Raw genomic sequence first — 72089 nt, 5'->3', positions numbered from 1 at the left:
TCTCAAATCTTATATGTGAAAGCGAATAAATGCTGGCAGACTTCATTTTTGGGGCTGAATTATTACCTTAATATGGAACTATTGCTGTGAAACTCTTCAGTAATAATTCTTTGAGGCAATCTCGCCTGTAAATAAGCCATTCTTGCTCACATACACATGGACAGAAGATTATATTTAGATTTAATTTGAACAGAATTACAGTCTCAGACTTTAAAATACCTCACAGAGTTTGTTTCTCTGACTTTAAACCAATAAACACAACTGTCTATCATACATCACCCACCAGCACAGCTAATGTTAACATACCACTTATGTCACACTTCAAACAAACACTCCCACATTTCTTTCGCTCTCATTTTGTGGTCTTTTATCTTTCTCTTCACCCTCAGCCAGTCTCCAAACACTTACATGCACATTGCTTTCCTTACCATATCTCTTTACCTATTTACAGAATTATGAGTGAACCACAACACTTTCTCAGTTGGGAATCATGTTTGAACGACCCATGTAATGAGTACTGAAGTTTTGTGACTTTTAGTCCTTGTCTTTTAATGCTAGTATATTGCTAAAAGTTGTCAAAATTAATTTCTAGTAGATATACACCACCGGGAAGGTTTTTGTATTCTCAAAACAGTAATATTATGAAATATTACAATGACTAACCCTATTGACCCTTCAGTTCGTCCCACCCAAACTGTTTCAGTAGGACATATGTCAATATATGACAGAATCATGTGGCCGTCAGCCGTCTAACCTGACCAATTAAACCTAAAATTAATCATTGACTTTGTTGCCTCAGATCTAATGAGACTATAAATATTGACTCATATGCGTATTGTCCTATGTAGACAGAGGAGCAGTCCGTCTCCTTACATTTTCATGGTTATGTAACTTGTACTTTGATACAACTCCTTTTTTATCAAGGCTGTAAATCTGAATTACAGCCACATGACCACATATCAGAATTAAAAAAAAAATGCTCACGTCACTTTACACAACTAGGTTTCAGACACAAACAGATTATGAGCAATCCAGGTAGACAGAGACTTAAAAACATAGATGAGACAAAATTGGTTACTTAGTAGACAGTTAATGTTTTCGCTCAATGCTGTATTAGTAAATCATTCTTGGACCTAGAGAGAATTGAAGTCTGGACATTAACGGACATCTCAGATCCACCATGGATCTTGTCACTGAGAGCCGTGGCTTCTCACCTCCATCTCCAGTTTCTCGTGCCGACTCGCCTGTGTCTCTCAGCGAATCGCTTTATTCTCGTGATTCCTTTGACCTTTCTCGCTGTCACTCTCCGCTTTCACGTGTTGACATCTCCTCAGCCCTGGTGCACCCTGTTGTGGCAGAGCTGAGGGGCCGACCCTCAGGGCACCGTGCCCGACCTCGTTCGGACGGTGACGTTTGGTCTTTTTATGTAACTGATGTGGATTTCTCCCAACATAGGAGCATCACAGATCACTCCTGCCTGAAAGTGTACCATAAGGATCCAGCGCACGCCTTCAGTCATGGAGCCCGGCCAAGCAATGGAGACGCAAGGGTGAGTGCCAACCTAGTGTAGACATTTTTGTTAAGACAAGAGAAATCTTCTTCTGAAAAATTAAGCGTGTCTGGATTTGGATTTGGTCCTCATGTTGTGAAATGTATAACTGTGATAGAAATACTTCAGACTTCCATGTTGGAAGTCAGAACAGATACATAATACTCAAGCAGAGCAGTGGATAAATGAAAATATGTATTCATTTTTGAAGTTTGGTGCAGTTGAGAGCTTTGTTTGGCTAGTTTATCTTAAGGATGGGTCTGGATAGTTAACAAATTGCTTAACAACCAACTTGTGAGGTTTACTAGTCTATTTACACTAGTGTTTGAAGGGTTACTCCACTTCAAAATGCAAATTTTGTCATTAATCATTTACCCCCATGTCGTTCCAAACCCCTAAAAGCTTAGTTCTTCTTCGGAACACAATTTAAGATATTTTGGATGAAAACCAGGAGCTTTGGGGCTGTCCCATTGACTGCCAAGTAAATAACACTGTCTAGGCCCAGAAAAGTATGAAAGACGTTGTCAAAATAGTCCATTTGCCGAATTGAATAAAGTTGTTATTTTAGTTTTCTTTGCTTACAAAAAGTAATCTCGTAGCTTCGTAAAATGAAGGTTGAACCACTGATGGCAGATGGACTATTTTGACAACGTCTTTCATACTTTTCCAAGCCTTGACAGCAGGGTTGGGGTCAATTCAGGAATGAACTCAACAATTCCAATTCAAAGAAGGAAATGGAATTGGAATTGGAATTCAACAACAATTACAGGAAACAGAGTTGGAATTGAATTGGAATTACAGGAAGTGGAATTAAATTCAGGGAAATTCCACTGAATTCCGTTTATTGCTGTTTCCGAGCATTTATTTGTGATTACATTTAGAGACATAAATTTTAACTTTATTTATGATGCTTTACAAATACCATGTATTAAATAGTGTTGATCAAATGCAAGTAAATAAAAATGAGAACTGTACATTATGAATTAATTATTCAATGACAGTGGTGATAAGTTTGTGGATGTACTATACATTCAATATATGATTACCACATAATATATGTCTCAACTCACAAAAAAATGAGTCATGTTCATTCATGTATTTCATTCACTTTTTATTGCATCGAATTATCATCATTTCCTGAAATTTGGCATGTGAAATGATCACGCTTAACATACTAAACATACAGTACTTTGTATTTCTTTTATATGTTTGTTGTTTATGTGATTTACAATATTTTATGTACTATAAACTATTAAGCAAATCAAGTCAAATTATTTTATTTAGCAACTCAAGTGGAATTTAGTGGAATTTATTTGAATTCAATTCTGTTTCCTGGCATTCCAATTCAATTCCAGTTCCATTTCCTGTCAGCTGCATGCAATTCCAATTCCAATTCCATTCCAGGAAGTGAATTGGAATTTACCATTCATTCTCAATTCAATTCATGAATGGCCCCAACCCTGCTTGACAGTGTTATTTACTTGCCAGTCAATGGGACAGCCCCAAAGCTCTTGGTTTTCATCCAGAATATCTTAAATTGTGTTCCGAAGATGAACAAAGTTTTATGGGTTTGGAATGACATGGGGTAAGTAATGTATGACAAAATCATTTTGGGGTGGAGTAACCCTTCAAAGGTTTGAGGACAGTGAGATTTTTAACTGTTTTGAAAGAGCCCCTTATGTTTACCAAGGCTGGATTGATTTTGATCAATAATAGAGTAACAGAGTAAAAAACATAAATATTCAATTTAAAATAATTTGTTTTCTGTTTGATTGTATTTTAAAATGTAATTTCTTTCAGTGATAGCAAACCTAAATTTCAAGCAACGATTGCTTCAGTCTCACATCCTTGAGAAATCATTCCAATATGCTGATTTGGTGCTCAAGAAATATTCTTTTTATTATCAGTGCTGAAAACTGTTGTGCTGCTTACATTTTTTTGGAAATAAAAACTATGATTTTTTTTTTCAAGATTTTTTGAAAAAATAGGAAGTTCAAAAGAACAGCATTTATTTGAAATATAATTTTTTGTTGCATTATAAATGTCTTTATTGTGACTTTTGATTGATATAATGCATCCTTGCTAAATGAAAAATATTTATTTCTTTAAAAAACAAACAAAGTAATTTATTTGGGAATATTTATTTACTGTAAACAAATTAAAAAATCAAACGTTTTTCAGTTTTAATGCTACAAGCGCTACCTGGTCTCATGACAAAAACATACCTGTGGGAACGTTTTCGCAAGACTCAAAATATGTACCAATAAGTACATATCACTGCAATTTCTAACAGAAATGTCTGCTAGAGGCAGTAAAGCAGCAAGCACTTGTAATCATTTTCGTACACAGACATAATATTTCTTGGTAGCTCAGCTGGCACAGAACTAGACTTAGGATGCGGAATCCTTGGGTACAAATCCTGTGAAAAATATGACTCACGATGAAAGAGCTGAAAGATGAGAAATCGAAAAACAAGCTAAAATGGCATACTTACGATTGCGATTTTACATCACATTCACTTTTGTTCATACTATCGGGTACAATATGTACGTTCATCTGTTTCGGGGGAAAAAAATAACGCTCCTATAGCGCCACGTCCCGCGAAAATGCTCCCACAGGTACGTTTTCGTAATGAGACCAGGTAGCAACCAGGCATCAAACAAGCAAATAAAAAACAGTTAACTAAATGTAAAAATAGGAGAAATGAGAATGTACAATATCAGCTGATAAATAACCAGTATCAATTCATACTAATAAATAAAATCCCTAATATCGGCCAACAACCGATATTATTCTGATATATGTCATGTGTCTGGTAGACACGACCCTTATCCAGTCTAATTATAGAGTGCTTCCCTACTTGTTCGAACAGCCAACTAACTGCTTGATTTTGAAAATATGCTCTTTTGCAGATCCTCTGTAATGCCCACGTGTTGCCATTTTTCATTTTTTGGCATGCTCGGAAGAATGAATGAACTGAGGGCATTATTTAAATAACAGGTCCCTTCCCGGCCTCCCCTTTTCTGTTTGGGCGTCTCCAGGGGTCCCTATGCTCTTCACAGTTAGAGTCACCCCCACCCCGGTCACCCTATTTCAATCCTTTCATGTCCGTCTTTGTCCCCCGGGCCTAATTTCAGGGGGATTGGATCAGGATTGAAGCAGAATTGGTGGAAGCACTGAATAGAAAGCAAAGGCTTTTTCCTCATTCCTTTTCCACCCATAATCCCCTCTAATCTCTTGCCATGCCGGCCCTGTTTGTTTGGCGGAGATGTAACGGAAATTAGATTGCAAGGCTTTCATTTTCTCTCTGTGTTTCCCCAAATTTAACAAGGTAGCCCCAGACTTTTGTCTGTGGTAATCCCTGGTCTGGCTTTGACCAACTCGCACAGCTAATATGCATTTGATTAGAGCTTTAGACGCTGCCATAAGAGCCCTTAAGGGAAGTTGTAGAAGTTCCAGGAAGTGAAGGACTTTACTCAATATATTTTGTTTGATTTTTCTTATTAACATTTCATGTCGCTTTTTGGAGTATGCGTGCAAAGTTAGAAGTTGAAAGGCTTATTGTTTGTGTCACGTTTCCGTGTCTAAGTGGATTAAACTATGCTGTGTGATGACTTACAGTTGTATACGTACACACGGGAGAGAGAGAAAGAATACAAAAGAGCGAGAACACATTGTTCAGACAGTTGCCAAAGTTCACAGAAGCATTTGTCTTTGTAGCAGTTTACAAAGAAGTCAAGATACATTAAAAGTAAAGCTTTGTTTGTTGTCCTCTAGTTCAGTTACAAGTTAGAACAATAGTAACACATGTAACAAGTCAAGGAAAATATAATCAGCAAGAAATTTCACAACATAGTTGTGTTTAGGTGAGTGAAGTTCCTGGTCGCTGTTTAAAAGCCTGTTCCACCTTAAAGAGGTTATTGCATAACAGCTATCAAGGCTTTAAGTTTTGTCAAGTTCTCACATGCTTTACCATGTGACTGACACGGATCATGGATTTGAAGCCCAGCTCAAATTGTGTGTCTGTAAAAACACAGCAGGCACTTCGCACGAACACAATACAAAATAAGACCAGAAGAATTTAATATATGTATTCTGCAACCAATGATTAATGAAATAAGTTGCTTAACTATCAGTAAATAATTTTTTACCCTTTTGGAGGCTGCAGTTTTTGCAACCCTGTTAGCAGAATTTGAGATGTCTAATAGTCACAATAGATATTGAAATAAAACATTTAACAGAGATCACAAATAAATTGTCAAAATGCATCAAATGTAAATATATAGTTTAAAAAACTGCATCAGTAGCAACCAACAGGGTGTACGTATATACAAAATGCGTGTTGTTTTATATTAAGTACTGACTTGAATAAGATATTTCACATAAAATGCATTTACAAATAGTCCACCTAAGAAAATAATAGTTAAATTTATAGAAATTACCCTTTTCAAAAGTTTACATACACTTGATTTGTTAAATGTGTTGTTTTTTGTTGTTTTGTTTAGTGATAGTTGTTCATGAGTCCCTTGTTTATCCTGAACAGTTAAACTGCCCGCTCTTCAAAAAAAAAAAAAAAAAAAACTATCAGGTACCACAAATTTTGTGGTTTTTCAGCATTTTTGTGTATTTGAACCCTTTTTTTTTTTATTGTGTGCATTTTTGGCACTGTTTTTACTGATAAACTTACCAATTTTTCATAAACTTGCTCTTGATTTTTTATTTCCTCAATAACATTTGTAACAGAATACCATTTCAGTACAGTGTGTTAAGAAAAATGACACTTTTGCTTGTTGATTTTAATTATCGGATCATTAATGTCAAGTCTGAGACAGACTAAAACAACCAGTTTAAGGGAGGGATCCAGGTGTTTGATGTGTTTAAGACTTTTTTCAGACGATTTTCAGACATCTCACAAATAAAAACATTGTATTTTGAGCCTCTGATGGTGCAATGTGACACCAAAGTTTGCTATATTTGTGGGATTATTTGTTTAAATGTATATGCTGGTCTGTATATGTATCGGAGTGATGTCATATGATCTGAATGTCTTGAAACTCGAAAGTGCAGATGACTTTAATCTCTCGTCATGCAAATTAAAAAGCAGGAAATCCTGAACATAGCACTTTCGTATCGCATGAGAGTCGTTCTGCTCCTTCAATCTTCCATCTCTATGGAAAAAGGAAACATTCAATATCAACACACAGTGGAGGTTCATAAACAATGGTCCTTGTGTGCATGAAACCTGAGAGTAAATCAATATTCCAATGAAAACTTAGGACATAATTATTTGTTGATATGTAAAATAAGACACGTGGTTAATGGTTTATTGACTTATCTTTGTCAGGCTTGACAGGCTAAATGACACATTGTATAAATATGGAAATGTATCCATGGAGAGGATTGCTTGCAAATCTCCTAGTCTAATTGTGTTTGTTTCAGTAATTCAAACAATTTGAGTTTGACTTGAAGGCAGAACACACATATGTTGAAGACCATGCACAAACACATGCTGATGTTTTGACCACAGTTGTTGCAGTTTTAACTGTCAGGGGACAAGAGATCCATTATGCTTTCATCTAGAGCTTATATTGAAGTACACTTACACACACATGTGAATGAGCAAACACACACAGAAACACATGATCAGGCCTTCTCAGTTCATGCAGGCATGGAGATACTCAGACACATTTATCAAACTATTGAAATAAGCCCTGCACCTGTTCAAACACACAATTTCTGTGTGTGTCTGTGACAGAGAGAGAGGAAGAAAGAGTTTTGATCATTGTCATAATTTCCTGTTGAAACTTTAGACCAAAAACTCAGTGAATGAACTGCAACAGAGTAAAAATATATATTTCATTAACTGAAATAATGTTAATATATCACATACTAAAATCTTGTTTCCCTTTATAATATACTGAAAAAGCCACATGATGAATCAAAGTTCATTACAAGTAGTAGGTAAATACTAATATACAGATGTAAAAATGAATTCACACAAATAGAAAACGGAATCATGGGAGAACTTGACACTAAAATAATGCAATAAGTATTAATTCAGCAACATTAGATGTAACATAAAACTGGTAAGAAGTGAAAATTAAGAAGATACATTTATTGTAATGACAAATCATCAAATGTGAGATGTTGCACAGAATTTTAGATCAAAATGAGTCAATTTATGGTTTTCCACTATAAATTATAAGATGACTTTTACTGTTTCACTTCCAAAAACTATAAATTAAACAGTATTTTACTGTAGAACAGTATACAGTAAGGGAACTTAACATTAACCGCTTTACAGTTTTGAACTGTATCAGTTTTAGGGTGTGTTCACACTTGTAATTCGGTTTGTTGGTTCATTTGGGTCCGAACCAAAAAGGAAAATGATACATTTGGTCCTGGTCCGCTTAGCGTTCACACTGGCATTTTTGACAGCGAACCTAAAGATACCAAACCTAAAGGCATAGTGATACGTTCACAACCAGATTGGTTGGGTTGAATGACGTATATTTTGTGACGGAACTCACAGAAAACTCTCTAAACAAAAGGAAAAGGTGCGTACAACTTTAAGGGGTCATCGGATGCCCGTTTTCCACAAGTTGATATGATTCTTTAGGGTCTTAATGAGAAGTCTATAACATACTTTGGTTAAAAGTTCTCAATGGTAGTGTAAAAAACACTATTTTTACCTGGTCAAAATCAGCCCTTTTTAGAGTGAGCTATTCTGTTGCATGTTCCTTTAAATGCTAATGAGCTCTGCTGGCCCCGCCCCTCTCTGCCATGGGATGACGAGCCGTAATGTTTACTTTAGCCGCATTTAGCTGCGTTTAGATGTGAAACTTGCTAACTAGCACATTATTAGGAAAGGCCATTTGCAGAGATGCGTAAAAAACCCTTATACTTATAGATGCATATGTTGATCGGAATCGGTGCTTTCCTTTCAAAAACCGAAAGTAACAGTAATACACACAATGCTGTCTGCTGGACTAAGCATGCTCATTGTTGTGTGTATATGATTTTATTTTTTTACCACCTGTGAACTCACAAAGAGCTCATAAAAGGCATTTTACCGCCTCATTGCTCTACGTTTGCCCTCTGCTTGTTTTGTTTTGGATACACCGCTTGTTCCCTTCGTAAAATCATGTCACATAGTATCGCATCTTGTCATTACTTCCTGTTTTTGTTTCGTTTAGAAGTATTTGGTCCATGTTGTGTTCATATTTCATTCGAACCACACCGAGACATATCTTTTTAGCGGTCTCGGCCCGTTTGTTTGGTGCGCACCAGGGTTCGGATGGCAGGGTCCACATTTACTCAAATGAACTGCACTAACAGAGCAATCGCACCAGAGTTTGTTTTAATCGAACCAAATATGACAAGTGTGAACACACCCTTAGTCTTTTACCATTAAAACTGCGATCATTTTTACAGTATAGAGGCTGTTTCCTGTCTTTGAATGTGTATTTTGATTTAAAATGATTTCATGAGATTGCTGTAACCGTAGTGCATAGATTCAGATGTGAATCTGTGTCCGTACTTATTTGCTCACACATCTAAGCTCATAAGCATGCAGCTGTGTGTGTCTCAGTGCCAGTCTGTTAAAACAGCAAACAGGTTATTGTGCAGCGTGACTGACCACAGTTTACAGATGACTGTTAATTTGAAACAGACCCATAAAAATCAATGCAGTCTACTAAATTGAGCTCTCTGCATGAACGTATGGTCAAACGAGTCTCTTTTGACTGTATGCATGAAGTTTGGGCCAATCATTTTGGCCAAAAACTGCCCTGCATCTAAAGTGGACAACTGCAGTGTAGGTTTGTATTTTTGTATTTTGCAAATCTAAAATCGATCATCTCACAGGTCTAGAGTATCTTTTCCCTACGCATACATTTTCTGGTTGTAGGCTTTAACAAGCCCTTGTGGCAATTTATCTAAAGAGAAAGCAAGGGGAGCAGAAAATGAGTGGAAAAAGGGGGCATCAGATTTGTCTTTAATCCCTCCTGGGCCAAATTCAAACCAAATGTTCTCATTCCATCATCTTTTGATTTCTTTATTTATCACAGGTTTAATGTTTCATGTCAGCCTTCCTCCAGCAAATTCTCTACCTTTTAAGGTAATGCAGAGAGAAACCGTAGAGATGAGAACCCGGAGAGGTTGAGACAGGCAAAAACTTTCATGTTATTCAGACAGTGTTGCTCAGGTAACATCTGGAGGTGATTGTTATACCTTCCACTGTATCAAACTCCAACAAATCTGCTTTCTGTTCTCTCTAACAAGTAGTATATATACAGCATTGTGCAAAAGTCTTACACCTTCAGTATTTTCACCAACACAAATTGGTTTTAAGCCAGTTATTTTATCTTTTGCTCGAGTTTGTCAGTAGGAAATGTCAGTTTAAATTTTCAAACATTACATGTGCCATTAATTGTAATAATCCACTTAGACTGTTATATGACAAAGAGTCTGACAACAGGCAGTGCACCACTAGTGCAACACATTTCATACATCTTGGAGATGTTTAATTTAAACAAACAAAAAACTGAAATGTAAACTGACATTTATTACCTACCCAGATATAAATAACTGGCTTAAAACATTTTATATATACAGTGGTGGCCAAAATTATTAGAACACTAGTATTTTCACCAGTTAAAAAAAAAAAATTGGTTTTAAGTCAGTTCTTTCTATCTTTTGCTGTAGTGTGAGAGTAGTTCACATTTCCATTTTGCCATTAATTGTAATAACCCAATAAGATTTTTGTTTGCACAAAGAGTCTAACAACAGCCAGTGCTCCACACAGAGATCTGATCTCATCTGATCTGTCTGGAATGATAAGAAGAAACAGAACAAACTGAGACAGACCAAAAGCCAGAAGAATTGTGGCAATGTCTCCAAAATGCTTCAAGAGGCCTACCTGCAAAGCTACATAAAAAACTATGCGCAAGTTCACCTAGGACAAAAGCTGCTTTAAACACAGTGTCGCAATTGTGTTTTGCAAGCGAAAATGGTGTACTAGTTCTTATGCCATGGCTAAATGGCTGCACAGACGAGTATAGAACACTATTTAGAGTCCCAACCTCAGAGGAGACATAACCGACTAAAACTTGTGAGCTTAACATAAGCTTGTGTGTATTTGACAGTTCAAGCGCAATAAGACGTGAAAGAGAACTTAGTTTAGTACTCACATGCCATGTGGCAGATGCTTTCTGTGAGCGTGCTTCAGATAGGTGCGCTTAGAAAACAGTGTGTTTCTGCTTCTACTCAAAATAGCCATTTTCAAAATTATATAAGATGAACTGTAGGGTATTTTGAGCTGAAACTTTCTGAGGACATACACAAGTTCTGGCAGAAAGCTAGATTTATTTATTTTTTGTTTGTTTCGTTTTTACATGTTTGAAGTGGTAAAGTGGTAAGTGAATTGCATATTTATTTCTAGGATTCACCACCATGGTGATACAATGTTGCAAAATAGCATACTGGTGTCCTGAGGCTGATAAAGACTTGGAAGTCTCACCTGTTCTGGGTGTAGCCTGAACGCTGACTCACCCCAACACAATGCTCTCATTGTTTGACATTCAGAGAAGCAGGGCAATGCTATGAACCAAGGAACATAATTTTGTCGTCTTTCTATTATTTGACAAAGCTCTTTGGCTTAAAGGAGCGTTCTTGTCTGTTTCTTCTGTATGTCTCTGCTTTGTTTACTATTTTTGAATGAGGCAGACGTGGTCAGGCAATAACTGCTTTGCTATCTACTGCCTTCATAAGCAAGGTGTATGCTAATTAAAACGGAACTTGATTTGATTTGCTACTTTTGCTTTTTAACTAGTTACTGGTAAAGGCTTTGTGCTAAATGAAATCGAGCCTGAGGTGATGGAAAAGTCTGACTGACTGACTGTTTTGTTTGTCTGTCATTTTACATACCGAAAAAGAGCACATTTAGTTTCACTCTAAACCTGTTTTTTTCTCTGAATCCTATTCATCTGTTAAGTCATATGGTTTTTCCTGTTGCTCCTCATTACTGAGTTTGGTGCCGGATACATCTGAGTTTGTCTGTTTGGTATCCTCAGGCGTGAAGTTCTGCATTCTGAAGCACACTGATCGGAAATCTTTCATCCGCTCAGGTCATATCTAAAATCTCAGTAGCATATTTGTTTTTACTTTTTGTTGCATGCGGTAACTTATCAGATGCAGATACAACTGAAGAATTATTTTTAAGTGTTCTTAATTGTCTTATGTTGTTTAGTTTTTTTCTGTCTCTGTTGTGTTTAGCAGCTTATCTGATCATCTTTTGTTTTTAGTAGATTGCAGTAAGCCAGTAGCCTAGGTTTATGCATACAGACTCTGTTTGATGCAATACTATATCCACTTATGCTTTTTAATTACATTGTAGGATGTATATAAACCATGAACACTTATGTTTCAGTGCACACGCACATACTTGCACAGTTTTTTTTTAGAATATGAGCTTCCATCTGAAGCATATTAGTGAGATTAGTCTACTCTTAAGGACTTTCTTGGGTGGTCGGGTCAGATCAGGCTGCCCATGTGTGCTGCCTGTTAAAAAACCAGCACAGATTGCAGGTGCTCTGAATTTAGACAGAGCACAATGACATATTATTTGATCCAAGCAGAAGGGTTTTTTGTTTGACTTCTTTCAGCCCTTTCATTTCACATGTGAGATGGAAATGTAACACTTCTTTCTCACTGTGATGAATGAACAGAAAACCTTTCTAGACTAAACTCGAACATTGGAGATCATATAGACCTCTTTTTGTGTGTATAAAATCAAAATGATTTGAAAAATAGAAAAATTTGTTAGAATAAAAATTAGAAATGTTGAAAATTAGAATGTTGCACTGTCAACTTAATGAAATTACTGAAATTACCAAAAATACAACCAAAATCATAATAAATTGAAGCTTAATAGAAATATTTAAGAAAAATAAATAAATAAAAAAATAAAAACAACAATAGCACATAACAAAGTTACTAAAATTAAAATGAAAACTGAACTTTAAAAAATAAATTCTACAGTAACATGCAAATAATACTAAAATAACACTGGGTTTTATCTTTAAATAACATTCAAAGTATAATTTTAAAGCAATTTTATTTTATTTTTAGTGTTTTGTTCTTTAATTTTCCTTTTTTTTTTTTTAGAAATTGCATTATGGTTCTAAATGTAGAAATATGGTCGGAAATATTATTTGAATGTGATTTTATTTTATTAAATTTTTTTATTTAGCTGCGTAAGCCACTTACCAAATACAGGTCATGTTACCAAATACAATTTACTTTTTTGTGTCTTCGGAGCAGTATGTTTTTTTGTTTGTTTGTTTTTTTGTGCACAAGAAGTTCCCTTCCGAGGGAACTCTCACCGCGTCCCCTAGGGGTCGCTATTGGGGAACGCTGCAGCGTGACTCGTGTCTGAAGAATGCATAGAAAAACTCCATGAAATGGCCGGCGACAGCGTATGACGTCACTGCGGCGCGCACGTCGCTGCTGGTACGTCACTACCGGGCGACACAGTATAAAGAGTCGCCGAAGTAAACATACAGCCTCTTCGCTGTCTTCAGCTTTCTCTTTGTCTAGGAGTGCATATTCTCTCACCGGAGGCCTGCTGGTGACGTGTGTGGTAATCTGATACCCGCACTTTCACACTGCCCGAGCTGTGAGGGGAGAACGCAAGCAAGATTACCTCTTGAGAGAGTAGAATGCGATCGGTGCATTCATTGCTTGTTTGTAACGAGAGGCACGCTCTCATACCCACTTGCTACGACTCTCTGCTACGTGGGTGAGATAAATTACAGCTCGTCCAGCTCCCGAGGGACTAATGGGCTTATCGCGAAAACGCAGTACGCAAAAGAGGGAGGTGAGTTTCTCTGTTCCTCATTTTGCATGAGTGTGTTTGCCTCTCGCGGCATTAACAGACGCATTCGCGGCGTCGCCAGCGGCTCCTTGCTTGTTTATTCCCGAGGGAATTTGGCGTCTGGGCGGAGTTTGTTTAGCTCCCGCGGGAGCCGAATATATGCTGCGCGTCGCGATTGTGGAGTTAATTTACTGCCATAAAATATGTGTGTGCATGTATATGTATATACATATGTATGTTATGTATGCTTATATGTGTACATATAAAGGGGAGAGATTTTCCTAGACTAGTTCGACCATGATTATGCAGATCATGGCAGAACAGTCTTAGTAACTACAGCTGTCTGAGGCTAGCTGTACGTTAACTCTTCCTACTTTAGGGCTGGAGGCTTTCAGTCAGTTTTACCTCTGGTAGTCCTTCCTACACATACAGATATCTGCGGATATCTGTGTGTGGGCTTACTGATTACTTTTTGTTTGGAAACATAAAAGTAGTTCTTTAAGCTCTTGCCTAGATGGTGCTGTCTCCCCTGCTAGGGTTTAAATAGACAGCCCACTCTGCTGGGTTGGGCTGTTTTCAGGAGGACTAACCGGAGGTCTTTCACTGATCTGTTAGTTTTTCCCAGGCTCTTTGGCCTTTCTGGATTTATGTGATTTGGGCTAGGTAGATCACTGCCTTTGAGTCCTTCACTCCATGAAGGCCCAGGTTCGAGCCCTACAACATGAGCTCCCTGCACGCAGCGGTTCTTATGTCCCATAAGAACCTCCATTACCGATGTTCTGGATTTTAACTCCTTAAACAGGTTTTGTTTGAGTTTGAGTTAAATGCAGGTCACTCATGGGTGAGTACGATCCATATTTTTCTTTTAATAAAGAAAAAGAACTTAATACTGTCTCAGGCCTGTCTGTTGTGTTTTTGCTTTTCAGAGAAAAACACGACGAGTTTACGTCGGATGCTCCCCCTCTGATCCTACGGGTTATGGTTACGGCAGTGTTCGTCCTATCCACGCCACAGGTCGTGCGGTAAACCACCCTCCCAGCATTTGTTAGACATAGGACTTATGTCCTCTTCAAGGTAAGCTCCCTAAGTTTCTTTCTTAGGATTGCCCTTGGCATGTTTAACATTTGTCCTTTGCAGGCCTTTTTCTGAGAATCCCTCTTCCAGACTCTCTCTGTGGACTTTAGATCCTGTGAAGTGATCTTATCAGCCGAAGGTTCTTTCCAGCACCTCCTGAGTTTTGTCTCCAAGGAGCAATTTCTCAGTTCTCCAGTAACTAAAGTAGCACTCCCCTTTCCGCGGAAAGGGTTTATTCAGAGTACCGCTTCTCGCTGACAAGCCAGGCTTTCTCCCCGGTTCATCTGGGTTAGGAGCCTGTCCCTCTTGTCCAGGCTGATTCTCACTCTTCAGGCTCACACTCGAGCTGGGCTCTCCCCTTCCCAAGGGAAGGGTCCCTAACGAGCGCCCCCTCGATGGGATGGGCGTTCCTCCCTGGCCTTCAGGGTTAGGAGTCTATCCTCATAAGTTCCTGCTCCGGGGGATTTATGTCCCGTTGAGACAGGAACATAAGTCCACCTAGACTGGGGTCTGTCGATCCCCCTGTTAGCCCGAGGGCAGGGTCGATTCAACCGAGGTAGTACTCCCCTTTCTGCAGAAGGGGTTTATTTAGAGTACTGTTTCTCGTTGACAGAGCCAGGTTCTCCTCCCGGTTCATCTGGGTTAGGGGCCTGTCCTTCTTGTCCAGGCTGATTCTCACTCTTCAGGCCTCACGCACGAGCTGGGCTCTCCCCTTTCCGAGGAAAGGGTCCCCAATGAGCGCCCCTCGTTGGGACGGGCGTTCCTCCCTGGCCTTCAGGGTTAGGAGTCTGTCACCATGACTATCCAGGAGCTCCCTTCTCAGGAACCTGAAGTAACTTTAGTAGCTCCCCTTTCCGCGGAAAGGGTCCTCTCAGAGCTCTTCAATGACAGCAGCTCACCTTAATTCAAGGTTCGTCAGTAGCACCACTGTCGTGTGGACAAATTCCCCTTTATTTGGGTAGAATCTGTCATCAGGCTTCCTGAGTCAGGTATGATTGCTCCCCTTTTGAGAAAAGGGTTCCTCTCGAGCGCTGCTCCTGGCAGGAGGAGTAAGCTCCCCTTCTGATGAAGGGTGAAATCGGAGCGCTGCCTCCTGGCAGGCGGGTTTTCCTCTCTGTTAATCAGGGTTAGGAGCCTGCTTGCGCCTGACTTCCGGGTCGAGTGTCACCTCCCCTTCAGGCTTTATGACTAACTAGGAGTTACCCCCTTTTTTCAGGACCTTGAAATGACCTAACGGCTGCTCCCCTTTCTGCGGAAAGGGTCTTACTAGAGCACCACCTTCTGGCGGGTGTTGGCATTTCTCCCTGCTTCTCAGGGTTTTGAAACCTACCCTTAACATGCTAGAAGCGAAGGCTCCTACGATTGAAGCCTCCTCAGGCTGTTGGCAGCTCACCTTTTAGGGTTCCCTCAAAGCAGCGCCACTGCCGCATGGTGAATTTTTCTCCCTTGGCTAAGGAAGAAATAACCTATCTTTCTCAAGGTCCTGATTTGAGCACGTTCGCTCCCCTTCTCAAGGGTCCCGTTTAGAGCACGGCTCCTAGTGGGATGAGTATGCTCCCCTTACAAGGAAGGGTAATTTCTGAGCATCACCTTCTCCTAGTAGGCATCTATGTGGACTGGGTCTAGTACGCTCCCCTTTACACTAAAGGGTCCCTTCAGAGCATTGCCCTTTTTAAGGACGGATGTTCCTCCCTGCAAGTCGGGGTTAGGGGTCTGTCCGCTGTCTGCGTCCACTATATGATGGTCAGTAGCTCCATGATTTCATCAGTCGACTAACAGTTTGCGGACTGTCTGTCCTGATTGGGGTGTAGCATTGCTCCCCTCTCTAATCAGGGAGGGTTCCTCCCCTATTTTAATTCTCGTCATCCTATGACAAATCTGGAGCTTTAATATGAAACCCCCAATGGGGGAAAACACAGTCTCCAAATCCCATTTTACTAGGGTAAGTGTCCCACGCTAAACCCTGGGCACTTTCTGAAATCCACAATAGTGGTAAGTGCGCACGGAATCTTTGTGCACTTCCTAAAAATCCACATAAGTGGTAAGTTCCCACCAAGTTTTTGGGTTCTTTTCTAAAATCCTATACGGTATGGGTTACGCGGTACTCGTTCCCATTTTTTGAGTTGGTTTAAAACCCCGGTCTCCCTGGGCCCAACTTCACTCGATATCACCTCAGATATCTCCTGACCATCTGTTATCCAGGGTGCGTTATCTGAGGATAACCCCTGCTAGAACGGTCTCTGTCTTGGGACAGGCCTGTTAGTCGCTATTTTTGAGTCAGTTCACTGAGGGAACTAGACTCAGTAGTACTGGCAGTTCCTGTTCTAGTTAAGTCTAAGTATTAACTTAGCCGTTCCTCCGAAGGAATCTCCGATTCCAACCTGAGCTGTGCTCTGGGTCCTTTGACCCATTCAGGTAAGTGAGTAACAGTTCAGGCTTTGGCCGGGGAGGTTACGTTCTGACAGCTGTCACCTCGTCCTCTATAGGGATAATTCCTCACAGAATTTACACTTAGTGCTCACTACTATGCACTCCCCTCAGCATGGAGACGTTGGTATACCGTTCCCCAATAGCGACCCCTAGGGGACGCGGTGAGAGTTCCCTCGGAAGGGAACGTCTCTAGGTTACGTATGTAACCCTAGTTCCCTGAGAAGGGAACGAGACACCGCGTCCCCTAGGCTTCTTCCCATGCTTCGGACGAGAAGCTTCAGACAGTGAAGCGGCTGTATGTTTACTTCGGCGACTCTTTATACTGTGTCGCCCGGTAGTGACGTACCAGCAGCGACGTGCGCGCCGCAGTGACGTCATACGCTGTCGCCGGCCATTTCATGGAGTTTTTCTATGCATTCTTCAGACACGAGTCACGCTGCAGCGTTCCCCAATAGCGACCCCTAGGGGACGCGGTGTCTCGTTCCCTTCTCAGGGAACTAGGGTTACATACGTAACCTAGAGACGTTTTTGGACATTGTGGGGATCAAATCTAAACACACACACAACCAGTTTTTGGACATTGTGGGGATCAAGCTCACACACTGAAAACCAGTTTTTGGACATTGTGGGGATCAAATCTAAACACACACACAACCGGTTTTTGGACATTGTGGGGATCAAATCTAAACACACACACAACCGGGTTTTGGACATTGTGGGGATCAAATCTAAACACACACACACAACCGGGTTTTGGACATTGTGGGGATCAAGCTCACACACTGAAAACCAGTTTTTGGACATTGTGGGGATCAAATCTAAACACACACACAACCGGTTTTTGGACATTGTGGGGATCAAATCTAAACACACACACAACCGGGTTTTGGACATTGTGGGGATCAAATCTAAACACACACACAACCGGGTTTTGGACATTGTGGGGATCAAATCTAAACACACACACAACCGGGTTTTGGACATTGTGGGGATCAAATCTAAACACACACACACACAACCGGGTTTTGGACATTGTGGGGATCAAGCTCACACACTGAAAACCAGTTTTTGGACATTGTGGGGATCAAATCTAAACACACACACAACCGGTTTTTGGACATTGTGGGGATCAAATCTAAACACACACACAACCGGGTTTTGGACATTGTGGGGATCAAATCTAAACACACACACAACCGGGTTTTGGACATTGTGGGGATCAAGCTCACACACTGAAAACCAGTTTTTGGACATTGTGGGGATCAAATCTAAACACACACACAACCGGGTTTTGGACATTGTGGGGATCAAATCTAAACACACACACACAACCGGGTTTTGAACATTGTGGGGATCAAATCTAAACACACACACAACCGGGTTTTGGACATTGTGGGGATCAAATCTAAACACACACACACAACCGGGTTTTGGACATTGTGGGGATCAAATCTAAACACACACACAACCGGGTTTTGGACATTGTGGGGATCAAATCTAAACACACACACAACCAGTTTTTGGACATTGTGGGGATCAAATCTAAACACACACACAACCGGTTTTTGGACATTGTGGGGATCAAATCTAAACACACACACAACCGGGTTTTGGACATTGTGGGGATCAAATCTAAACACACACACAACCGGGTTTTGGACATTGTGGGGATCAAGCTCACACACTGAAAACCAGTTTTGGACATTGTGGGGATCAAATCTAAACACACACACAACCGGTTTTTGGACATTGTGGGGATCAAATCTAAACACACACACAACCGGTTTTTGGACATTGTGGGGATCAAATCTAAACACACACACAACCGGTTTTTGGACATTGTGGGGATCAAGCTCACACACTGAAAACCAGTTTTTGGACATTGTGGGGACTGAACTCACACTCATTCTATTTTGTATAAAGCAATTTCAAAGAAGCAAAGTGACTTCAAAACATTTTAAAAAGTACTTTGTAAAGATACAATCTACTTCAAAGAGAATAGGAGCTCCAAACAAAAAAATAATGCTCCATTTTTCATCAATTTAAGAAATTCAAAAGATGTTCTATTTATTACAAAGTAACATTTCATTTAATTGACAAGTCATCTGTAATCTACATTGTTTCTCAAAGTATATTACATTAGGTCAGCAACTCAATAATTCACCTAAAACTTGTTCAGGTCTGTGTTCAAAGGAAACACTAGTTTGAGTGTAAAAAGACAAAATAAAATTCACTATCCCTTCAGAAATCTTATAAACAATTCATTAAAATATCCAAGAATGCGAACACAGTAAGGCTCACCAATAACTTTTCTCTGTAGAAGATCAGCATCCTCATATCAGTGATACAGTTCATGTTTAACTAATCATCATTATCATTTGAAACACTTTAGACAATATATAATACAATGTAACTGAATGTACAAATTCATAAAGACCCTTAATGTAACCATGTGACCTAAACACAAGAACATAGTTGGTGTCAAAATTAAAATACTAAATCTTTTATTTGCAGATTTTTAATGGAACACTTAAAAGCTGAGCACTAATTGTTCATATTCTAACTCTGAATCTAAGTTCTGAATAAATTTAATTGTGCATCTCGAGAGCATGTACTTCCTGTTTGCTCCAAGGTATCTTCTTAATGGGACCTGTGAAAAAAATAAATAAATAAATAAATAAAGCAAATATCTTGCCATTTTAAAACAAGCACTTGTATGGACCGGTAGTATTAATCACAAGCAGTCGTTTTACATCCTCAAATGAAACATTTATCTCAAGAAAGGACTGAAGGATCATGAGATATAAATTGCTAGTTTTTCTGAAGTCAACAGAGTCAGCAGGAGTTTGTGTCTCTCTTGCCTGCATTAAGTTTGTACAGACCCCTAAAGCGTGTGCTGCGTTTGCTGGGGGGTGATTGAGAATGCATGGGGGAAAGTAATGTAAGAGGCAAGGCCTATAATCACAATATGATTGGATATGGTTATGATTGGCTAATACTGGTTCATACTGGTTCAATAAATCATTCTGCATCCACAAATCAGTCTAAAAAAAGGTGTTAATGGGAAGACTAAAAAAGTAAACAAACAAATCACCCCCTGACATCAAGTAAAAATCAAAGTTAAGATGGCTTTTAAGTGAGCAATCAGCTCAGTGAAATTGAAGGTATATCTCTATGTCTGTGACCAGTGTTTACTGAGCTTTGATGGCTGATGATAAACAAAAATAAGTTGATTAATAAAAAGAACAGCTGAACATCAGTTCACAAATAAAACATTGTTTGAATTTATTAGATGTAATAGGCCTGGGCAATATGACCAAAATATTTTCTTCATATCAGCTGATATTGATTTTTTTTTTTTGCTCCAAGTGAAAGTTGTAGAAAACTGACTGTTATTTGTGGGTTTATTCTACTCCATACAGTCAGAACATGACACACTTAACGCTTTTAAGTTCTTTAAACTTTACACTATTCATTTAAAATAAATATTACAGAAAACATTATTTCTTAGTCTCTTTATTTTCTAATGTGTACAATATTATTGACAGTGGTAATGTAATTGTGATAATTGCTGTCAACTTATAGAAATTAAAATAAATGTTTATTTTTGAGTATGGGTGGGAAATAAAATCATTTCACATAAATTGTGATTCTATCTTCTGCCTATTTGAATCGATTCACAAATTGTAAAACTAGTTTTTCTAAAATTTGCTGTACTACTTTAAGTTATTGACACATTAAAGTGTTATTTATCACAGCAAACAGTGAAAAAGGACTCAATGCAGTACTGGTGCTGATGGACACACAGGTGAAGTGTGTACACAAACGATGCCTCTCATATACATTATAAAAATTCAATTCAATTCATAACAGTACAAAAATTCTAACAACATGCTTATTCTGACTTGTAATATACAAAGAATAATTAGTATTTGGGGTGAAAAAAAAGGAATTTGTCTTTTAATTTGTCATAAGTAGATTTTTGTTGTAAATATGCCTGAGAAGATTGTTACACTGAATGACAATTTAGGTGGTGTCTTCTGTAAATTAGGGAAAATTTAATCCCTAATTTAATTTTTGTTTCGAAAAATAAAAACGAATTTAAATTATATGGAAAACAGTTAAAAAAACAAAAACAATTTAAAGCAATATTACTTACTGTTTTTATGCTTATAGTATATACAGAAATTGAACAATCAAATTGAACAATAAAATACTGTAGTGTATAGTCTTTACTGTATGAATTACTGAACCTGGTAAACTTAAAGTTTATTTCATTTGTATACTTTTTATATTGTATTTGTCCTACTGTTTATTTATGTCACGAATCGAGTCGTCCTGTCATTAACTCTTTCACTACACATCATGGACTTCATTCCCCACAAGCCACTGCACTAATCACTGCATTCACCTGCTCCCTGTTTCTCACTGCACTGATCACTGTTCACACCTGCAGCTCATTCACACACACACACACACACACACACACACACACACACACACACACACACACACACACACACCTGCAGCTCATCACACGGACAGCTTATATGCCACTCACACACACAGCTTCCTTGCGAAGTCTTATCGTTCCTCATGGTCATAATTCCGAGCGTTTCTTTCCGTGTTTGTTTTCCCGTGTGTTTGATTCCTGGACTCCCTCCCGTGTTTGATTCTCGCTGCCAGCCCTGACCTGTCTGCATGTTTTTTTTGACTACGATTTCTGCCTGCCCCTGTGTGTTTGTTTTGCATCTAATAAATGCTGCGAATGGATCCGCAGTCTCTAGACCTCCTTCGTGACAATTTATTTGTATTTATCAGTTTTATATTTCTAAAAATGATTATTATTTTTTTTAGTTTTGTATCAAGGAATTTTATGCATGTACTGAGTAGTTTTTTTTTTCTGTTTTTCTCAGGGCTGCTTTGCTTTATTACTGCTAGTCGTGTGTAATGATTGCATTCAGCTTTGGCATTTGTTTTAAAATACTGGGTTGACTAAAATAAGAGGAGAAAACTAATTTCAAGGTTTACATTTAACTCAGTGAGATTTATTTCTTTAAGGACCAATAAACTGTACTGCAGTCAAGTAACACAAAACCATAAACTAGAGGCAAACCTATGCATAAAACTATTTGACATTTGTACTAGGGCTACACGATATATCAAAGAAATATCGTCATCGCGATAACAGTCTATGCGATATTGGTATCGCAGAGAGTTGTGATAAATGGCATTTAATTGGTTTCATTTGTTTACAAAACTTTTGCTAGCCTAACTACTGCATAGACTGCTGTGAGCTGCAGTGTGACAGGTTCACATTTCTCTCCAACATTACATAACCATTTAAACTTAGTCTTTATATTATTCCCTTTAATTAACTTTTGAGATATTAGCCGTCAATCACACCCTGTCACTGAGCTCCGCTGAACTAGGAACCGGTTGTTTTTTTCTCTCAACTATCCTCTGTTCCGGATCCGCACAAACTGTATTGCAATTAGGTGTGTGTGATATGACCATGTATTACTGTGGACAGTCAAAAGGTCCACACAATCTATATTTCGTGTTAGAGCGCGCACATTCTGTCAAATACAATTCTGCCCCCTCAGTCTCAATATAGGCTACTGTACAAGGCGGCACACATTCAAATCAAATGATAACTCAGCTGCAGAGGACCGCTCACGCATAGGCACAATTCCACTGTGGGGACACGCTTTTCAAAATCCCGTTTGTGTCCTGCCACTTTTGAAACAAGGTTTTGTTAAAGTAATCTATTGTATTGTAGAATGGACGCTATGCACTGCTGAGAGTTTCGCGCGGTCGTTAAAATGAAACCGAAAGTAACACGCGCACGCGCACTCAAATACAAATTTAATAACCCATGTTTAGAGAGCGAACCCACAATGCGCGCAAATTAGGCTATATAAAATATTTAGGCTGTTATTAATATGTGGGCTATATATTAAGTTTTGTAGTTGTCTATAACTGTATCATGCTTCAAAAATTCGGTCTCCATTTTCACTTTGAATATTGTTAAAGAACAGACATCACTGCAGACTATGACAAGGCTACTCTAAGACAAGCTAATAAGATTGTTTGTGATTCAACACACATTTTGTACACAGAATATGAGTTGTTGCCTTCTGGGAGGAGGTTTAGAGTTCCTTATTGTAGAATGAATAGATTTAAAAATTCATTCATCACTGTGTCTATAAAGTGGTTAAATAATTGTAGTACGGAGCTGTAAAATTTTATTTTTATTTATTTATTTTTATTGGGGTTATGTATTTATCTATTTATTGTTGTGTTATTTGTATTGTTATTGGTGTGCTTTGTTTGTCTGTCAATTGATTGCAGCTCGGGACAAATTTCCCTGCGAGGGACAATAACGTTTACCTTACCTTGAAACAGTAGCCTTCTTTGATTATGGCTGCATTTATTGTCTAAATGACTAAGAAAGAACTGGGTCGTTTATTTTTTGTTATTTATACTGTAGATTCTTTAAAAATGCAGTGGTTATCTCCAATTTTAATGGCTCTACCTATAATAGAGAAAACAAACATCTTGTTGATGTACTCATATTTTCTATTAAGTTAGATTTAATTTGGATGACAGAAGAATATCTTTTACCTGTTTATTTTAGTATGATCATTACATATATAAATGATTAAAAAAAGACAATAGTAATAAAAATAATAATAATAATTTTAAAAATAAATATCGCAAGAAATATCGTTATCGCAATATTCAACAACAATATCGCATATTTTCCCAATATCGTGCAGCCCTAATTTGTACCCTTACGAACATTTGAATCAGTACTTGTAATCACAGATGTAGGATGATAAGACCTGTAACTCAAAGGCCATTTGGAAAATGTCTAAATAGAGCTATATACAGTGTCCTAACTTGCCCCATCAAACCCTACATGTGTTATAAAGATAATCTTGTGCATATGTACTTGTCAGTCAGTCGTAATCACAAAATGATCCCAAAAAATGATCATACCTCCCTTTCTTTGAACGCTGGGTCTGCTGGAAGTGTACACTCATCATCTTCACATACAGTGTGCTGTGTCCACAATACTTTAGACTCTGAAAGCAGAAATAAAGCCAGTCTGATCATTGATACATTTCTGCATAAAGCTGACAATTAATCATTTGGGTTTGTTTTAGTTTTGTTTATTTTATTTATTTCTCTAAGTGCTGTTTTTAGTAAGGCCTTTCAAATAATGGAGGTTAAAGCATAACTGTTTATGTATTAAAAATACTATAAATTCCAAACAAGCCAAGTACGTGTCAGTATTTTTAGGCCTTAGTCTCATAAATGAAGGCTTATTTTTTTACAAATAATAATATATACATATGTATTAGATATGTTTACAAGTCCCAGGTCTTTATTCTAATATTTAGCGATAGGTCTTTCATCAGTTGTTACTCCAGACGATCCTTCAGAAATCATTCTAATGTGTTGATTTATTATTAGAATTATCAATGTTGGTAACAGTTGTGCTGCCAAATATCTTTTTTGCAACCTGTGATTCTTTTTCAGGATTCTTTGATGAATAACAAGTCAAAAAGAACAGCATTTATTCAAAATATAAATATTTTTTAACAATGTAAATCTATGCTATCGCTTTTTATCAATTGAACACATCATTGGTGAATAACAGTATTAATTTCGTTTTTTTTAAAAAAGGAAGAATAAAAATTTACTGAGTTTAAACTTTTGAACAGTAGTGTATATTGTTATATTGTATATTGTGGTTTATTGTCAGTCAACACGCATGGCTTTGTGAAAAACTTAGGAGTGATTTTTGATTCTAATATGTGTTTTGATCGTGTGTTGTGAAAGCCTCCTCCTTTCAGTTGAGGAAGTTATCGAAATTGAAACCTATCCTTTCAACAAAGGATTTGGAAACTGTTATACATGCCTTCATTTCTACAAGACTGGTTACCCGTCTTCAGTATGTGCAGAATGCTGCTGCCAGGTTCTTAACTATAATGTTTTTAATAATTGTATTTTCATAATGTATTCATGATCAATTAATCTAAAGTAATTATTCTAAAGTAATTATTCTATTATTAACATACCAGTTATTTAGGAGTTGTCAGAGATTCATAAGATCATTTAGAAGTGTAACTAAATGATTAATAAACTTTAAATGCACACTTCTACATATTATTTAGACATATAATAATAGTTACTCGACATGTTGATTAACTATTAACAGATATTCTTACTGTAATTCATGATTAATCTGTAAAAAGATACAGAACATATAAATACTTATTTTAAAATTAAAAAAAAAAAAACTGTACACCTCTGCAATGTCACCCTACAGCTAATTGTGAGTCTTCAGTTTGAAATTTAACACACCTTTGTGACTCACTGTTTGCACTGAATTTTACAACATATACTACACCAAAACATCTTGCTCATTTTCTTCATGTTGTTGTTGGTTTTTATTCATATTTACTTTCTTGATTATTGTTTTTATTTTTGTACATTTTTTATAAAAAAGTATACAATATATATGTGCTTGTGTGTTACTCGTTTCCCTTTTTTATAAAAGGTAACGGAGCCTTTAAATCTCCTTTGTAAAAGCTTTGCAAGGTATAAATTGTCTACACTTTAGATAAGCTCACAAAGCAGTTAACTGACAACTACTAATGTTTTAAACCTACCTGAATTAATCATGAATTACAGTAGAAATGTGTTAATAAAGGATTCATTCTATTATAATTATTCATAAATGATGAATTGACTATTTACTAATGTTTAACTAATGGTTCATAGTGTGTAGTTATTATAAAGTGTTACCTAATTTTCATATATAATAAATTACTTGTGCTTCAGAGCGAGCAGACGAAAGACAATAAATGCGGTCACTGCTTTTAGAGCCTGCTGTTTGGGAATGCAGTCGTGTAAGACAGTTCCTGAATGCAATAATTTTATGCTCGGCATTTTAGAATGACCATAGCAAAATCAATTTCAGATGCTGTGGAGCGAGATCGGTCCACTGGTTAGTCAGGTTTTGCTGTCCCATAGCATGTGATTTTTTTGCGTACTGACGCTGCAGGAAAAAAAAACAGGACTGGGGGTGAAAACTTTTTGAATTTGAAGATCAGGCTAATTTTTTCTTCTGAGGAACATGTAACTATCTTCTGTAGCCTCTGAAAGGCACTGTTTAAAAAAAAAAAAAAATTATATATATATATATATATATATATATATATTTATTTAGGTAAAATAAGAAAAATGTACACATCTTTATTCTGTTCAAAAGTTCTCTTAATGCATTGTGTTTCCTTCTGGAGCATCAGTGAGTGTTTGAACTTTCTGTAATAGTTGTATGTGAGTCCCTAAGTTGAGAGAGAGGCTGCGTTTAGTAAACAGTACATCAGTACACAGATCTGCTTTCTGCATTTACATAAATCCCCACCCAAACTGAACGTTTCCATTGGTGACCAATTTCTGCGACATGGCTGACCCTATGGTTTTGAACAACCATATATTCAATTATTTACAGAATTCACGTGGCTCTTTGACTCACAAACAACAGATGTGATTGTCTAGCTATGATTACATGCCAGTATGGACAAGATAAAACTTTAATGTTTGCAGCACACAACTTGACGGATACGGTAGTTTGCACTAATCATTTTCTCTATGAGTTGTTAGATCTTCTGAAGTGAAGTAAAGCAGTGTGTTAAGCAAAGGTATTTTTTATCAAATTAATGGGGCAGTGGCTCAAAGCAAGTTTTTGTGCTTTTGAATGTTTTTGTGTGCTAGCAATTTTACCTTATATCTTTCCCCCTCAATAAAATAAGTTGAGTTTTTGTGCGATTGCATAAAGGCAACATCAACTTTATTATCAAACATTAAAAAAGAAAGTTATTTTTGTGGGCAAACATGTTGCCCCACATGGTGATGCCTTGGATTTCCAATGGGAATCGGATTTATGTGTTTAGAAGTAGGTCAGATGTCGAGATATCTGTATCTAATTTAAAGCCACATTTCGAAGTGGCTCAGGACAGAATTGACAGAAATGTGTGCAACAATATCCAATCTGTTACAAGAGCAAAAAAATCTGATTTTTGTGCAAGTGTAAACGCAGCTAGAAAGATTTTTTTTTTTAAAGATTTGTAGAGTACCTTCTGGATCTATATTGATTTCATCAAGATCTCTGCCAGTAAAATCTGCCAAGTGTCCCTTTTCCAAGTGCCAGACGAATACTGCTCATGTTGGTCATCCAGAAAAACTAAGTAGTGTAGCTCCTGCAGGTCCAGAGCAGTTCCCTAAAGCTGTCATGATGTCATCATACAATCATGAAGGCTATAAAGATGACATGAACATTAATTAGAAACCGTTAATTATAAATCAGGTCCCCACTATGCTAAACCGTACAGTGTGTGTATTCATACAGTGGCTTTCACTTGAGCTGCTGTTTGACCTCAAAACTGAAAATAAAATGTAAAATAATTATAATTATATTAATTGCTGTTTGACTTAAATACTGAAAATAACATTTTAATTAACTATAATAAATGTTTTACTTCGACTGAGATTTAAATTTAAAATAATTTATTATAATATTTATTATAATAAATGGTGTTTGACTTTGAGTCTGAAACTCAGTAAAATGTGCACACACCTCCTCAGTATGTTGTGCAGCTCCTGCAGGTCCAGAGCAGTTCTCTACAGCGGTCAACATTGGCACATGAAGACTATAATAAAGATGATACAATATAAGTTAGAAAGCATTACTTATAGACCACGTTCCTACTACGCTAAACCGTACAGTGTGTGTAATCATATAATGGATTTTACAAGATTTCCTGTTAACACACTACAGGACCCCACAACGTTACACCAGAAACAACCAGTGTGTAAGTGCTGCTGTTTGACCTCAAGACTGAAAATATAATAATAATAATAATAATAATAATAAATGCTGTTTGACCTCAAGACTGAAAATATAATAATAATAATAATAATAATAATAATAAATGCTGTTTGACCTCAAGACTGAAAATATAATAATAATAATAATAATAATAATAATAATAATAATAATAATAATAATAATAAATAATAATAATAATAAATGCTGTTTGACTTTAAGTCTGAAACTTAAGTCTGATACAAATATAAGTTAGAAAGCATTAATTATAGATGGGTCCCCACTACGTTAAACCGTACAGTGTCAAGACTGAAAATTAAATTTAAAATAACATTTTTATTATTAGTATAATAAATGCTGTTTGTCTTCAAGACTGAAAATAAAACAACAATAATAATAATAATAATAATAATAATAATAATAATAATAATAATAAATGCTGTTTGACTTTAAGTCTGAAACTTAAGTCTGATACAAATACAAGTTAGAAACCATTAATTATAGACGGGTCCCCACTACGCTAAACCGTACAGTGTGTGTATTCATATAATGGGTTTCACATGATTTCCTGTTAACACACTACAGGACCCCACAACGTTACACCAGAAACAACCAGTGTGTAAGTGCTGCTGTTTGACCTCAAGACTGAAATAAAATGATAATTAAAATTATAATAATAAAAATAATAAAAATAAATGCTGTTTGACATCAAGACTGAAAATAAAATTTAAAATAATATTTTTTATTATTATTATAATAAATGATGTTTGTCTTCAAGACTGAAAATTAAATTTAAAATAATATTTTTTATTATTAGTATAATAAATGCTGTTTGTCTTCAAGACTGAAAATAAAACAATAATAATAATAATAATAATAATAATAAATGCTGTTTGACTTTAAGTCTGAAACTTAAGTCTGATACAAATACAAGTTAGAAACCATTAATTATAGACGGGTCCCCACTACGTTAAACCGTACAGTGTGTGTATTCATATAATGGGTTTCACATGATTTCCTGTTAACACACTTCAGGACCCCACAACGTTACACCAGAAACAACCAGTGTGTAAGTGCTGCTGTTTGCCTTCAAGACTGAAAATATAATAATAATAATAATAATAATAATAATAATAATAATAATAAATGCCGTTTGACTTTAAGTCTGAAACTTAAGTCTGATACAAATATAAGTTAGAAAGCATTAATTATAGACGTGGTCTCCTCTACGTTAAACCGTACAGTGTGTGTATTCATATAATGGGTTTCACATGATTACCTGTTAACACACTACAGGACCCCACAACGTTACACCAGAAACAACCAGTGTGTAAGTGCTGCTGTTTGACCTCAAGACTAAAATAAAATGATAATTAAAATTATAATAATAAAAATAATAAAAATAAATGCTGTTTGACATCAAGACTGAAAATAAAATTTAAAATAATATTTTTTATTATTATTATAATAAATGATGTTTGTCTTCAAGACTGAAAATTAAATTTAAAATAATATTTTTTATTATTAGTATAATAAATGCTGTTTGTCTTCAAGACTGAAAATAAAACAATAATAATAATAATAATAATAATAATAATAATAATAATAATAAATCCTGTTTGACTTTAAGTCTGAAACTTAAGTCTGATACAAATATAAGTTAGAAAGCATTAATTATAGACGTGGTCCCCACTACGTTAAACCGTACAGTGTGTGTAATTATATAATGGCTTTCACATGATTACCTGTTAACACACTACAGGACCCCACAACGTTACACCAGAAACAACCAGTGTGTAAGTGCTGCTGTTTGACTTCAAGACTGAAATAAAATGATAATAAAAATTATAATAATAATAAAAATAAATGCTGTTTGACCACAAGACTGAAAATAAAATTTTAAATAATAATAATTATTATAATAAATGATGTTTGTCTTCAAGACTGAAAATTAAATTTAAAATAATATTTTTTATTATTATTATAATAAATGATGTTTGACTTCAAGACTGAAAATAAATTTTATAATATTAATAAATACTGTTATTATAAATACTAATACTATTATAAATAAGTTAGAAAGCATTAAATATAGATCGGGTCCCCACTACGTTAAACCGTACATTAATATAATGGCTTTCACATGATTTCCTATTAACACACTTCAGGACCCCACAATGTTACACCAGAAACCGTGTGTAAGTGCTGCTGTTTGACCTCAAGACTAAAGTAAAATGTAAAATAATAATTATAATAAATGCTGTTTGACTGAAAAAAAAAAAAAACATCTGTAAAAATGACAAAAGCAGCATGAATACAAAGACAATATAAATTTTAAAAGCCTACCAGCACTTATTTTTTTGCCAGGTGAATTCAAAGATAAAGACTTTATTTGGACAGATGTGTCTTCTATGTTCTTCTCCAAAATCATTTCTCCTCTATATTCAACAACAAAATCTCCTTTATTGAAAGGCAAACATTCCACAACCTGAAAAGAAGAGTAAATATTACAAAGGTAGTAAACTTTTGTAGGCAATTAATTAATACTACAATGTTAGACTATGCTCAAAAGTTTGGGATCAGTAAGATTTTTAAATATTTTTTAAAGAAGTATTTTCTGCTCTTTAAGGCAGTGTATATTTATTCAAATATACAGAAACAAAACAACACTAATATTGTGAAATTGCAATTTAAAATGGTGTTTTCCATTTTAAATGAAATTATATATATACCCTGCGATACTTTTTTCAGGATTCTTTGAAGAATAAAATCTTAGAAGAACTGCATTTATTTAAAATGGAAATATTTTGTATCAATATCCACTACACTATAACATTTGAGTCAGTAATGTTTCTTTGTTTGTTTGTTTAAAAGAAAATAATACTTTTAAGGATGTGTTAAATTGCTAAAAAGTGATCTTTTTAACTTTTTACTTCAAAGAATCCTGAAAAAAAAAAAAAAATACTAAGCACAACTGTTTCCAACATTGATAATGAAAGTAATAAATCAGTATATTAGAATGATATCTGAAGAATCATGTGACACTGAATACTGGAGTAATGGCTGATGAAAATTCAACTTGGCATCACAGAAAAAAAAAATATATATTTTAAAGTATATTGAAAACATATTTAAATTGAAATAAATTTCATATTACTGTTTTTTTTTTTTCTGTATTTTTGATTAAATAAATGCAGCCTTGATTCTTAAATTGAAAATCATACTGATCCCAAAATTTTGAAGGGCAGTGTATGAGGTCTAACCACATAAAATAACTTATGACAAATTAATTACCGTGACAAGTTTTCCTTCATGATTACTGTATAAATATACTTAAAAATCAATTGATTAATACTGCATTCACGAATAAAAATATGTAACTGCTAAAAACTTTAAGAGCTGAGGAAAACTAAAAAGAAATGTATGATAACTTTGGCTTTATGTAAATGTATATTTTGTATTTGATTTATTTTTTATATTTATAGTGTAAGATTAATATCAACTAAAACACAATTCTAAGAATCAGAACTTTAAATTATGCCTGGTTGTTATTATTTTATTTATTTTTTTAGATTTATCTGCAGCACAATTAAAAAACATATTTCTGGCAAACTGATTATCATTTGAAAATATTATGTTCTTAAAATGTTAAATGAATGTAAAATAATGGAACATCTGTGGTAACGTTAACTGTGAACTTACTAAAATACCATAGTAAATCTATGGTAACCTACCTTTATATTCGGTTCTGTGTTTAGCATCCGACACGTCTTGTCTGGAGCATTGATAACGTGCTTCTCCACCTCTTTTACCGATTTCATCCTCCTCCGTTTCCCGGGACCAGGCCGCGTCACCGGCGCTCGATTCAGAGTCTCCCCGGTAATCACGAACGTCACTTCGGCCTCTTAATCACGCGTCACGCGGTGCCGGAAATTTAGCAAGTTAGATAATGTTTACCTCACATAATTATATGACGACAAGCAGTTAAAATTTATCATTGGCTTATTTTAGGTTAAAAACATCGATTAAAACACAGACATCTCATAAGGAAAATCATTAACTACATTTCAGATGTTTCACAAAGCATTAAACTATAGTATTTCTTCTTAAAACGGTGTAATTACCTGAAGATATTGATTAATCCATCGATGAACATTAATTGAAGGTGATTAACGTTGTTTTGGTCATGTGATTTGCAGATTTACGCATGAGCAGTGTGTGTGTCGCGTCAGTGTGTGTAAAGCTGCAGTTCCGCCGTCAGCCTACAGGGGCGCTGTAGAGCAGCGCCGCCACACACACTCACACACAGAAATCCAGTTTTTGTTCATGGTGGGGAGTCAGAAAAAAACTGCACTAGGCATATCAGCAACGCCTCCTGAGTCTATTACAAGCAAAACATTGTGGGGACCGGGGATTTGGTCCCCACTATGTTTTTGGTCCCCACTATGTGAGTGTGCTAACATGTTGAGGACCCCACAATGTAATAAAAACAAACACACACACACACACACTTAAAAAACTAAGAGTAATAAAATGGCCTAAAAAACATGTGAAACACTTAAAACTCTATAATACATTTAAACGATTGTAATAAATAGAGTGGTAAAACACGTCTTTCTAAAAGCCAGCATATTATATAAATAGTGAAGAAAAGGCAAAAGCTTACAGCACCTGGTATTCCCAGGCGGTCTCCCATCCAAGTACTAACCAGGCCCGACGCTGCTTAGCTTCCGAGATCAGACGCTCTTTTTTTTTTTTTTTTTTTTTTATTGAAGAGATTTCACAATACAATTTTTCGAGCGTGTTTCACATTTAAACGTCATACAAGATGAAATGAATAAACATGAGAAAATACATTCAAAATATCATCAATAAAAACCTTAAAATAAGATGTAAAAATATCAAAGAGAAATCATGCAATAAAGAGCATCAATAGTACAATATAGTTTTTTTTTTTTGTTTGTTTGTTTTTTTACATCATAATATTCATTCAAAAAAACGATTAAAAGCATCCCTTCCATATTTAAAAGACTAGAAAGCTCCTTCTCTCCCTGGAAATTTGCACTTGAAATATTTCTCCAAAACATTACAAACGTTTGGAGTAAAAATATCATGAAAAGCTTCCAGCATATTTTTACTTTTAAAATACACATATAATTTTTCCACATATACTTCTATTTTCCTTTTAAAAACAGTCCAAACCTCTAGCACCACTTTTTCTTTTTTAGCCACAGTTCTTCTTTCCCATATTGCACTTTTTATTAACATTATACACAGATTTATAAACTTTTTGTGTTGACCCTTCTTTTCCCAACCAAACATCACCACTCTTTTCCATTCCATTACACTTTCATCCCAGCCTTCACTCACATCTTCAATTAAACATTTACATTTCCTTAAAAAGCCCTCCAATTCTTTACAATATAAAAACAGATGTAAAATTCCCTCTTCTTTTTCATAACACACTTTACACATTGCATTTTGTTCCATTCCCACCTTGTTTAAAACAGACTCAGTAAAAACATATTTCAGTCTTTCTAGCTTTATGTTCTTTCTGTGTAAATTCCACATGAGGTAACAGACGCACTATGACTTGCATCTGTGCTTCATCAAAGATGTTACACCAGATGCTAATCGCGATTAGCATATTAGCACGTATTTGTAGCCCCTGATATTGCTATGTGTTATAGATAGGCTACGAATGTTGTCAGCTAATTTAAACGCAATGCATGAGAAGGAGCAATGAGTACAGTGATGAAAGTGCTATTAAAGCTCGGAAACACAGGAATCTAACTATAAAACACAAACTGCTACCAATAACATTATTTTTAATCTTTGATTCTAAATCTTTCATGGGATTAAAATATAAAAGTATGGTTCTTCTCATAATCAAAAATACATTTGTAAGACATTTGCCCCACTGATTATCAATATGACTAACTTTTTTATTCTTTTGTCTTTCTTCATCTGAGATAACAAATACGGAGAACATGCTACCATCATCAGTCCTTTAGTTGTTTCACTACAAAAAATATTATGAGTCCTTCATGAGCCTTAAATGGGTCTGGATAAATGCAGCTGCAGGTAAAATTATGTTAAGTTTTGGTTTGATTTGGGTGCACAAATTTTTAAGCTACAATTGTGTTTACCTTGTTTTGATACATTTATAAAAAGAGTCTATTGTTGTGAATCCAGTGTCTTTTTGGGGATTCACATTTTTTCTTTTTGGATTGCCATGAGTTAGGCATATTCTTACATTTTTAATTATATAATAACTAACAGTCTCAAAGCTGACTGTTCATGTTTTCTGAATGATTTATAGTGGCAAATGTTGGTACGATTGAAAAACATTTTGTATAAGAGTTCAAAAGAATTTTAAAAGTGAAATCTTTATTTTTAAGGACTTATCAGCCCACCCCAGACCGACTGAGGATTCAGCTGATTACTGGCAATATAGTGGAGGGCTCTTCTTTATCTGCTACACTCCACTAGAACTTCTGGTATGGATTTATTAACTATTTGCAAAGTTTTGATTTGATGTAATTTAATAAAATGTACTTTTTAATTTACTTTTATGTCCTATTTAAATTTGTTTTTACATAATTTACTTAATACAGTGTGCAGTTAGGATTCTGAATTATGTGTAATGATTTAAATTCTAAATTGACTCTAAAAATTAATTTGCCAGAACCTACAATTACGTGTTATTTTATTTTTTATTTTATTATTATATATTTTTTTGTTAAATCTTCAGGTAGTAAAAAAAAAAAAAAAAGTTTTAGTATTTTAGTTTATCTAAGAGCTCTAACTTATGTTATTAAAACTGTAACCCTTAAGTCGATCCATCCTGGAAATTTAAGAATGGTCCAAATTTGTGATCAACTCAGTTGTTTTCCAACGGCACAAAGAAGAATATTTTAAAATTTCTATTTTAAATCACTCATAAATCATCAGCATTAATAATATTAATAATAATAAAAAATACTTAAAAGGGATAGTTCACCCAAAAATGAAAATTTGATGTTTATCTGCTTACCCCAAATGCATCCAAGATGTAGGTGACTTTGTTTCCTCAGAAAAACACAAACGAAGATTTTTAACGAAAACTGGTGCGGTCTGCCAGCCTTATCATGGACGTGGATGGGCACCAAACCTTTAAAAGTAAACAAAAACATGCACAGACAAATCCAAATTATACCCTGCGACTCGTGAGGATACATTGATGTCCTAAGACACGAAACGATCGATTTTTGTTAGAAACTGAACAGTTTTTATATCATTTTTTACCTTTGATACACAGCCACGTCCATCTGTCCTGAGCACGGGCTCATCATCCGGATCGTTATTCGTGTAGCGCTCTGGCATAGTATACACAAACACCGGAAGCGATCTGTCGCATGAATACAACACTCATTGTTTCCACAGTGCTCAGAGATTGTGGCTATAGCGGCTATTCAAAATGGTAATTACTTGCGCGTATCCTGATTGTTCAAACCGATTTAAAACTCATCCGGGACTTGTACTGATTTCCCCTTACGGCGTTTGCGTATTCTTCGCCTGAGCGCGAGCACATGTAACGTAACTGATGCCAAACTCGTGCTCAGGACAGATGGACGTGGCTGTGTATCAAAGGTAAAAAATGATATAAATACTGTTCAGTTTCTCGCAAAAAACGATCTTTTCGTGTCTTAAGACATCAATGTATCGTCACAAGCCGCAGGGTGTAATTTGGATTTGTCTGTGCATGTTTTTGTTTACTTTTAAAGGTTTGGTGCCCATCCACGTCCATGATAAGGCTGGCAGACTGCACCGGTTTTCGTTAAAAATCTCTGTTTGTGTTTTTCTTAGGAAACAAAGTCACCTACATCTTGGATGCATTGGGGGTAAGCAGATAAACAAATTTTCATTTTTGGGTGAACTATCCCTTTAAGCATTATTTTGTTGGTCGATTCCATCCATGGACATAGAATATAAATGCGAGAATCTGCCTAATAGTAAAATGACAAAGTCTTGATAAAAAAATGTATTATCATTTTTGTTGTTGTTATTATTATTATTATTTTCTAAATGGTTAACTCATAACAATAATTGAAGTGGTCCTTTAAAACACATTGCATATTTATGCTTCATAAACTGATTTTATCAATAAAAAATTTAATTAGATTAGTTTGAATGAATGAACAGTAATTCTCTATTGATTTCCCTAATGCCCCTCCAATGACACTCCAATTCTATGACAATTTAGAATTATTTTTATAATTATTATTATTTTTAGTATTATCCTGAGTAATAGTTGTTTTTCTTTAATATGTTGTTTTAACATGTAAGTTACATTTTTTTGAACAATTTACTAAACACATCCTAGAAAACCTGTCTATTGGAATAGAATCTGTACAGCTTGTTTTTTACTCTGTTGTTTTCCTTTCTGTAGGTGAGGGCAGTTTCCTTATTTTATGTCATCTTTTTGACAAAATTATTTTCATTTTAAGCATTAGCCTAATTCAGTCAAGCACAAAAATGCTATTTGTAATTTGATCTTGCATATTCAGTATATTTAAACAAATTTGTTTTGCAGAGGTTCTTAAGAAAGCTGAAATGATTGGCAAGAAGCTGATGGGGATCTCTCAAAATTGGAACAAGAGACGGAGGAGTACAGAGGATGTCTAGAATGCACAAGTGACTGTCTGCACTGTAAGCACAAATGTATCGTTGCTGATGCTTCTAATTGTTTCCCATTTATTTCCTGTTCAAATGTTTGAAGGTTTCAGTAAATATTAGGTCAAATACAGGTTAAAAAAAGTATTAACTTTTACATTATTTTGAACAATTAGGTTTATAACTTTGAAGAGATGCTCTTTAAAGGACAGTCAGTGGTTACCAAATCTTTTTACCAAAAACAAAAAAAAACTAAACACACAGGGCATCCAAGATGTAGGTGACTTTGTTTCTTCAGATATTTAACTCAAACCCTTGCAGTCTGTCAGCCACATAATAACAGTGGATGGGCTTAGTGCTTGGTTTTACCTTTAAAAGTAAAAAAAAAAAAACATGCACAGACAAATCCAAATTACACCCTGCGTCTCATGACGATACATTGATGTCCTAAGACACAAAACAATAGTGTTTTTTTTGTGAGAAACTGAACAGTATTTATATAATTTTTTACCTTTGATACACAGCCACGTCCATCTGTCCTGAGTGTGAGCTCAACCTCCGGCTCATTTCATGTGTACGCTCACTGGCGTAGTATACGCAAACGTCGTAAGGGGAAATCGGTGAACAGTCAGCAGTCCTGGATGAGTTTGCGCAAACGTAATTTTTAGCTTTCAATCGGTTTGAACAATCAGGATAAGTGCAAGTAATTACCATTTTGAATAGCCGCTATACACAAAATCTCTGTGCACTGTGTAAACAATGAGTGTCGTACACACGGGATAGATGACTTCCGGCATTTACGTATACTACGCCAGAACGCGTACACATGTAACGAGCCGGATGATGAGTTCGTGCTCAGGACAGTTAGACATGGCTGTGTATCAAAGGTAAAAAATTATATAAATACTGTTCAGTTTCTCATAAAAAAACGATCGTTTCGTGTCTTAGGACATCAATGTATCGTCACGAGCCGCAGGGTGTAATTTGGATTTGTCTGTGCATGTTTTCTTTTTTTTTTTTCACTTTTAAAGGTTCGTGCCCATCCACTGCCATCATATGGCTGACAGACTACAAACAAAGTCACCTACATCTTGGATGCCCTGGGGGTAAGCTGATAAACATCACATTTTCATTTTTGGGTGAACTATCCCTTTAAGACATAAAACGATCGGTCTGTGCAAAAAACTGAACAGTATTTATATTATTATTTACCTCTGATCCACCGGAACGTTCTACTGTCCTGAGAATGTTCACCCAGTCCGTGTGTGATCTATCACGCGTATACGTCACTCATTGTTTACATGAGCATATTGGCTTATCAAAATGGTAATTACTTGTGCTTATACAAATTCTGGTAACCGATTAAAAACTAAAAGATTACATTTCCTTGTGTGAACTCATCTGGGAGTATTGACTTTTCACCTACAAAGACAAACTTTTGACTACATTGCCAGAGCATGTTGATGCACCACACGTCAGCTACTGTGAACATGCTCCATTAGGGGTGGGCGGTACACCGGTGTCATAGTCAGCACTGGTGTGACATTGCGCAACGACATGGATTTTCTAATACCGTCAATACCGTAATAAATCAATTATGTGCCTCGAACGGCTGCATTTACATCAATAATAGCTAATTCTAAATAATAAGGCATTACATTTTCTTCAAACGTTCAGTTGTGGTCTGAATACCTGACCTTATACTATATATCTTGTTGTAAATAAAAAAGTAAAACATATTCGTATCAGCTTTGCAGGTGGTAGGTAAAAGGGGAGTGGCCATTAAACGACTGGTGAAACATCGTGAAGAAAGGTCGGGCCTGTAGCCTATACCAGAGGCGGACTTTTCCAGGTCGGCCAGCCGAAGGATTTACACAGCGGATCACAAATTGAGCGGGCGCGAGGCGAACTAATATTGTATATAATTTTCGCACTTTCAATATGCAGGGTATAGAAATCGCTTTTAACTGAGTGCTCGCGCTGTTTTTACTTTTACTTACGATTTTGCGATAACGCACACTCTGTGTAAAGGGGGCAGCACATCTTATAATAGATATTTGTCAGTGAGTACAAGATTACAGCAAATTCTCCAGTCTGTTTTTGTCATCTCTCTTTACTTTCGACCCGTGATCATTCAAATCTAAAGGTCATTGTACACTGAGTCCGATTTTCGTATGCGTTTTTTTTTTTTTGTTTTGTTTGTTTTCTCATATTCGCCATCCTTATCAAAATGCTTATTATGGATGCGAACATGCAGAAAATCAAACACGATCCGAATTTTTTTATGACGGACGAAAGTTTCAGAGGCAGTGTGTAAACTCGATTAACATAACCTGTATTTTTTTTAACGTGCAAAAATCTTGGACGAAAATTTCGTACTCATGTGTACAATGACATTAACTCCAGCAGCTGGTGTTGGATGCAGGGTTGCCAAGTCCGCGTTTTTCCCCACAGAATTGGTCTACTTTTAAACTGTTGCTATGGGTTGATTTCCCCCAGTTATTTAAAGGTTTTATATATTGCAGAAATTAAATTTCAATAAAAAATAATTTGTGTTTTGTTGTACACTAAGTAAGATCTTTAGGTTTTTTGCAAAATAAATATGTTGAGAATGGATAATACTCTCCCATGTCTCTTTTTGATAAGGATACATACCATTTACTTATTATATTATAAAAAATATTAACTGTATTCACATACTAAAGGGACAGGACAGGCTACTCCTCCCAAAATGTACCAAAAAAAAGTAATACCGTGATATTATACCGTCACCGTTCAAAAGATGAAAAATACCGTGATATTAATTTTAGGTCATATCGCCCACCCCTATGCTCCATACACCTGAATGTTCCGGTGGATCAGAGTTTAATAATGATATAAATGCTGTTCAGTTACATGTACAGACCCATCGTTATGTGTCTCAAGACCTCAATGCATCGTCTCAAGCCACAGTGTTTAATTTGGTTTTGTCTGTGCATGTTTTTTTTTTGACTCTTAATGATTTGGTAACTATTGACTGCCATTATATGACTGACAGACTGCAATGGTTTCAGTTAAAAATCTTTGTTTGTGTTTTACTAAGAAACAAAGTCGCCTACATCTTGGATCCCCTCAGAGTAAGCAAATGAACATCAAATTTTCATTTTTTTTTTAGTGAACTATTCCTTTAATCTGACATTAATCTGCTTATTTAAATGCTGTCCTTGTGTGTCTTCAATAAAATTTAAATTTGAAAATATTTTAATCTCACTGTGTGCTTTAATCCTTAAAAATTTATTTGTGTGGTGTTGATATTATTTTAGATGGAACCCAGATGATTGCTAGCTTGGCCCCATGCATAAGTTGCTGGGGCCAGCATGGAACCCATGGACAATCCCAGTTACAGCCCGTATTTCAGCCCATGTCGTAACCTTGTAGTACCCAAATCTGGGAACAAGATGGGTCTTGCGCATGTTGCCCAGTTGGGTCCCACCTAGTGGCAAGTGCAATCTAATTTGAAATCCATGTGGGCCGTTAACATGGGGCCGTTATGGAACCCGCGGACAATCCCATATAGAGCCCATTTTTCAGCCCATTTAAAACCCACATTGGCCCCACATACAAAACTTAGCTGGGTTAAAGCTGGGACCGATGTGGGTCTTGTGCATGTTGCCCAGTTAGGTCCCACCTAGTGGCAAGTGTAGTCCTATATGAAATCCATGTGGGCAGTTAACATGGGGCCATTATGGAACCCGCGGACAATCCCATATAGAGCCCATTTTTCAGCCCATTTAAGACCCACATTGGCCCTACATACAAAACTTAGCTGGGTTAAAGCTGGGACCGATGTGGGTCTTGTGCATGTTGCCCAGTTAGGTCCCACCTAGTGGCAAGTGTAGTCCTATATGAAATCCATGTGGGCAGTTAACATGGGGCCATTATGGAACCCGCGGACAATCCCATATAGAGCCCATTTTTCAGCCCATTTAAAACCCACATTGGCCCCACATATAAAACTTAGCTGGTTTAAAGCTGGGACCCATGTGGGTCTTAAGCATGTTGCCCAGTTAGGTCCCACCTAGCGGCAAGTGTAGTCCTATATGAAATCAATGTGGGCAGTTAACATGGGGCCATTATGGAACCCGCGGACAATCCCATATAGAGCCCATTTTTCAGCCCATTTAAAACCCACATTGGCCCCACATATAAAACTTAGCTGGTTTAAAGCTGGGACCCATGTGGGTCTTAAGCATGTTGCCCAGTTAGGTCCCACCTAGCGGCAAGTGTAGTCCTATATGAAATCCATGTGGGCAGTTAACATGGGGCCATTATGGAACCCGCGGACAATCCCATATAGAGCCCATTTTTCAGCCCATTTAAAACCCACATTGGCCCCACATATAAAACTTAGCTGGTTTAAAGCTGGGACCCATGTGGGTCTTAAGCATGTTGCCCAGTTAGGTCCCACCTAGCGGCAATTGTAGTCCTATATGAAATCCATGTGGGCAGTTAACATGGGGCCATTATGGAACCCGCGGACAATCCCATATAGAGCCCATTTTTCAGCCCACTTAAGACCCACATTGGCCCCACATATAAAACTTAGCTGGTTTAAAGCTGGGACCCATGTGGGTTTTGTGCATGTTGCCCAGTTAGGTCCCACCTAGCTGCAAGTGTAGTCCTATATGAAATCCATGTGGGCAGTTAACATGGGGCCATTATGGAACCCGCGGACAATCCCATATAGAGCCCATTTTTCAGCCCATTTAAGACCCACATTGGCCCCACATATAAAACTTAGCTGGGTTAAAGCTGGGACCCATGTGGGTCTTGTGCATGTTGCCCAGTTAGGTCCCACCTAGTGGCGAGTGCAATCCTATATGATATCCATGTGGGCAATTAACATAGGGCCATTATGGAACCCGCGGACAATCCTACATGGGGCCCATTTTTCAGCCCATTTCAAACCCACATGGGCCCCACATACAAATGTTGGCTGGGTCGCAGTGGTGCCGCCGCGCACCACTAGAAAGTGTTTACAAAGCATAACCAGCGATCATTTCGTCCCTTTGCCCAAAAGGAATGGGGGTGGCAGGGGTGAATATGGTCATAGTGTACACAGGGGTATAGTAATATTCTAATAATTTAGTAATTTCTTCTGTTTTATTGTTGGTTTCCTCTATTCTCATCCATTTGATCATTTTACTACTGTATAGTAGTGTAATATGTAATATTTTTGTTTTATTGTTGGTGTTCTCTTTTTTGATCATTTGGAATGAGGATAAAAAAAATAAAAACATGCAAATAAGTTCAAACATCCATTTATTATCTTTTATTTCCTGAATATTACTTGTGAAATGATCAAACAGTTGGCTACTGTTCACATGCATTTTATTACATCGAATAGTAATATAGTAATAATTTAGTACTTTTTCCTGTTTTATTGTTGGTTTCCTCTCTCTGATTATTTGAAATAAGGATAAAAGACAAAAAAAATTAGCAAATAACTTCAAACATCCATTCATTATTTATTATTTCCTAAATATTATTATGAACTGATCAAACAGTTGGCTACTGTTCACATGCATTTTACTATATAGAATAGTAATAATTTAGTACTTTTTCCTGTTATATTGTTGGTATCCTCTTTTCTGATAATTTGGAATGAGGATAAAAGACAAAAAATGTGCAAATAAGTTCAAACATCCATTCAATATCTATTATTTCCTGAGTATTACTGATGAACTAATCAAACATTAGGCTACTGTTCACGTGCATTTTACTATATAGTATAGTAATATAGTAATAATTGAGTCATTTTTCCTGTTTTATTGTTGGTTTTCTCTTTTCTGATCATTTGTAATGTGGATAAAAAGACAAAAAACTAAAAAACATCAATTCAATATCTACTATTTCCTGAATATTATGAATTTCAATAATGCCGCCCCCATGATGACATCATAATATGCAAATTAGATGAGAATATTTACACCCCACATCAACTTTTGGTGATGCCCAACATTTTTCTAATTTACAGTAGATCTCTATCTTTAAGCCCTTTCAAGCCACAAGCTTTTGAAATCTTGATGTCAAAATCCAGCATTTTTCAAAAAAAACCCTGGCGCCTAAAGGGTTAAAGAAGACTAAATATATGATTTTCAGCCGTGGCCGCACTAAGGTAACAGATCAGACAATCATATCTTCGAACGGTGTATCAATAGAAAGAGTAAGCTCTTATAAATACCTAGGTATTTGGATTGATGAGAGATTAACCTTTGATATACACATTGACAAGTTACTAAAAAAGCTCAGGCCGAAATTAGGTTTTTTATATCGGTTAAAAAATTGTTTTCCTTATAAGGCTCGTAAGAAATTAGTAGAGAGTACATTTTTGTCTATACTTGATTACGGTGACCATATATATATGCATGCATCTGTTACTCTGTTGAGAAAACTAGATTCTGTTTATCATGCAGCAATACGCTTTGTCACAGGTGCAGATTCACGAACGCATCACTGTATTTTGTATAATTCCTTAGACTGGTTATCTTTATATCAAAGGAGAAAATTACATTTGTATTTATTTATTTTAAAGGCTCTTTTAGGTAAACTACCATCTTATTTGTCTAATTTGTTAAGATTTCACTCAAATAATCAACGCACTAGATCTGGTTCCTGTATTCGGTTAATAGTCCCAAGGGTAACGTCAAATCTTGGCAAATGTACTTTCTCCTTTTATGCTCCTAAGGCTTGGAATGATCTTCAAAATCGGCTTAATCTTGACAATCTTCCAACTTTGAGTACTTTTAAACATCTTCTGTATAATGTTTTAAAGGATACATGTAATTGTTTTTTATGATCTGATTTAGTAATTTTTGTGGTATTGTGTTTTGTGATCTTCTTTATGAAACTTTATGTGCTGCCGTTTTGACCAGGTCTCACTGGAAGAAGAGATAGTACTGTCTCAATGTGATCTCCTGGCTAAATAAAGGAAATAATAAAGTAATGTCCGTTTAGCTGTAGCAGTTGTTTGTCACTTAAATTCTACAATCTCTGCCTTAACTTGCCTGACTTTGCAAAGAATACCAGCGCTTTTCACAGTCATATTTGCTTCTGGACAAAAGTGGGAAAGCTGCATTTATTTGCACACATATATTTTCCCACACATCTTTTTTAGTTTTTGAGGCTATCCCAACTTTGTTTTCACGAACAAGTTGGGTAAAAAGTAAGAGAACGTAAAATTTTATCTTACGTTTACTTGCCTTACTATCTCCTATGATTATTCTACCCTGTTAATTAAAAGGCTGTTTATATGCATACGAGGAGCGCACATGAGGCTGAAGATACACGTTTAATTAGTGACACTTAGCCTGCATTTTAAAATCTTTATTTGAATATTGCAACATTTTTATTTTAAAACCTTTATTTAAATATGATAAAATATTGCATGTTAAAATATTTCTATGAATTAATCTCTGACAGAGGCCCCTCCCCTATCAGCCAATCATTGTGTGCATAGTTAATAAGCATGTCGACATCATCCATAGTAACGAGGTCAACCCCGCCCTTACTTTTAGCTTAAGACTTCTCTCTATTCCTTAGTAAAAGTTTGTCCCAGCAGCTTTGTGAATAGGTCTTAAGAGAAAACTCTTAGCTAAAAACTTTTACTAGCATTTAGGAGAACTTTTAGTGGTAAGATGAAATGTTTTGTGGTTACAGGCTCTGATCATGTGTACATAATGTATTGACATTAAACTAGTTTTTAACATGATAATTGTATTCTTACTTGTACTTTAATAAAATGTTATTAGCCTCGAGATAAATGTTACAGTGAATAAATGCAAAAGTCATTAGTAATATCCAATAGTCTAGTGGTAGAATGTTTGTTAGATGAGTCAGAGGGTTTCGGTTCTACTCCGCCATCACGCAGCTTTTTCATCCCTTAATAAAATGAAATATGTTCATCACCGATCCTATATCAGACACACATTTGTATTTTGTTTTGATTTTTAACCGTAATAAGTCATAAGCGAGGGATTGAAGTGCTCGCATGTGAACACTGAGCACGAGCCGCATTGAGAAAATGGCGTTGTTAATTACAGTTTCACAAACTTTTTTGCAAATACTAGTCACGATGAGTTTTTTTGCCATCTGTCTATTTCTATGGTCACACATTGATGGATTATAGAGTTGTTTGTACCGGCATACATGTTCAGCCAAAACAGCTTTAAAATTTTTCGTGAGAAATGGGGTGACACGCGAACAGATCACTCGAGAAGCCGTGCACACCGCCACGCGAAATGAGTGATTTCACAAACCCAAGCGAACTTGCGGACGCGTATAAATCACTGATTTAAAATCAGTCTTTACGTTGCACAGATTTAGGAGCTAGTTTTAGCGCTAAACGCTTTGTGAAACACTCTTAGAAAAAAAACTTATGAGTCCTAAATTTAGGACCTACACGCCCATTGTTTTTTAAATTTTCTCCTAAATCAGCAAGTTATGAGCTACTTTTAGCCTTAAGATGATTTGTGAATACGGGCCCTGGCCTAGGACTGCAGATGAAAATTAGCCTTTTGGCTAACTCTGGCATATTTTGACTTGTCATGTTAATATGCATTGTCTTTTTAATGAACTAAACTTACTCACAAGAGAACCACTAGTAAATTATGATATTTTGTTTAGATTTATAATCTTTCTTTCTTCAGAATCGTGAGAGAATTGTGATTCTCTTAATTTATTTTAAAAATTGTGATTTTTAATTTATCCACAATCATGCAGCTTTAAATTACATGTTTATTACTTCATATAATTCATTAAAATAGAAGTTTTTCTATTTTGAATTATTTCTATTATGAAATAGAATTTCATGAAGTACAAGTTCATATCAAAATGCACATGCATTTTCTTTTTTAGTTGAATAAAATACTGTTTTTCCCTATATATTTCATCATTGAGGATTTCTTTAAAAAAGTCTTGTGTCTCGTCTTGTCTCGTGGGATAAGCGTCTCGTCACACTCCTATTATATATTATATGTAGAAAACTGAAAATTGATCTTCTTCTGAACAAAAAAAATAGAGTTTTGTGTTTAGGAAAAAAAAAAAATAATAATAAAAAAAAAAAAAAAATATATATATATATATATATATATATATATATATATATATATATATATATATAATAGACCTCTGATAGAAATAAAGGAGAAATAGAAATTTATCACATTATGTGTGTTATAACTGTATAATCTGTATAACAACAGATCAAACTGATATGTCAAGATCAAAATTCTAAACACACTTACCAGTGGTGTAAACTCTGGTGTCATTGCTGAGCTGTAGAAATTAGTCTGTTTTGCACAATAATATATTCCTAATTCATTATTAGTTACATTACTAATAAATAAACAGCTCAAAGTTAATGTTGAATATTATTCTTCTAGTCTTTTGTCTTGTACAAGATGCTGTAAATCCTGATGTGAAAGTCTGCAGTATCAGCACTGGAGATTCTGTCGTTTTTTTGGAAAACCCAAAAATAAATATCTTTTACACCAATCGGACAGTCTAAAGTCACATTTCCCCCTAAATTCACCTGTTTATCAGTTAAACTCCCTATAGTTTGACACACCAATAGACTAGTAAAGAAACACAAAATAAATCGTTCAGATTATTCTGTAAGTTAACATTGTAAACAAATTCACTTTCTAAAGCTAACCAATCATGACAAAATCATTTAATAAACAGTAACTTAAACTTACCGAAGACTAAAAGCTGCAACGCCCTTATTCTGTGGTTGTTTAAATGTACAGTAATAGTTCAGGGCCCGTATTCACAAAACATTTTCTCTTTCCACTAAGAGTACTCCTAAATATCAGTAAGTTTTTAGCTGAGAGTTTTCTCTTAAAACCTATTCACAAAGCTGCTGAGACAAACTTTTACTAAGAAATAGAGAGAAGTCTTAAGCTAAGAGTAAGGGCGGGGTTGACCTTGTTGCTATGGATGATGTCAGCGTGCTTACTAACTATGCAAACTGTGATTGGCTGATAGGGGAGGGGTCTCTGTCAGAGATTTATTATTATTTCATAAAAATATTGTAGAGCACAATATTATTTTGCCAAATTCAAATAAAGTTTTAGAAATAAAAATGTGTTTTTAAAAATAAAGTTTTTAAAATGCAGGCTACATGTCACTAATAAAACAACTATATGTTCAGCTAATTGTCAGCCCCTTAAATGTGTGCTTCGCGTAAACAGTTTGTGGATATATGAACACCCTTTTACTAATAGTGATCATTGCTGAATGCATGTAAACGTAAAAGACAACCAAACTGGATGCAAGGACAGCTGTTTCTTCTTGCCAGACCTTGCAATTTTTTTTGTGTGCGTTTATTTATTTATTTATTTATTTTCATCATTCTAAAAATTTGTCACACTCCGGAATATTGCAATGTTATACGGCAATGTGCAATGTTATACACATACTTGACATATCAACCAGACCAAACTTGAGGCTAACTATAGTTACGTATAGTAAAGGCTGTAACCTAACCATAACCACACTCTTTTAGCAAACTTGAAATATTTAGTAAAAAAACAACAACAACTGTATTTACTTTTATGCTATTTTGTGGTTTTTGTACTATTGTTACAAATGAGGACTTACCCAAAAAGGTGGTTTTGGGAGGTTTATAAGAATTACCTCTGGCTACAAAATTGCACATATACATACACTTGTATATGTGTTTTATGGGGACTCTCCATTTAAACTCCATAGTTTAAATATACTGCTTACTGATAAACTCTTTTTGCACTACACTCATTACATCTGCACTGATTAACCTAATAGTTTTTTATCCCCTTACCTAAACCCTACCCCTAAACCTACCTCTCACAGAAACCTACTGCTTTTTTATTTTAAAAAACACCATTTAGTATGTTTTCCTAAGCCATTTGGTTTATTAGAACACAGGAAGCAAAAATCCAAAAAGTGTCCTACTGAACATTGTGCTGGTTGTTGTAGTACCTGGCGAGTTGAGTAATGAATGTAGTGAAATAAGAAAAAGTCACATTATGGTATTAAGTTTTACAGTACTACATAGTTGAAATCAACCTCACATAATTGTATACTACTACAGTTTTTATTTATTTAATTTTTAAGTTTATTTGTGTTAAAGTATGTGCATGGATGTTTGTTATATTTTAAGCTTATTAAAGATCAACCACAAACTGTCTAAGAAAGTTACAGAAGTTACAAAATGTAGGACTACGACAGTTTTATAGATAGATGTTGTGACTGCTATAGTTATTGTTTGGTAGTTCACTGTCTGTGCAAAACAATGGATCAAACTTTAAAACTTTTTCAACTTTTCACAGATGTAATTAAGTAGCTGAAATAAGTAGCTAATAGAATAACATGCATTCAGACCAACAGCACTTTTCTTCCTCTTCAAAGATAATGACGTAAGGAAATAAAAAGCATACAATTTAGTTTATTTATTTGTTTTATTAAGTTGATCCAGGTCACAATGTCTGAATGTCTTATTTGAGATAAACTATGGGCCAATGAGCTGTTCTTGTCTTTCAAGTTACTGTAGCAGGTAAACACCTGAGACAACACAGAGCAATTGCATTTATATGCTGTATATGAAAAAGGTTTGATAATGTGTCTTGATAATTGATGAATGCAATAAAATAGCCTATCCAATCCTTTTAACTGTCCTTGAAAAACAATGTTTACAACAATTCAGTGTAATCATATATAGGGCTTTGGAGTGGTTTGTTATTAAAAAAGCAGCATTATAAAATGTTTGATTTAATTATGTCCCTTGACCTGTACATTCATGTAATAAGTACTTTTCCCACCACCAGAACATCAAGCTTTAACCCTTCTGACTTTATTATTGGGTTTAATTTTAAATAATAATAACAGTTTTCACCATGTTTTAAAGCTTACCCACCTATTGTTGATAGTATTTGTAAATTATTCATATATAAAGACAATAGAAATCTATAGTATGCCACCATATAAACATGTGCATATCTGTTGACATCAACATGAGCTTTGCATGTTAAGATTATTTTTAAGACAGTGAAAAGTCTCTCTTTAGTCAAAAATGTCATAAGGATCCCATCACCTTAAGTAGAGTTATGTCCTAAATGACAAACTATACACTATGCATTTTTCTTTTCTCTCTATGTATTCTACTGTGTAGTGTATAAATATTATAAGTATATTCTGTCACTCATCATTGAGTCTGAAACCCTTTGGCTACATAAGGAAAGCTGCAACTGATAAATGCATAAGTGTTAACATTCCACACTTTATTGTGCATCAATTAATGTATCAGTCCAGTTTGTGCTCTTTTCTCTATAGAATTTTAATTTTGAACACACCACTATAAAATGTAATACAATAGTACATAGATCTGCAAATTAGCACTTTAAGTCTTCATGCAACCATATTATTATTTAATATTTATTATTTAATGATTTGGTCCCACTTTACATTAGGTGGCCTTAACTACTATGTACTTACATTTAAATTAATAATTTGGTACAATATACTTATTGCGTATATACATGTATTTACATTGTACTTACATTTTGTAAAAACCTGTATGTAATTACATTTGTAATTAAGTTCTGTAATTACCACTGTTGACCCATCCCTTACACCCTAACCCACACCTAAACCTACCCATACCACCAAACCTGTCCCTAACCTTACCTATATCCCACCTTAATAGAAGCAAAAGTGTTTTGCAATGCAATATGACTACATTAAGTACATTGTACTTATTTTTTGATGTAAGTACATGTAGCTAAGGCCACCTAATATAAAGTGTGACCAATTATTTATCTACTTTTTATGAAAGCATATTCAAAGTAAAATTCTTAAGGATATATTAGTTTATTTTACCTAGAAGCCAACCCAGAACAATCTCTATCCCCACTTTTGCTAATTGAAACAAATAATAATTAAACACTCGCTGCTTCGCCTTTGTACTGATTTCGATATCAGACAGTGTGTAATTTGCTGCTTGTTGTAGTTGTTGCTCCATCTGCTCCATCTGCTGTATACTTGCCTGAACTTCCTTCAGCTTTGGATTGGTGTAATAACCTCCTCCATTATTAATCACCAATGTCTGTATAGTGTGGATTATCTTCTCCACCTGAAATCTGTTGTTCCTATAATCATCTTGTGTGTCTCTCCAGTATTTATTATCAATGACATGACAGCGACTGCCACACTTATCAACAAAACTCTTGAGTTTTTCATTCTTTTCAACAAAGTCTTCAATGCTCTGGTTTGCATTAAGTTCATCACCATGAGTAAAGATGACTATTGCATACTTCCAAGCTTCATCTCCAAACAAATTTGCCAGTTTTTCCACTATCTCCTCCTCTTGTTTAGTGTAACGACCAACTTTGAAAATAATCATGAAAGTGTGGGGTCCTGGAGCACATTCAGTGATGCACCTCAGGATTTCCCTTTTCACATCTTCCTCACTACATCTGTTGTCAAAAAGTCCAGGAGTGTCAGTAATGGTGATCCTGTTGTCACTCCTTGACTCACATTGGAAAGTTTCTGAATTAGATGAATTGGAGGTCATGAAAAAATTTCCATCCAGTATTGTGTTTCCTGTGCTGCTTTTTCCATCTCCACTTTTCCCCAAAATCACAGTCCTTAACTGTGTCTTCTTTTGTCCTACCAAGAGATTATGACTGTTAGAATAATTTTGCTGCTTACAATACTTTATTATTTCTCTTATAGTATAACATAATATAATATAATATATATGGTAATGTGGTATGGCCTCTTCTCATAGCAGTACATATATAGAGTAGCTCCTGAACAGATAGTCACCAAATGTTAGCTCCCTTATCCTTTACATTTGCTTTCTTTTCCATTTGCTCATGAGCCGTGTTACCTGAGTTGGTTTATTCTATAGTATTTGTGCCCCATACTTGTTGCTCCCACGAAAATAATGTAAAGTTTGACAAAGTCTGAACAACAGTGTCAAATGAGACTTGTTTAAATCACATGCAGGCCCTCATAAAGAACACATAGGGACCTGGGGCAATAGCAAACCTAAAGCTCCCTTCATAGTAGCATATAGTATCTTGGTGTCACAATGTTTTCACAGGAATTAAAAACTGCATCTTTAAAGGGGCCCTATGCTCTTTTACAAAGTCTTTATTTTGTTTTGGGGGTGCACTAGAACATGCTCTCATGCTTGGTGGTTCGAAAAATGCATTATTTTTCACATAATTTACATTATTACAATAGCTTTCTCTACAAATGGCTCGATTAGTTCTGGGTTTGATGAAGGTCCACCTTCCGAAAAACAAAATGTGTTGTGATTAACAATTGGCGAGCATCAGGGGCGGAGTGGCAATCGGGACGACCGGGACTTTTCCCGACTTTTGCTCCCACATACTGACCCCTAAACGTCCAACCGATATTTATATCAGCTGCTCACTATCAGTGCTGGCCCTCTCTATAGGCGAACTAAGCGGCTGCTTAGAGCCCCGCCACCACTAGGGGGCCCCCACTAGTGGTCCGAGTCATTACGTTGCAAAGCACGTGGCTGTCACTAGCCAAGTTTCCATCCAGTTTTTGCACTGTTTTGTTATCGACAAAGAGAATATGTGTAAAAAAAAAAACTGCAAAATTTGCTGTCTACTTCCTGTTTTCCTTCCAACCGGCCTTTTACCGATAAAATGGTGTGCGTAATGACCTCATCCCTAAAAAAACTAACTGTAAGTTTTGGTGTATCGCAAAAAAACTGCCCTTGAGCTGTTTCCATAAATAATTTTACCTATATTGCGTAAATTATATAGGCTAGTAGCCTGCTCTTTATCCATTTGAAACAAAACCTAATATTAAATTGTATGTTTTTATGAACAAGTGTCATGAGTTTTTTTGTTTTTTTGTACTTTGTTATAGACTATTTACTTGATCATCAACAGTAATCATAAACAGGAGCAGTTGTATTATTATCATTTTTCTGATGAACTTTTATTTAGAAATGGGAATGTTCATTTTGGTTATTTTATTTCTCCTGACAACCGACGGTCGTTAAGATATTTTTAACCGTTAACTTACAAGATTGTTAAATTACAATTAAAGGACATTTTAATTAATACGCGGCTGTGACCCATTAAAAATACCTACATTTGTTTTCCATGGATTAATTTTATAAACGCAAAAAGCAGCATAAACAGAGTGTGAGGATTCACATGGTCACGCACCTGCAGCGCTTCTGCGAACGGAGGAAAACATTATGCAGCTATATATAAAATAAATAAAATAAAGTTATTTTCTAAATAAATTATGAATTAAAAAACGAAAGAAAAAATGTGAAACAATTAGCAGCCTATATCAACCTATGCAGAATTTAGTTTAATTTTTCTGATGCGCTCTTGAGGCATCCTTTCCAAAAGCACACTGTTTGTTTTTATTGTGAATGTGCATTAATAAAATAAATATTTAGAATAGTTTGGAACAATGTCTTACTCTTGTATGACCACAAACGAAGGAGTAGGCTATTGTAAATTGTTTTCACTTTTACAAGAAAAAATAAAATAAAAAAAATGATTGTGTCGGCGCCTCCTGCGCGCAGTTAAGCATTACTAACTCGACAATGCAGCTTCATTGTCATAATAAAATACAGTCAGCCAAACATATTGAAAAACTGTTTATATAATTAGTAAATCAATAAATAAAATAAATAAATGCTATTTTCCCCCTGTTATTTCAGAACAAACCCTTTAAATTTAATGGAACAATACTCATAACACAAGAAGAACAAAAATATAAAAGCCAACAAGTTAATTTAAAATGTTGTACTTATCATTCCAATATCCACTTAAAACAAGATCTTCAACGTAGCAAAGCCCCTTTTCTCTACAAAAAAGTGTTTCCAATCCAAACAGATTTTTGCAACATTTGAAGAATGGATTTAGAATTTATTAGCTAAAGTTAAACGGAAAAAGATTATGTCGACACATGAGAAATTTTATCGATAAGACATTTCCATCAGCTATATCGGTAACAATTCCGAAGTGCTAAATTGTTTTGTGTTTTTTTTCATCCAGATATAAAAAAAAAGATTTAGTATTAAATTTAAAGGGGGGGGGCGGTCAGAATTTTCCCGGTGGATTTTAGTGCCCCACTCCGCCCCTGGCGAGCATCTTAGACTGCGTTTCAGTCCTGCCACGCCCCTTCCCGAAGCAGGAATATTTGTGCACCACTGCTTAAGCTAGATTAAAGTGATTCTTACGTTTTAAATATGGATATTATTCTTTCAAAAACACATCGGATCGCTAAATGAGACTTTAACTGACCCCTGGAGCCATGTGAGGCACTTTTAAGTATGGATCGACTTGTTTTGGACTGATGGAGAAAAACACTTGTCTATGCCGTTCTGAAGCTTGGGAGTGCCAGGATTATTTTTAATAAAACTCTGATTGCATTCGTTTGAAAGAAGGAAGTTAAATACACCTAGGATGCATGGAGGGTGAGTAAATAATACGCTACAGTAGTGTTGGTCCTATCGTCAGCCTGCGAGATCACAGATACATGATGTTATCTTTATTATGCTATATATTATTTAATTATTTAAATGCCCGACTCTAGTCAGTGCTGAGTTTACATCGACCCTCTATACCGCACATGTCAACAACTATATATCTCCTTTTGGAGTGGACTTTTGTAACTTTGTAGATGTTTTTTTTAATGCCCAAACATACACACCACACACTAGCTAAAATTCAAAAAGTAAAAAAAACGCATTAAAGGACCCCTTTAAAGTGCTCTATTATGATTTATGAAAGGTTCATATTTTGGTTTTGGGAGCCCCTATAACACGCTGACATGTATGCAAGATCCAAAAAACACTTTTATTGTATTATAATATGCATTTATTTTTACCTTATTTGCTCAACGACTCCCAAACGGTTTGCTAAACAAATCATGTGTCCAAACCCCTCATTTGTGTGACACTACTCTGCGGTGAATGGTCTAATGACCCAGTCTGTTTTGATTGGTCCACTGCATGCAGCAAATTTTTAAAACGGAACGCTCATCGCCATTACTCTAGCCCACTGCTAGGTAGTAAACACCCAAATAGCCATAGTATATTCATCAACCGAATGCAGAAACATATTGATAAAGCACTGCAGCTTATACACCAATGTATCGCTCTATTCTTTATCAGAACTCCAAGTAATAACAATGACAAACATTCACTATTCAAGGACACATTTCTAGACAATAGTGAGCAAACAGATATTGCTGTTAGCCGGGTAGTCAGAGACCTACGATCTGCGCGGAGCAAATACAACACACACACAACTAAATATGTAATTTGCATGATACAGAGTACATGAGAAAAACATGTTTTTCCAGGATATTTCCCCATATAATGGACTTCAGTGCTGCTCAAGAGATTGAAGGTTAAAAATTCAGTTTCAAAAGGCTCTACACGATCTGCCATTTTCTTAAAAACTATTACTCTCTACTATATACTCTCAGTGCTCTCCTGTTCAAGGCAGTTAGGGAATGTTGAAAAACTCCCATCTCATTTTCTCCTGTAACTTCAAAATCACCCTACACTGCTGTTTTACCTTTTTTTTAAAGGGTGTTTGACCCTTTTGGCACGTTCACTTTGTAAACACTGGGTGAGTACTTCAGCAGCGATGTAGCATGATTTTGAAGTTGGAAGAGAAAATTAGTTGGGAGTTTTTTGACATACTCTAACTGTAACCTAACGGATTTCCCCTCACAGGGCAAAGCACAGCATCTTCTATGGTCTTCTCCACAGGAATCCGCTACGGTGTTTGAGGGAGTGGGATTCAAGTTTTCTTGGGTCTGCAATGCAGCAAGTGGGTGGGCAATATGCTAATGTTTCAAGTTAACGTCAACTTGAAACAGCTAAAGGTTGTTTTCATGTGTTTTCAATAACTTTAACACAGAGCAAATTTCAAATTTTAAACTTTGCAGGATGTTTTTTTTTTTTCATTTAGAGCTGTGTTACACACTGCATGAAAGGTAATTTTCAAAAATCCATAATAGGGGCACTTTATCACAGAGATGCAATGTGTTGTATCTCTATATAAAGTATTAAAAACATTCCAGGTTACAACACATTAAAGTGTAACTTTTTGCTGTTATATTGTGTGTATTATGTATATACGTTTACGTTTTTCTAAGATTATTTTGGTAATGAAGAAAATTTGTGAATTTATTATTTGTGAATTTATTTCTTGTTATTTGGTTTGGGACTTTTATTTTGAAATATCAATGGTTCTATGCAATGGCTGACTGCCTGTAAGGTTCTCAGTTGGTTTTGTCTCTCTGTGTTTCCGTAAGTCTGAAGACATACACGCGGAGCGTCCTGATAGCTCAGGGAGGGAAATTCAAATCCTTAGAAACGGATTATCATACTAATCAGGAAAATCAGGGGGCTGAGCACGAATGCTCCGTGAATGGATCAGAGGTAGGTAGGAGGGGGGAAATGGATTACAATGATGATTTGTACGGAGGGAGTGGAGTGGGAAGGAGGCGTAGGTTGAGTGATAAAAGTAATAAAAGAGTAAGGAGAGAAGATGGTGATGAATATGATATTGATGATGATGAAGAGAGAGATGATACTTTTCAGAATGGAAAAGAGGAGAAATATGAGGTTGTTATAAAGTTCAATGGGAAGAATCAGGAGATAAGAACATGATTCATGATGATAACAAAATGTTATTATTGCTTGCTTTACGTCCACCATTTCTGCTTAAATGTCATCGTTACCTATCTGTACAATTTGTGTGTGGATATTGCTTTGCTGGTGACTCCTGTTATAAGACATCACTCTTAAGCGCTACATAACTAAGAATCAATTAGGAAAACGGTGCCCAGTTGGCCCATGCATTCACAGTAACCCTCAGCCAGTTTGGATTTAAAGTTTACAGAATTGGAAGGGTTAAACTTTAAAATCAACACACAGACACATACACACTAAATATACAATTTTACCATCCAGTTTCATTTGTTAACATTGTTAACATGAACAATAATTAAATAGCATTTATTAATGTTAATTAATATTAACCTAAAAAAGTACTCATATATTGTTTAAAGGTAAATTAGTATCTTTTAACATTAGTTTATGTACTGTGAATTAACATGAATATGAACACAGTTCATGTGGGTGTACAGCAATACACAATAAAGTGCTCACTAAACGCTTCATTCTTTCAAAATATCTTTAAAAATCAAGTTGGGTATTGTAATGGGGCAATATATAAATATAACTCATCTTAAAATGGTACAATTTTCAGATGTTTTGAACAGATAACAGCAAAGTTTGTTTTGTTGTCAAAGTTTGTCTTGAAATTGTTAGTGTTTTTTTATTGAATCTAAAATTTAAATTATGAAAATAAATGTCTATCAATGAAGATAAATCACTCATGCTAAAAAGTTGTATTTTTCTTAATCTTTTGCTATGTGACTGAATAGGACAAGTTCATGGTACAGTTCAGTAAAAAATAAATAAAAAAAACAACAACTGCAATATACAAAGACTGAAAGACCCGTGACCCTTTATATTTTCTCAAAGATCAGACTCTCAAAGTTCAGACATATTTATGTAGATTAAACTACAGCAATGTGCATCTTCCTCAAAGATGGTCTTAAGCAAAACAGCATGTTCCACTGGTCTCTCTCCCTTTCACCCCTCCCCCCTTCAGTCACTCTTCTAGTGTCAACACAGACAGTCAGCCCAGTGACAGCAGGTTACTGATATCTTTTTTAATTTTCTTTAATTCATAGAAGCTTGAATAGTTATGATATTACCAGCACTTGCTCATAATGATTAGATCTCTGTGTGAAAAAAGTTTTAAAGCGTTTGGATGCTGCACTTTAAAGATATAAAAAATTAAGGTTATGTTTTTTACTACATCTTTAAAAAATCACCACGTCAACACCGTTCAAGATATCCCAAATCCGCTTGCAATTTAACATCTTCAGAATCTTCTCTTCATGTTAAAAAAGTTTGGTGTGAACAGCTGGTCGTTCTTAGAAGGAGTGTGAATTTGTTTACAGCCTGATTTTTCAAAAAATCCACATTCAACTCAAAATAGCCGGCTTCCTGTTGGTCTTAGCTAATGAGTTTAATTTAGAAAGTTGTCCAGATTGATGAGATCAATATATGTACAGAGTTTGGTGACTGTAGGAAAAACTAACCCCCCAACTTTTGTCAAAAGATGGCGCTATAGAGTGCCTGCTCCACGCCCATTTATGACCTTTTGCCAGTGTCTAACTATCATTAATATTGATGTGTGTGTTGAGTTTCATGAAATTCTAAGCATGTTATCTGCCTCGAAAAGACAGGAATCTAATTTTAAAGTTTGACATGTTGCCATGGCAACAGCATTTGATTTATCATCGACCCCTTTACATATTCTTATCGGCCGTGTTTTGACATGATTTTGATGAAGTTTAAAGAAAATTAAGTAAAATTAAGAGGCTGATTTCAAAGCACGCTTCCTGCTGCCAGTTGGTGGCGCTATAACTTTGACTCATAATAGTCACATTTATGGAATCAGCATCATACAAGGAACAAACTGGTGAAGTTTCATCAGAATCAGGCAATGTGTGCAACAGTTATTAGACACTTCCTGTTTCTCATTTCTCGCCATAACTTTGTCGCCTTGCCACGGCCAAACCGTTCGAGATATCAAAAATCCCCTCGCAATTTAGCGTCCCCAATGTCTTGAGATCATGCTGGCCGAGTTTGGTGACAATCCTATGGAAATCCTGGGAGGAGTATGTTAAATTCCAGAGCATGCGCTTTTTAAACAGCCTTAAATATCTCACTTCCTGTTGCGTGGAGCCTATGACATAGAGTACAAAAGTTGTTCAGCTCGATGAGTTCAATATGTGTACCAAGTTTCATATCAATACGTGCAAGTATGTGTGCGCAGTACATCAAGTTTTCAAACTGTGTTCCAGGGGGCGCTGTAGAGGCCCTGAACCACGCCCGGGTCCCAGCCTCTGTGGCGTCCGGACGACGGCAGATTCCAATGTGTGTGCAAATTTTCAAGAGTTTTTGAGTATGTTAAGGCCCCCAAAAGTGCCCCAACGGTTGAAAAAAAAAAAAAAAAAAAAAAAAGAATCCTTAGAAGAACAATAGGGCCTTCGCCCTTTTGGGCTCGGGCCCTAATAATAATCCTTAGAAAAACAATAGGGCCTTCGCCCTTTTGGGTTCGGGCCCTAATAATCCTTAGAAAAACAATAGGGCCTTCGACCTTTTGGGCTCGGGCCCTAATAATAATAATAATAATTAAAGCTGCAAGCAGCGATGACCGGGCCCTTGCACCCGGGCTCACCGCCGACCAGTGGCTTTAGGAAAATGGCAAACGGTGAGCAGTAGGCTTTTCATACAGTAAATGTAGGAGAAATATGCCAAAGTCAATTAAATCTGCCAAATTTCCCCGCTGGCAGCTGGTGGCGCTATGCCTATAACTTTTATTGGCATGTAGATGTGTTCAGGCCAGCACTATTATCAAACATATGAAGTTTGGTGCAGATTGACCTTGGTATGTTTGAGTTAGTGAAAGATATGATATATCCTGCTGCCAACAGGTGGCGCTATGATAATATCTGAATATTGACCTTTAGGTGTCTTCAGGCCAGGACTCTTACCAAACCTGTTAAGTTTGAGGCAGATCGGACATTTTATGGCTAAGTTATAACAACTTCTATGTCCATGGCGAAACATCAAACTTTGTCAGTCTGCCACGGACACGCCCTTTAATGAAAACTAAAGATGTTCACAATTTAACATCTCTAAGGCCTCAAGATCAGACTGACCAAATATAATGTTGATTTCATTAAATCTCTAGAAGGAGTTAGCTATAAACCTAAACCCCTGTAAGGACTTCAGATAAATGCCAACTGTGAACCAATATGCTACATTTTCCCTATATTCTGATGATGATGATAAGAACATGCAATTCATGATGATAACAAAATGTTATTATTGCTTGCATTACGTCCACCACTTCTGCTTAAATGTCATTGTTACCTATCTGTACAATTTGTATGTGGATATTGCTTTGCAGGTGACTCCTGTTATAAGACATCACTCTTAAGCGCTACATAACTAAGAATCAATAAGGAAGACGGTGCCCAGTTGGCACATGCATTTACAGTAACCCTCAGCCAGTTTGGATTTAAAGTTTACAGAATTGAAAGGGTTACACTTTAAAACCAACACACAGACACATACACACAATATATAAAATGTTGCCATCCAGTTTCATTAACATGAACTATAATTAAATAGCATTTATTAATGTTAATTAATATTAAGCTAAAAAAAGTATTCATATATTGTTTAAAGGTAAATTAGTATCTTTTAACATTAGTTTATGTACTGTGAATTAACATGAACATGAACACAGTTCATGTGGGTGTACAGCAATACACAAAGTGCTCAGTAAACGCTTCATTCTTTCAAAATATCTTTAAAAATCAAGTTGAGTGTTGTAATGGGGCGATATATATATATATATAAAACTCATCTTAAAATGGTACAATTTTCAGATGTTTTGAACAGATAACAGCAAAGTTTGTTTTGTTGTCAAAGTTTGTCTTGAAATAGTTTTATTTATTGAATATAAAATTTAAATTAACAATGAAAATAAATGTCTATCAATGAAGATAAATTGCTCATGCTAAAAAGTTGTATTTTTCTTAATCTTTTGCTATGTGACTGAATAGGACAAGTTCATGGTACAGTTCAGTAAAAAAAAACTGCAACAACTGCAAAATACAAACAATGAAAGACTTAGTGACCCTTTATATTTTCTCAAATTATCCGACTCTCAAAGATCAGACATATTTATGCCAATTACTCTACATATGTGTATTTCTTCCTAAAAGATGGTCTATTGCAAAACAGTTTCACTCCCTCTCCCTCTCTCCCTTTCACCCCTCCCCCCTGCACTCTCTCACTCTTACTGTCATTCTGTGGTGACTGAACACACACACATAATGACATTCAGCCTGCTGAGTGACAGCAGGTTTCTGATTTCATTTTTTAATTTTCTTTAATTCATAGAAGCTTGTATAAAATTTATATTAACAGCACTTGCTCAGAATGATAAGATCTCTGTGTGAAAAAAGTTTTAAAGAGTTTGGATGCTGCACTTTATAGATGTAAAAAAACTACGCTCATCTTTTTTACTATATCTTTAAAAAATCACAATCGTCAACACCGTTCGAGATATCCAAAATCTGCTCGCAATTTAACATCTTCAGAATCTTCTCTTCATGTTAAAAAAGTTTGGTGTGAACAGCTGCTTGTTCTTAGGAGTAGTGTGAATTTGTTTACTACCTGGTTTTTCAAAAAATCCACATTCAAATCAAAATAGCCGGCTTTCTGTTGGTCTTAGCTAATGAGTTTGATTTAGAAAGTTGTCCAGATTGATGAGAACAATATAAGTACAGAGTTTGGTGACTGTAGGAAAAACTAACCGCCCAACTTTTGTCAAAAGATGGCGCTATAGAGTGCCTGCTCCACGCCCATTTATGACCTTTTGCCAGTGTCTAACTATCATTAATATTGATGTGTGTGTTGAGTTTCATGAAATTCTAAGCATGTTATCTGCCTCGAAAAGACAGGAATCTGATTTTAAAGTTTGACACGTTGCCATGGCAACAGCATTTGATTTATCATCGTACCCTTTACATATTCTTATCGGCCATGTTTTGACATTATTTTGATGAAGTTTAAAGAAAATCAAGTAAAATTAAGAGGCTAATTTCAACGCATTTTGAAAATGACACGCTTCCTGCTACCAGTTGGTGGCGCTATAACTTTGACTCATAATAGTCACATTTATGGAATCGGCATCATACAACGAACAATCTGGTGAAGTTTCATCAGAATCAGGCAATGTGTGCAACAGTTATTAGACACTTCCTGTTTCTCATTTCTCGCCATAACTTTGTCGCCTTGCCACGGCCAAACCGTTCGAGATATCAAAAATCCCCTCGCAATTTAGCGTCCCCAATGTCTTGAGATCATGCTGACCGAGTTTGGTGACAATCGTATGGAAATCCTGGGAGGAGTACGTTAAATTCCAGAGCATGCGCTTTTTACACAGCCCTAAATATCTCACTTCCTGTTGCGTTAAGAAAATGACATAGAGTACAAAAGTTGTTCAGCTCAATGAGTTCTATATGTGTACCGAGTTTCATATGTGTACGTTCAAGTATGTGTGCTATATGGCCCTAAAAATTCCAGGGGGCGCTGTAGAGTCCCCTTGCCACGCCCCGGTACCAGCCTCTGTGACGTCCTGATGGCCGCAGATTCCGACATGTGTGCAAATTTTCAAGAGTTTTTGAGCATGTTAAGACCCCCTTATGTGCCCGGAAGGTTAACAAAAAAAAAAAAATAAAAAAAAAAAATTAAAGCTGCAAGCAGCGATGAACGGGCCCTCGCACACGGGCTCACCGCCGACCGGTGGCTTTAGGAACACAGAAAATGGTGGGTAGTATGCTTTTAATACAGTAAAAATAGTAGAAATATGTCAAAGTCATTTAAATGTGCCAAATTTCCCGCTGCCAGCTGGTGGCGCTATGCCTATAACTGATTATTGGCATGTAGATGTGTTCAGGCCAGCACTATTATCAAACATATGAAGTTTGGTGCAGATTGACCTTGGTATGTTTGAGTTAGTGAAAGATATGATATATCCTGCTGCCAACAGGTGGCGTTATGATAATATCTGAATATTGGCCTTTAGGTGTCTTCAGGCCAGGACTCTTAACAAACCTATGAAGTTTGAGGCAGATCGGACATTTTATGGCTGAGTTATAACAACTTCTATGTCCATGGCAAAACATCAAACTTTGTCACGCCGCCACAGACACGCCCTTTACTGAAGACTCAAGATCTTCGCAATTTAACATCTCTAAGGCCTCTAGATCACACTGACCAAATATAATGTTGATATCATTAAATCTCTAGGAGGAGTTTGATACAAGTCATTTCCTGTTGCCAACAGGTGGCGCTGTGATTATAATAGAATATTGGCCTTCAGATGTGTTCAGGCCAGGACTCTTATCGAATATGTGAAGTTTGAGGCAAATCGGACATTTTATGGCTGAGTTATAACAACTTCTATGTCCATGGCAAAACATCAAACTTTGTCAGGCCGCCACGGACACGCCCTTTACCGAAAACTCAAGATCTTCACAATTTAACATCACTAAGGCCTTTATATTAGACTGACCGATTTTGGAGTTGATCTGTATAAATCTCTAGGAGGAGTTGGTTGTAGAGTACAGCATGACACTTCCTGTTGCCTGCAGGTGGCGCTATGACTATAACTGAATATGAGCATGTAGATGTCTTCAGGTCAGGAGTGTTATCACACATGTGAAGTTTGGGACAGATCGGACATTTTATGCCTAAGTTATAGCAACTTCCTTTTTCATAGCGAAACATCGAAATTTGCGAGGCCGCCACGGACACGCCCTCCGATGAAAACTCTAGATCTTCACAATTTAACGTCACAAAGGGCTTTAGATTAGACTCACCAAATTTGGTGTTGATCGGAATAAATCTCTAGGAGGAGTTCGTTCAAGTATGACACCTGAAAATGGCAAAAATGACACAAATTTTGCTGAGAAAATTAATAATAACCGACTTCCTGTTGGGTTTCGGATTTTATCTCAAGAGGCTTTTTTGTAGGTATTGGTGTGCTACATATGTGTACCGATTTTTGTGCATGTACGATAATCACAGCTGAATGCGCACACCGCGGAACGTGTAAAGGTGGCGCTATTGAGCCATTTTGCCACACCCACTTCTGCAACCCATATCAGACGTCCATTTTCGCCAGGTCTGATGTGTGTGCGAAGTTTCGTTAGTTTTCGGGTATGTCTAGGCCCTCAAAAATGCGATTCATTCCGGATAAGAATAATAATAATAATAATAATAAACGGAGCAGATTCAATAGGGTCCTCACACCATCGGTGCTCGGGCCCTAATAAGAATCCTTAGGAAAACAAGAGGGCCTTCGCCCTTTTGGGCTCGGGCCCTAATAATAATGATAATTAAAGCTGCAAGCAGCGATGACCGGGCCCTCGCCGTCTGTGCAGTCGCCATCCCGATAGCATCAGAAAAACGGTGCCCAGTTGTCACATGCATTCACAGTAACCCTTTGGACTAACCCTAACTGTCTCTCCTCCTGTCTGACTCTTTCTCTTGCCACCCATCCCCCCTCCTTACACTCAGCCACTTACCACACAAACACACACATAGAGTGCAGAGCAGAGTGAGATCAGATATGTTTTTTTATTTTCTTTCATTTGTGGAGTTTTGTATAATTATGAAATGAACTGTGTTTGATCAGAATGAATAGTTATTTGTTTGAAAAAAGTTTCAAAGAGTTAGGATGCTGCACTTTAAATATATAATAAATCATTGAAAATTGAAAATGGAAAATGAAATTCTAAGCACGCTATCTGCCTCAAAAACACAGGAAACAAATATTTAAATGTATTTTTTATTTTTATTTATTTGCCATGGCAACAGCATTTGATGCATCATTTTACAGACTCTCATCGGCCGTGTTTTTACATTATTCTGATGAAGTTTGAAGAAAATCGAGTACAAATATATTGTTCGTTGTTTGTCCATGTTTGTTAGTTCATTAACCATTGTTAACAAAAGAGACCCTATTTTAAATAGTTACCATGTTTTATGGTCTACAAGCATTTTTAAATATTATTTTAATAATCTATAAGCATCTGTGAAATATCTATAAACAAATATTTTAAAAATAAATACATATTAACTTAGTTGATTTTTTTTGGCCTTTTTGTATTTGTTTCTCATTCTAATTAAGTGAACTGAGCAGTATAGTGTCATACTTATAAGATTTTTTGTTCTATCAGTGAGAGTGTATATATGTATTTAAATCATATAATTTTCTCCTTAAAAGATAAAAAAAAGATTTTAATGCTCTTTAAGCACCTATACAAAATAATTATGTAAAAGTACACTGACAGTACAGTACATATCAACTGATTCTATGGATTATTGTCATTCTTATACACTGAGAATGAGCTAAATAGCATTAGAGGTCAAATGATTCCTTATCTTATGAGGACCTCTAGTGTTCATCCCTGGTATTAGAGCTTTAATCTGACAAATTTATATGACACTTTTAATGTTTTTGGGGCCTCTGAGCATGATAACATTTTGAAACTACACGTATTTCCTAAGAATTTCTTGTTCTTTATATGTAAAAAGTTTTGATGAGTTAGAATAATGCAATTTAAAGATATATGAAAATAACTCTTCATCTTTTTTATTGTTACTTTCATAAATCACCACATCAACACCGTTCAAGATATCCCAAAGCCGTTCACAATATAGGGAACATTTTCCCTATATTCTGATGATGATGATAAGAACATGTAATTCATGATGATAACAAAATGATATTATTGTTTGCCTTACGTCCACCACTTCTGCTTAAATGTCATCGTTACCTATCTGTACAATTTGTGTGTGGATATTGCTTTGCAGGTGACTCCTGTTATAAGACATCACTTTTAAGCGCTACATAACTAAGAAAGAATCAATTTGGAAAACGGTGCCCAGTTGGCACATGCATTCACAGTAACCCTCAGCCAGTTTGGATTTAAAGTTTACTGAATTGAAAGGGTTAAACTTTAAAATCAACACACAGACACATGCACACAATATATTAAATTGCCAACCAGTTTCATTTGTTAACATTAATTATATTAGTTGACATGAACAATAATTAAATAGTATTTATTAATGTTAATTAATATTAAGCTAAAAAAAGTATTCATATATTGTTTAATGGTAAAATAGTATATTTTAACATTAGTTTATGTACTGTGAATTAACATGAACATGAACACAGTTCATGTGGGTGTACAGCAATACACAAAGTGCTCTATAAACCCTTCTTTCTTTCAAAATATCTTTAAAAATCAAGTTTAGTATTGTTATGGGGCGATATATTTATATATATATATATATATATATATATATATATATATATATATATATATTAGTGGTGGGCATAGATTAATTTTTTTAATCTAGATTAATCTAGATTAAATCTTGAAATTAATCTAGATTAATCTAGATTAAAATGGCTAATTTGAATTCTTCTGAAAGCATTCAGAATATGTGTGCTACCCAAATAATGACTAAAAGTAAGTCTTTGAGAACGGGTTTCTCAAGCCAGGTGGCGCATTAGATCAGGCGCTCATCTCCTGTTTCCAAAATGCATTACAAACTGCTTGACAATTGCATTTAAAACACAATTAACTATACAAACTTGTGTAACCAAGTACTTCTGCGCAAAAGGCTGTACGACGTGCGCGTTCCAGTAAAATATACAGGTGCGCGGGTATGGATAGCCTATCTGCGTGCATCTTACAAAAAACTGCGTTGCTTTTAGAAGCGTCAATTCAGTTGTTGCATATAGTAGCCTATAATGTCTTTATTTCGGGATTATCAAAGTAAATTATAACTCAAACTTGAGATTTTACTGGGCCACAGCAGATTTTCACTGGGGCACGTGCCCCAGTAAAAAGGGTCTAGCAACGCACACACCTGCCCTGAAGCGGCTTCATAACTGCATCCATGTCTGCGCGTCTCATTTGATGTGGTAATTTCACAGAAGTTGAAGACTCGTTCTCGCCCCCTACATTGCAATTCAACTAGATATCCGTTATCCGCGCTAAAATATCAAAGTGAAAGTCATCATATCTTGCGTAGTTTAGACCCAGCTCCCAACCCAACTTTGAGAATAGATTAACGGCGATATTTTTTTTATCGCGCGATATGAGTCTCACGTTAACGCAGCACGTTAACGCCGATAACGGCCCACCACTAATATATATATATATATATATATATATATATATATATATATATATTAGGGATGTAACGGTATCAAAACTTCACGGTACGGTAATACCTCGGTATGAATGGCACGGTACGGTATTTATTGAATCATTTACAGGAAAAACAAAACTAATGAAGAGACTCGAAAAAAGTGCCAGAAGTGTTTATTAAACAGTTTACATGAACACTGAACATATCAATGGCATACAAATTAGCCATCTATCTGTAAACTTTGAAACAGGAACTTCAATTTTTCAATTTTAATAACAAAAAATTATTAAACCATGTAACCACGTTACTTTTTTTTCGCAGTACTTTAGCCTACTTTGTGTAATAACGAAAACATTCATTTCAGTGGAAAAATAAGTCCAAAACTCTCTGTTTTAACATTTTGGACAATAGGGCTCTACAATCTTTTTTTTTTTTTTAGAAATTCTTGTGTGTTTTTATTTTTCTGATAATCAAATAAAAGCATAAACATTTATTTTTAATCAAATGAAAAATAAACCCTTTTTGTTTTTGGCAAACAAACAGGTTTACTGTTAAAATCAATACATGGAAGAAAAATTATATTCAGTTTAAAATGTTTAAATAAGAATTCTGTAGTATTTTTGTTCTACAATTAAGTGGTTAATCTTGTTGTAATATTTATTTTGATCATATATATTGTTTTATGTCAATTATTTAAATAAGAATATATAAACACCTACATTATACTGTACAAAAGTAATACAAGACTAATATTGTTCTGTTACATGTTAAACCGTACTTTTATTTTGACAGGTTGCCGTGAAGTTTCTGTGTGTACATTATGATATGATGCTAGTTTTCTCAAATGAAACGGTAAAAGTGACACTCACAGCAGCTTTGGAGACTGGGTTTATCTGTTCATGTGAGATGCAAAGGCCAAAAATTAGCGTGAGCGTCATGCGTGCTTCAGTATGAGTGCTTCATCCGCCATTCATACACACAGAGGCAAACGGAACATGCAGGATTCATATTAAAACGATCTTTCTGCATTTCAGTTTTCACAGACACTAGTCCATATCGCGATTTGAATTAAGTGACAGACCAACTTTGGATTTATTAATCCAATAATCGACAAATTCCGTGGCATTTCGCGCTATAGTAAATTCGTTTTTTATGAATGGAGTCCGCGATCCAGTCCGTGTTTTCGCGGAGGAGACATTGTAAACGCGTGACAGTGTAGAGACAGAAATGACATGCCTTCGTGTAAATAAGATAAATAACATAAGGCAATTTAGTTTGTTTAATAAAAGAACAATGTATATACCTGTTCTATAGGAAAGATAACCTTAAATGACTTAAATGACGCTATATCGAAAATAAAATGAACTTGACGTTCAAGGGGGGCGGGCAACAGACCGCAAAGGATGACGGCCACGCCTGGGCTGATGGGAATTGTAGTTCCCGCTACCTCCCGTTCGCTCCATTCGCCTGAGCAAACTTTTCTTAGAAGACCTATGGTTTTATCGAGTCATGCGACCACGGTAGTATCGAAAAAATTTGCTATTGCGGTGCGACGGTATTTACAATACCGTTACATCCCTAATATATATATAACTCATCTTAAAATGGTATAATTTTCAGATGTTTTGAACAGATAACAGCAAAGTTTGTTTTGTTGTCAAAGTTTGTCTTGAAATTGTTAGTGTTTTTTTATTGAATCTAAAATTTAAATTATGAAAATAAATGTCTATCAATGAAGCTAAATTGCTCATGCTAAAAGTTGTATTTTCTTAATCTTTTGCTATGTGACTGAATAGGACAAGTTCATGGTACAGTTCAGTAAAAAAATAAATAAAAAAACAACTGCAATATACAAAGAATGAAAGAGTTCGTGACCCTTTATATTTTCTCAAAGATCAGACTCTCAAAGTTCAGACATATTTATGTAGATTACACTACACAGCAATGTGCAATGTGCATCTTCCACAAAGATGGTCTTAAGCAAAACAGCATGTTCCACTGGTCACTCTCCCTTTCACCCCTCCCCCCTTCAGTCACTCTTAGTGTCAACACAGACAGTCAGCCAAGTGACAGCAGGTTACTGATTACTTTTTTAAATTTTCTTTAATTCATAGAAGCTTGAATAATTATGATATTACCAGCACTTGCTCATAATGATTAGATCTCTGTGTGAAAAAAAGTTTTAAAGAGTTTGGATGCTGCACTTTAAAGATATAAAAAATTAGGGTTATGTTTTTTACTACATCTTTAAAAAATCACCACGTCAACACCGTTCAAGATATCCCAAATCCGCTCGCAATTTAACATCTTCAGAATCTTCTCTTCATGTTAAAATAAGTTTGGTGTGAAAAGCTTGTTGTTCTTAGAAGGAGTGTGAATTTGTTTACAGCCTGATTTTTCAAAAAATCCACATTCAAATCAAAATAGCCGGCTTCCTGTTGGTCTTAGCTAATGAGTTTAATTTAGAAAGTTGTCCAGATTGATGAGATCAATATATGTACAGAGTTTGGTGACTGTAGGAAAAACTAACCCCCCAACTTTTGTCAAAAGATGGCGCTATAGAGTGCCTGCTCCACGCCCATTTATGACCTTTTGCCAGTGTCTAACTATCATTAATATTGATGTGTGTGTTGAGTTTCATGAAATTCTAAGCATGTTATCTGCCTCGAAAAGACAGGAATCTAATTTTAAAGTTTGACACGTTGCCATTTGATTTATCATCGACCCCTTTACATATTCTTATCGGCCGTGTTTTGACATGATTTTGATGAAGTAATAGTCACATTTATGGAATCGGCATCATACAACGAACAATCTGGTGAAGTTTCATCAGAATCAGGCAATGTGTGCAACAGTTATTAGACACTTCCTGTTTCTCATTTCTCGCCATAACTTTGTCGCCTTGCCACGGCCAAACCGTTCGAGATATCAAAAATCCCCTCGCAATTTAGCATCCCCAATGTCTTGAGATCATGCTGGCCGAGTTTGGTGACAATCCTATGGAAATCCTGGGAGGAGTATGTTAAATTCCAGAGCATGCGCTTTTTAAACAGCCCTAAATATCTCACTTCCTGTTGCGTGGAGCCTGTGACATAGAGTACAAAAGTTGTTCAGCTCAATGAGTTCTATATGTGTACCGAGTTTCATATGTGTACGTTCAAGTACGTGTGCTATATGGCCCTCAAAATTCCAGGGGGCGCTGTAGAGTCCCCTTGCCACGCCCCGGTACCAGCCTCTGTGGCGTCCTGATGGCCGCAGATTCAGACGTGTGTGCAAATTTTCAAGAGTTTTTGACCATGTTAAGACCCCCTTAAGTGCCCGGAAGGTTAACAAAAAAAAGAAAAAAGAAAAAAAAAGAAAGAAGAATCCTTAGAAGAACAATAGGGCCTTCGCCCTTTTGGGCTCGGGCCCTAATTAAAGCTGCAAGCAGTGATGACCGGGCCCTCGCCGTCTGTGCAGTCACCATCCCGATAGCATCAGGAAAACGGTGCCTAGTTGGCACATGCATTCACAGTAACCCTTTGGACTAACCCTAACTGTCTCTCCTCCTCTCTGACTTTTTCTCTTACCACCCATCCCCCCTCCTTACACTCAACCACTTACCACACAAACACACACATTAAGTGCAGAGCAGAGTGAGATCAGATATGTTTTTTTATTTTCTTTCATTCGTGGAGTTTTGTATAATTATGAAATGAACTGTGTTTGATCAGAATAAATAGTTATTTGTATGAAAAAAGTTTCAAAGTGTTAGGATGCTGCACTTTAAATATATAATAAATCATTGAAAACTAAAAATGGAAAATGAAATTCTAAGCACGCTATCTGCCTCAAAAACACAGGAAACAAATATTTGAATGTATTTTTTATTTTTAATTATTTGCCATGGCAACAGCATTTGATGCATCAGGGACGCCTTTACAGACTCTAATCGGCCGTGTTTTTACATTATTCTGATGAAGTTTGAAGAAAATCGAGTACAAATATTGTTCGTTGTTCGTTCGTCTTTGTTAGTTCATTAACCATTGCTAACAAAAGAGACCCTATTTTAAATAGTTACCATGTTTTATGGTCTACAAGCATTTTTAAATATTATTTTAATAATCTATAAGCATGTGTGAAATAATTACAAGCAAATATATTAAAAATAAATACATATTAACTTAGTTGATTTTTTTGGGCCTTTTTGTATTTGTTTCTCATTCTAATTAAGTGAACTGAGCAGTATAGTGTCATACTTATAAGATTTTTTGTTCTATCAGTGAGAGTGTATATATGTATTTAAATCATATAATTTTTCCTTAAAAGATAAAAAAAAGATTTTAATGCTCTTTAAGCACCTATACAAAATAATTATGTAAAAGTACACTGACAGTACAGTACATATCAACTGATTCTATGGATTATTGTCATTCTTATACACTGAGAATGAGCTAAATAGCATTAGAGGTCAAACGATTTCTTATCTTATGAGGACCTCTAGTGTTCATCCCTGGTATTAGAGCTTTAATCTGACAAATTTATATGACACTTTTAATGTTTTTGGGGCCTCTGAGCATGATAACATTTTGAAACTACACATATTTCCTAAGAATTTCTTGTTCTTTATATGTAAAAAGTTTTGATGAGTTATAATAATTTAATGTAATGATATATGAAAATAACTCTTCATCTTTTTTATTGTTACTTTCATAAATCACCACATCAACAACGTTCAAGATATCCCAAAGCCGTTCACAATATAGAGAACATTTTCCCTATATTCTGATGATGATGATAAGAATATGTAATTCATGATGATAACAAAATGTTATTATTGCTTGCTTTACGTCCACCACTTCTGCTTAAATGTCATCGTTACCTATCTGTTCAATTTGTGTGTGGATATTGCTTTGCAGGTGACTCCTGTTATAAGACATCACTCTTAAGCGCTACATAATTAAGAATCAATAAGGAAAACGGTGCCCAGTTGGCACATGCATTCACAGTAACCCTCAGCCATTTTGGATTTAAAGTTTACTGAATTGAAACGGTTACACTTTAAAATCAACACACAGACACTTACACATACACACAATATATAAAATTTGGCCATCCAGTTTCATTTGTTAACATTAACTATATTAGTTAACATGAACAATAATTAAATAGCATTTATTAATATTAATTCATATTAAGCTAAAAAAATATTCATAAATTGTTTAAAGGTAAATTAGTATCTTTTAACATTAGTTTATGTACTCTGAATTAACATGAACATGAACACAGTTCATGTGGGTGTAAAGCAATACACAGGGGCGGATCTAGAAAATTATTCATGGGGTGGCAAGGGGGTGGCATGAAAATTATGAGGGGTGGCAACACTGAAGCAAGCATCCTTGCATGTTTTTTTGTGGATTCAAGGAACGCTATTCTTATTCGGTGTATACACCAGGGTGCACATTTTTACATTGTCTTATAAAAATTAAATAAAAGCTGATGTGTGATTGACTTGAACCTGATATCTGGATTGGAAAGTCAGATTTAATTAGATGGTATGGTATATTTAACTTCTCTTTACTGAGTTCTATGCAAACCTGTAGCAAGTTTAAGTCTATGCCAAGTTTAATTTACAAAGCATGACAAACAATGCAGACTGCATATGGATACAAAGTCTCAGTGGATCAAGTTTCCTTAAGTAAAAAACACATAATAAATATACAGAAACCACATTTAAATCACCAACAAATATCTTCAAAATAAATAAAATAAATCACAGTATTCTGTGCAACAAGAGCAACAAAATGACCTTTTAAAGTATTCAAATATCTTGGAGGAGACATAAAAACAAATTCAATAATTTTAGTGCAAGTAAAGCAACAAAAGTCCCTTTAAGTCCAAGTATCTCTTCTTTTTTAACAAACCAACAAATTTGCATGGACCGAAAACTAAATAACAAGGTTATGACCAACAGTTTATTTAACCATTCACAAGTCAAATTCAAGCACTTTCAAGGTGCATTTTCAAGATTTTCCAGCACTGTGTTAAATTACATGTTCACATACATGAGTTCTTCATTTTAAAACAGATGTTATTGTGCTATTACAGTTTTTTACGATTGTTTACACTCTAAAATAAAAATTTCCACACAATTTGCAAAATTCTACTCCAAGGAGCAAAACACCGCCACAGATTTGCACACCATTACACATAATGTCTGCTTCACTCTTTTTGCAAAACATTACACACAGTGATTTGTAAAACTGTACACACATTTCGACACCTTAGACACAGATAAAGATTGTGAGGTTACTTCCTTGTCATTACAAAGCCCTGGATTGCCAATGACCACACTAATGGACAAATTGGATAAACACATCCACAAGGTGTGGAAGCACACATGTGCTAATTTGAAAACGCAGCACTCAGGTGTGCTATAAAAGGCAGCAGGTGAGTTCACCTGTATTCATCAAAAATGATGTGGATGAAATCTTATGGCCTGATCCAGCCAGACGGAGAGATGAGGAATAGTTACAGTATTTGTGTTGCTTTTTTTTTCAGAGTCAAACTGTATGTACTTCATGCAGTAATTTTTATTTGTCTACAGATTTAATTTGTTTCATTGATTTCATTGTTGGTTGATTACTGTAACTGATTATGGTAAGAAATACTGTATTTCTTGAATTGA

This window comes from Garra rufa, chromosome 2, assembly GCF_049309525.1.
Source record: "Garra rufa chromosome 2, GarRuf1.0, whole genome shotgun sequence".
Taxonomy (NCBI): Eukaryota; Metazoa; Chordata; class Actinopteri; order Cypriniformes; family Cyprinidae; genus Garra; species Garra rufa.
The sequence above is the reverse complement of the archived record's forward strand: the minus strand, read 5'-3'. Positions refer to the sequence as shown.